General features: G+C 36.8%; 4 protein-coding genes across 6 annotated transcripts; 2 read left to right on the forward strand and 2 right to left on the reverse strand.

Annotated features, from left to right (window-relative positions):
• Positions 1-18,217: 18,217 nt before the first annotated feature.
• LOC138873854 (uncharacterized) lies at positions 18,218-19,800 on the reverse strand. Its single transcript, XM_070152338.1, has 3 exons — positions 19,548-19,800; positions 19,020-19,346; positions 18,218-18,525 (listed from the first exon to the last, which is right to left on the reverse strand). The coding sequence occupies exons 1-3, from the start codon at positions 19,798-19,800 to the stop codon at positions 18,218-18,220; spliced, it is 888 nt and encodes a 295-aa protein (XP_070008439.1).
• A 13,801-nt stretch (positions 19,801-33,601) lies between these two features.
• LOC104222936 (protein ENDOPLASMIC RETICULUM-ARRESTED PEN3) lies at positions 33,602-39,639 on the forward strand. The gene is made up of 2 exons (XM_009774265.2): positions 33,602-35,716; positions 39,019-39,639. The coding sequence occupies exon 1, from the start codon at positions 33,684-33,686 to the stop codon at positions 35,115-35,117; it is 1,434 nt and encodes a 477-aa protein (XP_009772567.1). The 5' UTR covers positions 33,602-33,683; the 3' UTR covers positions 35,118-35,716; positions 39,019-39,639.
• A 4,542-nt stretch (positions 39,640-44,181) lies between these two features.
• LOC104222937 (uncharacterized) lies at positions 44,182-51,843 on the forward strand. 3 transcript variants are annotated; one of them, XM_009774269.2, is made up of 12 exons: positions 44,182-44,277; positions 44,820-44,910; positions 44,989-45,082; positions 45,585-45,634; positions 46,471-46,520; positions 47,228-47,336; positions 48,659-48,719; positions 48,814-48,866; positions 49,397-49,489; positions 49,654-49,717; positions 51,112-51,219; positions 51,482-51,843. In XM_009774269.2, the coding sequence occupies exons 2-12, from the start codon at positions 44,884-44,886 to the stop codon at positions 51,721-51,723; spliced, it is 951 nt and encodes a 316-aa protein (XP_009772571.1). In that variant the 5' UTR covers positions 44,182-44,277; positions 44,820-44,883; the 3' UTR covers positions 51,724-51,843. The 3 variants fall into 3 exon arrangements, with proteins under 3 accessions (XP_009772571.1, XP_009772569.1, XP_009772570.1); XM_009774267.2 differs by having other exon boundaries at positions 44,186-44,277; positions 44,773-44,910; XM_009774268.2 differs by having other exon boundaries at positions 44,191-44,277; positions 44,798-44,910.
• A 7,981-nt stretch (positions 51,844-59,824) lies between these two features.
• On the reverse strand, positions 59,825-60,202 carry LOC104222938 (josephin-like protein). Its single transcript, XM_009774270.2, has one exon. The coding sequence runs from the start codon at positions 60,200-60,202 to the stop codon at positions 59,825-59,827; it is 378 nt and encodes a 125-aa protein (XP_009772572.1).
• Positions 60,203-63,488: the final 3,286 nt, after the last annotated feature.

Consider the following 63,488-nt stretch of genomic DNA (forward strand, 5'->3'; position numbering starts at 1 on the left):
TATTTCGGGCACACCTGTCCTAGACGGACCCAACCCCTGTGTTGAGTCCCCTAAGTCAAATGCACATGATGCAAGCAAACGTTCCTACTAAGGATCCGGCATGAGGTCTTGTTATACTAGGTTCTAAACCTAGGTTAATTGTTCTAGACCGGGCTTACCTGAGCGGACAGCTCGAGCCTGGGGGGCGACGTACCGGGAATACAGAAGCTTCGCCGGCTTTGCAACTTGTTCGAACCTCGTTCTAAATTTGGGATATGACTCTAACGGAAAAGAAGTCACACGAAGTGCACACTTCTTCATGATTTAGAAGACTCAGAGAGATGAGGGATTTCGCAACAGTTTATATACAGTTCACGGAATATCAAAGCAGTAAAAGCAATCAATTAGCACATTAGGCCCAAATCATGTAACAAATTCAGATAATGGATAAAGCCAACTATAACAATTATTCTAAGCTCGAATTCTTGAACCCTGAACCAGAGATTCTGGGTTCGATCCCCAGCAGAGTCGCTAGAGCTGTCACACCTCCTTTTTCCTTACACCTCGGAAAGGTATAAATAAAGGAGTTTTTCCAATTAAAGGACAATCGAAACGGGATTTATTGTTAAAAGATTCAGAGTCGCCACTTGGGAGATTTATGGTGTCCCAAGTCACCGGTTCAAATCCCGAATCGAGGAAAGAATGACTCTGTATTACAGTCCGCGAACCAGAAATTCGAGTAAGGAATTCAGTTAACCAGGGAGAAGGTGTCAGGCATTCCCGGATTTCGTGGTTCTAGCACGGTCGCTCAACTGTTATAATTAGCCTATTATGTGATTTTAAAACACTTTTAAACCTATGTGCAAATTAACTTTAAACCGCTTTTACTTATTTAAGGAATTAATTCAAGGTTATTTAAAACATATCGCAAGCCACCTCACATGAAATGTACCCATGGTTCACGACACGCTCTATTTAACCTTAGAAATTTGAACCGGGTCACATGAAATGCACCCCCAGATTTTAAGAAAAACTGTGATAATTATAATTAATGCACCTAAAGCAAACTACGATGCCAATTAATTACGTCTTTCCTTATGAATTTGAGAACTTATACACCAAAGCTTATAAAATTAATTAAAACTATAAGATCCTATGGCAGCCTACTCCTACGTACCTTAAACAAAAATTAACAAATCATGTAAGTATCATATAGCATCATATTTTAAGTAGTAAGTAACTCAAAATCCAGGAGGATGAAACAACATAAGATACGGCCATAAAACAAATATTTACAAATCTATATATTCAATGCAATTCATCTTGCATCCGTTGTCAATATTCTTTAATGACAAAAGAGAACTTGATCGCCATGAACAAATAGAGTGTTTCAATAAGTAACACGAGATTCTTTGCTTCATAAAATTATCATAAGCATATTAATATCCATTCTTTCCAAGACGTGTTGTAAACTCACATAGCAGACAGGACATGAACTAATATTCGTGATTAGAAAATTCAAAATAGAACTCAAAGAAGCCCATATCAAACTCAACATTATCGCATAATCAGAAACATATAAAAACGATGAAGAGAGTTAAGAGTAAAGGAGTGGACCTCGATAAGCTTTCTTTATATATGAGGATCTCCCAACGATTACAATTATGAGAATTCCGACTAACGGACTCGACGGAAAGACAAGGAAAGAACAGCAACAAATTCGAACAACGAGCTGAATCGGAACCTCGAACCAAACCTCAGAAACCCGTCGGAACTGCGACAAAACTCAACACGGCCCCGTCGCAAACTCAAACCAACCAAACGAACTCCATTTGGAAGAGCGAAAATTCGAAACTGAAGAACGAAACAGAATTTTTTCTTTATGTGTTCTGTTTTTATGTCTTGTGAGTCGGTTTTGTGACTGCGTCTTCTCACTTCGTGGACCGCCGGCCATGGTGGTTTCCGGACTTCCAGCCAGATCTTGGACAGAAACAGAGCATCATTGGTGAGGCAGTAGCGTTCTATGGTGTTAGGGGTCATTTTCCGGTGGTTTTGGGAATCAGATTTGTTGCGGCTCCTTCATCTCTCGTGTTTGTGTGTTATGGTGTTCAAGATGCTATGGAAAACTTGTTGCTTCTTCAACAAAGAAGAAGACAGTCGAGTAGTGGGGGGTGAAAGAAGATGACGCGCGGCAGGTTGGTCGTCTGGTTCGCTGGAGAAGTTTCAGAACGGGGGAGGTTGAAGAAGAAGGCGTGAAAGGGGTGGGATGTCGTGAAGAAGACGACGCAAGGGGTGGGGTTCCTTGGTGCGCAGCCTTTTCAGCTTCTGCTTTCAGCTTTTTTTTGTTTTTCCCAGCCTTTTCTTTTTCTTTTCATGCGCAGCTTTTACTGCTTTTCGTTCCAGCTTGTTCAACGAAGAAGCTTTCTTCGTTGGTGAAGAAAGAGATCCGATGGGGGGTTGTGCGCAACTTTGTTCTTTTTTTTTAGCCTTTTTTGTCCGTTCTCCTTATTTATAGTCTAGATTTTTTGTAGGGTTTTAGGTTAAGGGGTATGGACCTAAGAATTATGGGTTTGGCAATTGCTGGCTAGGTCCAAAATTAGGCCTAAAAATGGGTTGCTCGAGCCCAAGCTCTATTCTTTCGCTGCGAACGAGATTAAAAATACGGGCCCATTTGTTAATTATTCCTACTATTCAAATAATTATTAAAACAAAACTAACCATTAAAACAAATCTACTTTTGGTATTTTCAAATATCATATTAAAATAAAAATACGATACCATTGTTATATATATTTTTTAAGATTAAAAATGACTATATAATATTAATGAACCTATTTTTGTGATTTTTTTGTTTTCTTGTAATAAAATAAAGTAAAAGAGTTAAAATTACTTAAAATATCTATATTATGCCTAAATTAAATATTTTACGCTAATATATAAAAAATCTTGGGGAGGGTCAAAAATCACATGTCTACAGCTACCCCTCTTTGACTGGAAACGCGAAGAGTTTTCAGACAAAGACTGACTAGACAGGTTTTTTGACCCGACCCTTATTTGGAGAAACTAAAACTAAGAGAGAGGGGAATGTGACTGAGCCTTGGTAACTGGGCTACCTACGTATCCTTGGCTATAAAGGAATCAAGCCACGTATAGTTCAGAAATGAGTGAGATGACGGAATATCGAGGTGAAGAGCCGACCGAGGTGCCGTTCCGTCAAAGTTCTGATCTGTGATCCCTATTATTACATCAAAAATCAAATGAAAAAGACTAACTAAACATGTCAACTACGAGTAACAAGATTCGTATCTATAAGTCTTCTGAAGCTGGATCTTGAGTCTTGAATGGTTCTTCATGCCAAATTTAGATTTGAACCTTGGCGCCTGTTAGCTGCAGGTGCTAGCTCGTTCTTCTTCAGCTTTTCGGATCAAAACTAGGCATGCAGTGCTTGTGACCTCAACCATGTCTTGAGAAGCTCATATCTTTCATCAATTTCTGTATTTGGATTAACTTCTTGCCTTTCTCTTTTTTTATCTTTATTGTGACTAACTTCTGTTAATCATCTAGGACTGCTGACTCGAATTCTTGACATGAGCTTCTTTTGTTACTGACCTGAATTGCATTTTGAATTGAATTCCCTTTTTTCCAGGTGGACGCCTGATTGCTGAACTTGAACCGTCTTCTCTTGTTACTTGACACTGTTTTTCCTTGCACCTTGAACCATTTTCTCCTGAAACTTGAACTGTCTTCCTTCGAAACTGCTTTCCCTTGAAACTTGAGTTGTCTCCCCTTGTTCTCCAGGTGGGCGCCTGATTACAACAAAATAGACAAACTAAAAAAAATCTGCCTTAGTTTGCACTAGGAAGATTTGTGAGTTGTTAGCAAAATTGTAAATCACTTGTACTATTGACACAATGATGAAATTAAACTAAAGAATAGACTAGGAAAACTATAAACTAAGCTTGACTAAAGTAAAAACTGACCCTATTCTCCAGGCGGGGCTCCCTGACTGCTAACTTGAAATGTATTCCCTACTCTCCAGGTGGGGCTCCTGACTCCAAAATGTGAATATATTCCCATGCTATCCAGGCGGGCTCCTGACTTCAACAAAATAGACAAAACAAAGAAACTTTTCTGCCCCGGTTTGGTGGTCGGGCACAAATGTAAGTGTAAAATGGATCACATTACCAAATATCAATAAGAACTTGAAAGCTGAAACTTGAATTGTACTCCCTTGTTCTCCAGGCGGGCTCCTGATTGCTAACTTGAAAGTATTCCCTGCTTTCCAGGCGGGCTCCTGACTTCAACTTGAAAGTGCTCCCTGCTTTCCAAGCGGGCTCCTGACTTCAACTTGAAAGTGCTCCCTGCTCTCCAGGCGGGCTCCTGACTTCAAGATAGACAACTCAAAGAATTTGAAAGCTAAAATTTAAATTGTACTCCCTTGTTCTCCAGGCGGGCTCCTGACTGCTGCGCTTGAAAGTATTCCCTGCTCTCCAGGCGAGCTCCTGACTGCTGACTTGAAATGTATTCCCTGCTCTCCAGGAGGGCTCCTCACTTCAACATAGACAAACCAAAGAATTTGAAAGCTAAAACCTAAATTGTACTCCCTTGTTCTCCAGGCGGGCTCCTGACTGCTATGCTTGAAAGTATTCCCTGCTCTCCAGGCGGGCTCCTGACTGCTGACTTGAAAGTATTCACTGCTCTCCAAGCAGGCTCCTGACTTCAACATAGACAAAACAAAGAATTTGAAAGCTAAAATTTGAATTGTACTCCCTTGTTCTCCAGGCGGGCTCCTGACTACTAACTTGAAAGTATTCCCTGCTCTCCAGGCAGGTTCCTGACTGCTGACTTGAAATGTATTCCCTGCTCTCCAGGCGGGCTCCTGACTTCAAAACAAAGCAAAGAATTTGAAAACTAAAATTTAAATTGTACTCCCTTGTTCTCCAGGCGGGCTCCTGACTGTTGTGCTTGAAAGTATTCCCTACTCTTCAGGCGGGCTCCTAACTTCAACTTGAAATGTATTCCCTGCTCTCCAGGCAGGCTCCTGACTTCAAAATAAACAAAGCAAAGAATTTGAAAACTAAAACTTTAAATTGTACTCCCTTGTTCTCCAAGCGGGCTCCTGACTGCTACGCTTGAAAGTATTCCCTGCTCTCCAGGCGGGCTCCTGACTTCAACTTGAAATGTATTCCCTGCTCTCCAGGCGGGCTCCTGACTTCAACATAGACAAAACAAAGAATTTGAAAGCTAAAACTTAAATTGTACTCCCTTGTTCTCCAGGCGGGCTCCTGACTGCTGAACTTGGATGTCTACTCACTGTTCTCCAGGCGGGTACCTGATTACAACAAAATAGACAAAAACAAAGAAAATATTCCTACCCCAGTTTGGTAACTGGGCACATATGTGAGTGTTAAACTGAATCATATTACCAAATATTACTAAGAATTTGAAAGCTATGTCCCATTATGCAGAGGGGGTCCTAACAACTCTTAATTGAACGATAATTTTAAATCTAAGTTATATCTTCTACAGGTGTGACTTCTGCTAAATCTTGCTATCTAAGAGAATCTTTAAACTACTCCCCATTATCCAGGAGGGTCCTGAAAATCAAAGGTCAAATTTTATCTTAAGGGTGACAACTTTCATGTCTGAATTATACTACCCTACAGCAGAGTTTACGCTAAATGTTGTTATCTAATCGAAATCTTAAAGCTAAGTCCCATTATTTATGAGGGTCCTAGAAACTCCTAATTGAATCCTATCTCGAACATGCAAACTTCTAAGCCAACTTATATTCCCTTGGGATACATTTATGCTAGATTATGCTATTTCTGAACTTTAAACTAGGTCCCATTTTCCAGGAGGGTCCTGAAAATCAAGAATCAAACCTGTTTGGTGACTTCCTTTCTCCACGGAGGGTTTCTCCGAAACAACCGAAATTTCCTGCCCCTGTTTCAAATTAAAGAAAAATCCTGTCAGTTTAAAAATGTGGTGGTTGGTTTGTGGTCTTGACTTTGAGGGCGATTGCTCTTTCACTTCCCTTGATAACTGATTTCCACTCGAGGACCTTGCTTGCTTATGGACTAACCACTTTCTCTGTCATCCTTATCACAGAAAATACCCCTTCTCCGTTCAGACCCAGTTCCCTTTATCTATTGCATTGCTCATGAATTGACATTTACCAACCTTTGTGTTTCACCGAAAATACCTTTGATCCGTCCACCTGACACCTTCCATCTGTTGCATCGTGCTCTTGTGTTGACATGAATTCCAAAGCACATTAATTGTTATCCACTTAGTGCGCATGTTGTTCCTTCCTGACTTAAATCACTGGCCTTGGCCTTGAAGTCTATTGTTCCCTCACTTGTCACGATAACTTTGATTTTGGCTTGGAATACCTTGCTTGTTACTGGTTAAACACTTTCTTTGTTGATCTTATCACAGAGAATACCTTTGACCCGTTCACCCAACATCCTCTATCTGTTGCACTGTTCACAAATTGAAATATACCAAACCTTTGTATTTCTGATGGACCCCAAAGCATGTTGATTGTTACCAACTTAGTGTGCTTATTGTTCTTTCCTGACTTATGACACTGATGTACTGGCCAGATCCCGTTTTGTGCAATTGGAAAGTTGGTGGCAAATTTTGAAGTCATTTTTCACTTATTTTGACCAAACCGACTCAGGAAGAAGAAGTAAGCAAGACAAAAGGAACAGAGTAAAGGACAAAGGAAAGAGATGATTCCTAACAATAAAACTACAAAGTAGAAACCTATCAGATGTGGATACCAACTCTAATGACCATGACATGCACATGTTGATTAAGTGGCCTAATCTGCAAACAAGTCTGATGTTCGACTCTTGTTATACCCCTGAACCATGAAACTGGACTTCAATGCTCCGATTATTCAATCTCATTCACAATCCTTATTCGACTTGTAGTGCCCGAAGGGTTTTCACCATCAAGCCTCTCTCATTCTGTTCTTTCTCTCAACTTACCGTCGCCTTACGGTGCCCGCGAGGGTTTTCACCGATAAGACTCTCTTATTTTTGGATTTCTCTCAGCTCCTGTCGCCCTACGGTGCCCGTGAGGGTTTTCACCAATAAGACTCTCTCATTTTCATTATTTTTCTGCTTGGGCCAGAGTATTGCCCCTGATATGAATTACCTCCTCTTGCTTGACTTGGCATCTCTCGAAGACTGATCGGAAGGTCTTTCTTTGGACCGTAACGTGGGCTTTTGGATAGGGTTAAAAAGAAAGGATGTCAAAGGCTCAAAAACAATTCTCATGGGTTCAAAATTACAACTTTCGGAATCAGATTTCTTACAACAACCACAACTTCTGCCCTAGTTTCTTGCTTGGGAACTTTTGGATTTTTATTTTGATGAGACCGAACTGTGAGGTTGCCTACGTATCCTTAAAAGTAATCGGGTAGAACGTAGTTCATGACATAGGAATTACTTTGTTGTTGTGATTTTCTCTTTCTTTTCTTTCTCTTTTTTGCTTTCTTTTTCTCTTTTTGTTGTTTTTTTTTTCTTCTCTTTTTTCCTTTTCATTCTTTTCTTTCTCTTCTCTTTTTTCTTTTTTTTTCTTCCTTTTTTTTCTCTTTTTTTTTGTTTCAATTTTCATTTTTCTTCTCTATCCCTTTCGTTCTTTTCTTTTCTCCTTTTCCTTTACTTATCTTTCAAGCTTGTGTTTCTGATATTTGCTACTGATTCCGAAAGAGGGGTAAGAAAGAAAATAAATATGGCTCAAAAAGGGTGACGAAGGATAAAGTGTTTAGATAGCATAACAAAATGCCTTCGTCATTCCAATCTCCAAAACATGTCAAGTGCAAACTACACAATTTAAACAAACCAAGGAAAACATTCGTAACATCTTTTGATTGTGCCAGACTTGATGACCATATCCACACATTCGCCTTCTACATCTATTACATACAAAGCACCATTGGACAACACTCTCACTCTCATTACCACGAACAACCCCTGTCAATTTGGGCAAACTTGCCTTTAGCTTCAAACCGATGCGGCATGATGCATTTTAATAGGGTTTCTTCATATTCTATCTGCCCCAGTTTCACACAATTCGGGCTTGAAGTGATCTCAACAAGCCTTTACTTGTTTCCCTCAAATGTCCCTATCATCTTCAAAATTGTTTCATTCATTGCTTCATGACTAAACTGAATTTTTAAGACCAGGCCGAGAATTACGCATACATGTCATGTTACTAGAGTCAACAGGAAAAGAACTATAAAATAAAAGAGAACTAAACGAAAATGACTAGAAATCACAGAAAATAGAAAATTGCATTAGACAGATGGTGACAGCGTTTGGACAGCAAAACAAACAAACTAAACTGGGGCTACAAACCTAGAATAAACTTAGACAACACTAAGCAGGCTACTAGACTAAACAAACTAGGCAAAATAAGAGGATAGAAGGGTTTGAGTCACAAGACAATATCTGGATTACAACCCTGAAATAACCCGGACAACAGAAATGACAACAAAATAAACCACCAAAACTCCTCCCTTGCTAACCAAGACAGGAGCGTCTTTCCAATTTCCAAGCATGGCATCTTAGCCACTGAATTCTGCATCAACGTTACTAGGACATTCACAAACTCCTATCACGTTGTTCTTAACAAATTGCTTTTGGGTTCCCTTTGCTGGCTCGTTCTTAAGATCAACCTCTGATAGCACTGAAAAATTTGTAGCACGTGGACCTCCAAGGCTCCCAGAAGAATTATCACATTCCTTTTCAGAATAAACCATATCCACCATATGCGTCTCATTATGCACAGGCGATGGATTTTGGCTAGTGTTTGCTGCATCTGAATTTTGTACGGCAATGTCGCCTACATCAATAAGCTTCTGAATTGCTTTCTTCAGATTCCAACACTTCTCTATGTCATGCCCCAGGGCATCTGAGCAATATGCGCACCTTTGAGAAAAATCAAACTTCTTTGACAAAGGGTTTGGCATTTTTATATGAATCGGCTTCAACATGTCCAATTGCTTCAACTTTTGGAACAAACTGGCATATGATTCTCCAATAGGGGTGAAAGCCTTTTCTTTTTTCAGCAACCTCTCATTCTTAAATGCTTGATTGGGCCAGAAACCTGATCCATGGGATTTTTGGCAGGCTCGTGGGGGAGGGTAAGACATTTGGGGAAGTGGTGTGGGCCATCGCGGGCCTTGTGGGTGTGGAGCATATGGTGGTGCATTGTGGACAGGGTACTGAGAAAGTGATGTACGACTTTGGGAGTTCTATGGGGAGAAGTAGCATTGGGGAGGATTACAAGCATATCCACGAGGTCGACATTGAGGCTGAAAGCGTTTAGCAAGAACGACCATTGGACCCTGTCGTCGGCGGGGCTCACCAACATCTTTTCTATCAATGGGAGGACTATCCCGAGCAATTTGTTCGTTCCATCTGAGCCAAAAATCCCTAAAACTTTTCTTGGGTTTCTTTTCCATTTGAGATAAGGACGAGCGGTCTGGGACAACACCTGATCTGTATTGAAAGTATCGAACAAAATCTTGAGCCATGTCACCTAATATAGGCCACTTACCAACATCTTGACGATTATGCCATTCCAAAGCTGCCCCAGTCAAGCTCTCACTAAAGTACGCCATCAACAAATCATCTTTCTTGCCAACACTTCTCATTTTACTGCAATAATCCCTCAAAAGGGCTACCGGATCCCCACACCCATCATATAAGTTAAACTTTGGCACTTTAAACCCCGCAAGCAGACGAACGTCGGGGGACATAGACAATTCTATGTAAGACATGCTACCCTGGTCTCCCATTCCTTGCTTGTTCTTTAAGGACTGTTCTATGCCTTTCGGCCTCCTGGGTATCCCATCTCGCCCTTTTCTTCCTGTGAACTTTTCATTTTCAACATGAGATTCATCTCGCGGGCTCTGCTTGTATGAGTTAGGAACCTTGTAGGCAACCTTTGAGGGGTAATATTGGGCATCGTATGCTTTAAGTGGGTGTTCATTGTTGGGGATGGTGGATAAGACAGGAGGGCAATTTTTGGGAAAGGTAATTGGAAGATGAGTGACAGAGCTGCTAGGGTGGTTGTAAAGCCATGATAAGCGGGTGGATCTAGAGAGTATGGGGGATCATCTGGCACTGTGACCGGTGTTCGGGTAAGGGTAGCATTTGGGAAGCTAGGTAGTGGCGGGGGTGGTGCCTTCCCAGTAATCTAGGCCTGATACATATCCGCCATGTGTTGTCTTAACATCTTTACCTCTTCAACCAACCCATTGTCCTGTTCAACCGACTGCTTCCGGGCACTGGTATCAACCAACTCAGTTCTGTTATTGTCTGCCATTGCCTTTTGACTTTGTGTTGTAGAGAAGAGTTACCACTTTAAAAATCACAAACCAACCACCCTTCTGCTATGAATATAACAAAATAAAGTCATCACGTTAGCGTTAGGGCATTTAACATAAAATAATCTCATTTTATGTGCAATGCACCTAGCCACAGTTATCGGTTCTAAAATGATTTCGAGGGTACAAAGGTCAGTTGGCATCATCCTAATTTGTTCATTTCAACCTCTCTTTTCTTTGCTTTTCAAGCACTTGCTGGCTTGCCCATTTTCCTTCATTTCTCTCTCTTTTTTTTTAATCATCACCCTTTCTTTCTCTCATATCTCACATCCCATAATTTTTGCTCTTTTTTTCTTTTCTTTTTTTTCCTTTTTTCTCTTTTTTTTCTTTTAATAATAAAAAAATGATTCGATCGAACCCTATGTAGGTTGCCTATGTATCATGACGCCACATGAATCAGATCTTTGCGTAGTTCGGGAAGATCGAAAATAAAGGAAACAAACTGACGTTCTCTGTTCTACATTAATGACTCTGACGAGAAAAGGGAAATAAAAGAAACAAATCTCTTTTTTGTTTTTAAAAATTCTAGACTTAATGTTCTATAACCTATTATAAACTCAAGTCTAACGAGCATATATTTTGCTTCTTTTTTTTTTGCTTTTTTTTTTAAACAAACACTCCATGGGAAATTATTAAGGAAAATCCTTAGAAGAGAAAACAAATATTTTTTTGATTCATTTTTTTTCTTATTTTTTTAAGGAGGAAATCTAAACAATAAACCACAGAAACATATTTTAATTTTTTCATTTGATATCCTGACGCGATATTCCGAAACGAGCAATGAAAAAAAATAATAAAAAAAAAACAACTGACATATAGAAAACACATCTTTTCTCTTTTTTTCGAAAAATGATGAAACGTATAAAATCTTTTTGGATTTTCTTTTTTTCTGATTTTTGAAAAAAATGGTAAAAAGTGCAAAATCTTTTTGAAGTTTCCATGCTTTTTTCTTAATAAAATGTAACAAAAATATAATTGGGCCCTACTCGCTTCATCCTCACACTTCAGCCTCTCTTTTTTCTCTTTTTTCTTTTTCTTTTTCATTCGCCCTCAATTATCATTGGTTCGCCAAATGACCCTTTTACCCTTGAAGAAATGCAACACGTAGCACATAGGATGCCTCAAGATGGTCTATTATTTCGGGCACACCTGTCCTAGACGTACCCAACCCCTGTGTTGAGTCCCCTAAGTCAAATGCACATGATGCAAGCAAATGTTCCTACTAGGGATCCGGTATGAGGTCTTGTTATACTAGGTTCAAAACCTGGGTTTATTGTTCTAGACTGGGCTTACCCGATCGGACAGCTCGAGCCTGGGGGGGCAGTGTACCGGGAATACAGAAGCTTCGGCGGCTTTGCAACTTGTCCGAACCTCGTTCTAAATTTGGGATATGACTCTAAAGGAAAAGAAGTCACACGAAGTGCACACTTCTTCATGATTTAGAAGACTCAGAGAGAGGAGGGATTTTGCAACAGTTTATGTACAGTTCACGGAATATCAAAGCAGTAAAAGCAATCAATTAGCACATTAGGCCCAAATCATGTAACAAATTCAGATAATGGATAAAGCCAACTATAACAATTATTCTAAGCTCGAATTCTTGAACCCTAAACCAGAGATTCTAGGTTCGATCCCCAGCAGAGTCGCCAGAGCTGTCACACCTCCTTTTACCTTACACCTCGGAAAGGTATAAATAAAGGAGTTTTTCCAATTAAAGGACAATCGAAACGGGATTTATTGTTAAAAGATTCAGAGTCGCCACTTGGGAGATTTATGGTGTCCCAAGTCACCGGTTCAAATCCCGAATCGAGGAAAGAATGACTCTGTATTACAGTCCGCGAACCAGAAATCCGAATAAGGAATTCAGTTAACCCGGGAGAAGGTGTCAGGCATTTCCGGATTTCGTGGTTCTAGCACGGTCGCTCAACTGTTATAATTGGCCTATTATCTGATTTTAAAACACTTTTAAACCTATGTGCAAATTAACTTTAAACCGCTTTTATTTATTTAAGGAATTAATTCAAGGTTATTTAAAACATATCGCAAGCCACGCCACATGAAATGCACCCATGGTTCACGACACGCTCTATTTAACCTTAGAAATTAGAACCGGGTCACATGAAATGCACCCCCGAATTTTAATAAAAACTGTGATAATTATAATTAATGCGCCAAAAGCAAACTACGATGCCAATTAATTACGTCTTTTCTTATGAATTTGAGAACTTATACACCAAAGCTTATAAAATTAATTAAAACTATAAGATCCTATGGCAGCCTACTCCTAAGTACCTGAAACAAAAATTAACAAATCATGTAAGTGTCATATAGCATCATATTTTAAGTAGTAAGGAACTCAAAATCCAGGAGGATGAAACAACATAAGAAACGGCCATAAAACAAATATTTACAAATCTATATATTCAATGCAATTCATCTTGCATCCGTTGTCAATATTCTTTAATGACAAAAGAGAACTTGATCGCCATGAACAAATAGAGTATTTCAATAAGTAACACGAGATTCTTTGCTTCAGAAAACTACCATAAGCATATTAATATCCATTCTCTCCAAGACATGTTGTAAACTCACATAGCAAACAGGACATGAACTAATATTCGTGATTAGAAAATTCAAAACAGAACTCAAAGAAGCCCATATCAAACTCAACATTATCGCATAATAAGAAACATATAAAAACGATGAAGAGAGTTAAGAGTAAAGGAGTGGACCTCGATAAGCTTTCTTTATATATGAGGATCTCCCAACAATTACAATTATGAGAATTCCGACGAACGGGCTCGAGGGAAAGACAAGGAAAGAACACCAATAAATTCGAACAACGAGCTGAATCGAACCTCGAACCAAACCTCAGAAACCCGTCGGAACTGCGACAAAACTCAACACGGCCTCGTCGCAAACTCAAACCAACCAAACAAACTCCATTTGGAAGAGCAAAAATTCGAAACTGAAGAACGAAATAGAATTTTTTCTTTATGTGTTCTGTTTTTATGTCTTGTGAGTCGGTTTTGTGACTGCGTCTTCTCACTTCGTGGACCGTCGGCCATGGTGGTTGCCGGACTTCCGGCCAGATCTTGGACAGAAACAGGGCATCATTGGTAAGGCAGTAGCGTTCTATGGTGTTAGGGGTCATTTTCCAGTGGTTTTGGGAATCATATTTGTCGTGGCTCCTTCATCTCTCATGTTTGTGTGTTATGGTGTTCAAGCTGCTATGGAAAACTTGTTGCTTCTTCAACAAAGAAGAAGACGGTCGAGCAGTGGGAGGGGTGAAAGAAGATGGCGCGCGGGGGGTTGGTCGTCTGGTTCACTGGAGAAGTTTCAGAACGGGGGAGGTTGAAGAAGAAGGCGTGACAGGGGTGGGGTGTCATGAAGAAGACGACGCAGGGGGGTGGGGTTCGTTGGTGCGCAGCCTTTTCAGCTGCTACTTTTAGCTTCTTCTTTTTTTCCCAGACTTTTCTTTTTCTTTTCATGCGCAGATTTTGCTGCTTTTCGTTCCAGCTTGTTCAACGAAGAAGCCTTCTTCGTTGGTGAAGAAAGAGATCCGATGGGGGGCTGTGCGCAGCTTTTTTTCTTCTTTTTTTTTAGCCTTTTTTGTCCGTTCTCCTTATTTATAGTCTAGGTTTTTTGTAGGGTTTTAGGTTAAGGGGTATGGGCCTAAGAATTATGGGCTTGGTAATTGTGAGCTAGGTCCAAAATTAGGCCTAAAGATGGGTTGCTCGAGCCCAAGCTCTATTCTTTCGCTGCGAACGAGATTAAAAATACGGGCCCATTTGTTAATTATTCCTACTGTTCAAATAATTATTAAAATAAACTAACCATTAAAACAAATCTATTTTGGTATTTTCAAATATCATATTAAAATAAAAATACGATACTATTGTTGTATATATTTTTTAAGATTAAAAATGACTACAAAACATTAATGAACCTATTTTGTGATTTTTTTGTTTTCTTGTAATAAAATAAAGTAAAAGAGTCAAAATTACTTAAAATATCTATATTATGCCTAAATTAAATATTTTACGCTAATATATAAAAAATCTTGGGGAGGGTCAAAAATCACATGTCTACAGGCATATGTATGTATATATGCATAATACAGTAGGCGAGCCGGCAAGGCTGCTATAGACAACTATACATCCAAAACTGAAAGCCGACAAGGCCATATACAACCCAACTAGATATACTGTCTACAGACCTTTAACAGAAACATAACTGCACAAAGACGGGACTGAGCCACATCATACCCATATACATATATATATATACACAATCGTATCATACCAAAATTAAAAGAAGCTCCTGATCAAATGGAGCACGCCAACTCTCGCTGATCAGGGATCCTAAGAATGGGGACCGTCAACTTTCCTACCTGCACCTGCGAGCATGAAACGCAGGCCCCGTGAAATAGGGCGTCAGTACAAAAAATGTACTGAGTATGTAAGGCATGAAAATTAGTACGTAAAAGACATAGATGAAACATGGAATAAAGAAACACATCTTTAAATCTGAATAACTTTGTAAATTCTAAAACGTTTATAATGTCATGCACGTGCGTATAAATGGCGTGCCATGCATAGGTATGGGTGTACATAATATCATCAAGCCACTGAGGGCATCCCATCATATCGTCTCGGCCACTGTGGGCAACATCATCAACATATACCAGCTGATTAGGTGGTGGTGCGTATATAATGTCGTAGCCTTTTTTCATACCCTATATACATATATTTACATATATATGCGTATATAATGTCATCTAGTCATGGGTCATTGCACATGTATTAATGAGTCAAATGCATGAAAAATACGTAATAATCTCAATATTCCTTCCAGATAAATATTTTCCAACTGCATACTATTTTGAGACCCGTGAACAGAAGATAATAATAATTTTCATGGGGAATTAAAAATATAGACACCCCTACTATTTCTATGAATAGAGTAATTTATGAAAACTGTGTATTTGCTCGTTTCTTCAGTATAATTTGGACCATGTCAAAAGAAAGAAGGGAGGGCCTTAACATACCTGTTTCTTGAATTATTTGAAAGAATTTGCTTCTGCGAAATATGAACGAAATTTATACTTTGATTTCCTTGAAATTTAGAAACGAAATTGGGGTTGCTCTTTGAAATTTCAATCGAAATTTTGGCAAGAATTGGACGAAATGTTTTCTGTTTCAAGATTCTCGGTTTCAAGCCAAGCTAATTTAGCAAGAATTGGACGAAATGTTTTCTATTCCAAGGTTCTTGGTTTCAAGCCAAAGACATAAATTGAGGCTAATTTGGCAAGAATTGGATAAGATTTTACAAGTCTTTTTAAGACTTAACCCTTAATTCATGATTATGTTATTCATAGGTAGCCACCTAGAATTATGACTACTTAGTCATTTTCTAGGTTTGTGGCTTCTTGCCATGTATGTGGGGGATTTAATTTATTAATTTTTATCTATTTATTAGTTAACTGAGCAATGTCCTGTTACCCAATAATTAATCAATTACCACAAATTACTTAAAATTTAATTTATTTTTAAAATACTTCATAACACTTATTTATCGCTTGTTATAAATAGCGTAAGTACGTTATCGTCAAGATGATCTTATTGTCGAGTCTACATCGGCTAACTGAAAATGAAATTTTAACGTACGAAAACGCGAGATGTAACATCCTTCCCCCCTTAGAAACATTCTTCCTCGAATGTTTAACTCCCCGTGATCCATATAACTTTGGCAAGGCTGCCTTTGTAATAACACTAATACCAACTCTCCCTATAGAAGCTTAATAATCCAACGCCACACCGGACCACAATTATCAATAACGACAATGGCCTCACATGACCAACGACAATAACCAACACAAGATTTTATACACGTACCTTATGATTATGACGTCTCAGTTGGACCCTTCTATGGAGGAGGAAATAGGTAGGGATATCTAGTCTTCATGTTTTCCTCAGCCTCCCAAGTCATTCTTCTACATTGTTGTTCCTCCAAAGTACTTTAACGGAGGCTACCTCCTTATTCCGCAACTTGCGGATTTGTCGATCTAGGACGGCAACCAAAACTTCCTCGTATAATAAGTCTTCTATAATCTGTACATCATTCGTGGGAACCACTCGGATAGGATCGTCAATGCACTTTCGTAACATAGATACGTGAAAAACCGGATGGACAGACTTCAATTCCGAGGGCAATTCTAACTCATAAGCTACTCGGCTCACTCTCTGAATGATCCTATAAGGCCTAATATACCATGGGCTAAGTTTTCCTTTCTTGCCAAATCTCATCACACCCTTCATAGGTGACACCTTTAAGAATACCCAGTCAACCCCAAACTCTAAATCTCGACATCGTATGTCAGAATATGACTTCTGACGACTCTGAGCTGTTAATAGTCGATCCCAAATCAATTTTACTTTTTCTATGGCTCGCTGAACCAGGTCTGGCCCGTGTAATCCAGATTCTCCAACATCAAACCACCCTATAGGCGACCTACACTTCCATCCGTAAAGAGCTTCATATGGAGCCATCTGAATATTGGAATGGTAACTATTATTATATGCGAACTCAATAAGAGGCAGATGATCATCCCAGCTACCTTTGAAGTCTGTTACACAAGCTCGTAACATATCCACCAGTGTTTGAATAATACATTCATCCTGTCCGTCTGTCTGGGGATGAAATATTGTACTAAGACTTACTTGAGTCCCCAATCCTTTTTGGAAGGACCTTAAGAAGTTAGTTATAAACTGAGCTCCTCTATCCGAGATAATAGACACAGGGACACCATGCAGTCGTACTATCTCCTTGATATAAAGCCTCGCATAATCCTCTAAGAAATATGTAGTTCTAACGGGCAGAAAATGGGCTGACTTTGTAAGCCTATCAACAATCACCCATATCGAATCGAACTTACATTGGGTATGAGGTAAGCCTACGATGAAGTCCATATTGATTATTTCCCATTTCCAAGTTGGAATCTCCATAGCCTGCAATAATCCACTGGGTTTTTGATGCTCAATCTTAACCTGCTGAGAGTTAGGACACCGGACAACAAATTCTGCTATATCCTTTTTCATTCAGTCCCACCAATACATTTCCCTGATAGCATGATACATCTTTGTTGCTCCTAGATGGATAGAATAATGAGAATAGTGAGTTTCTCCCATAACCTGCTGATGTAGCCCTATAATATTAGGCACACATAATCGTCCTCGATATCTGAGGACCCCATCTTCTGTAATTTCAAACGGCATCTTCTCCTTCTGAAGGGTGGTATCCCTATAATGAACTAACACAGGATCCCCGTACTGGTGTTCCTTTACTTCAGTTACTAAAGAGGATGTTGTCGTATCCTGAAGAGTAATTCCAACGTTACCTGAGTCCAGTAACCGAACTCCAAGACTAGCTAGCTAATGAACGTCATGGGCTATTCCCCTCTTTTCTGGCTTCAAATATGACAGGCTACCCATAGATCTATGGCTGAGGGCATCGGCTACTACGTTCGCCTTCCCTGGATGGTATAAAATATCAACGTCAGTCTTTAAGTAGCTCCAACCATCTCCTTTGACGTAGATTCAATTCCTTTTGCTTGAAGATGTACTGGAGGCTCTTATGATCTGCATAGATATCAACATGAATGCCATACAAGTAGTGCCTCCACATCTTTAGTGCATGAATCACCGCAGCTAACTCTAAATCGTGGGTCGGGTAGTTCTTCTCGTGCTTTCTTAGTTGTCTAGAAGCATAAGCCACAACCTTACCATACTGCATCAGCACACAACCCAATCCAACGCCTGAAGCATCACACTAGATCACATAACCATCGGTCCCCTCTGGAAGCATTAGAACCGGTGCTGACGTTAATCTGTCCTTTAATGCCTGGAAACTTCGTTCACAAGCATCAGTCCATTGAAACTTTGATCCCTTCTGAGTCAACTTTGTCAAAGGTGCTGAAAGGGAAGAAAATACTTCCATGAATCTTCTGTAATAACCTTCCAAACCGAGAAAGCTATGAACCTCCGTCGGTGTTGTGGGTCTAGGCCAAGTCTTTACTGCCTCAATCTTTTGTGCATCCACCCGGATACCTTCACCCGAAATAACATGCCCAAGGAAAGCTACAGAGTTCAACCATAATTCACATTTAGAAAACTTTGCATACAACTTACCTTTTTATAGAACTTTGAACACAGTACGCAGATGATCTGCATGCTCAGCCTCTGAACGAGAATACACTAATATATCATCGATAAATACAATTATGAACAGATCTAAAAAGGCCTGAACACACGGTTCATCAAATCTATGAATATTGTTGGGGCATTGGTCAGACCGAATGACATAACCCAAAACTCAAAGTGCCCATATCTAGTCCTGAATGTTGTCTTCGGAATATATTCATCCTTAACCCTTACTTGATGGTACCCAGACCTCAAGTCTATCTTTGAAAAACACTTGGCACCTTGCAACTGATCGAATAAATCATCAATTCCCGGGAGCGGGTACTTATTCTTGATCATCACCTTATTCAGCTGCCTATAATCAATACACATTCGTAAGAAAGCATTTTTCTTTCTCACAAACAAAATATGTGCTCCCCACGGTGACATACTAGGTCCGATAAAGCCTTTTTCAAGTAAGTCCTTTAATTGTTCTTTCAACTCTTTCAGCTCTGTGGGGGCCATTCTATAGGGAGGAATAGATATTGGGTGAGTATCTGGTAGTAGGTCAATAGAAAACTCAATTTCTCGCTCTGGCAGGAGACCCAAAAGCTCATCGGGAAACTCATTCACCACAGGGATGGACTGAATGGTTGGTGACTCCACTTCCACATCCTGAACCTGAACTAAGTGATAAATATATCCCTTTCTGATCATCTTCCTTGCCTTGAGATAGGAAATGAATCTTCCTCTCGGCAATGCTGTATTACCTTTCCACTCTAAAATAGGATCCCCCGAAAATTGAAATCAGACTATCTTTGATCTACAATCAACGTTGGCATGACAAGAAGCCAACCAATCCATACCCATTATAACATCAAATTCTACCATATCTAATTCGATTAAGTCTGCTATGGTAGTTCGACCATGAACTACTAGTATACAACCCCTATATACTTGCTTAGCTATCACCGAGTTACCAACAGGTGTAGATACCTCAAAAGATTTAACCAATTCAGGTTTTATTCCAAACTTACAAGCAACTAATGGAGTAACGTATGATAAGGTGGAACCTGGGTCAATCAGTGCATATACATCATATGAGGAGACTGATAATATACTGGTAACAACATCAGGCGATGACTCCTGGTGTTGTCGTCCTGCCAAGGCATAAATGCGGTTCTGAGGGCTACTCGAGCTAGATGCTCTACCTCTGCCTCTACCACGACTCATTGGTGATTGGGGACCTTGCCCAGAGGGGCGTACTAATGATGACGAACCAGCTGCAAATCCTGATGGCTAAGCTATGCTTGCATCACCTCTCATCGGGCAATCCCTCATAACGTGGCCCGGATAACCACAAGTATAACAAACACTTAACCCCATACGACAATGCCCGGTATGCTGCTTACCACATTGAGCACATCATGGCAAGGGCAGCCTCATTTGATTTGACTCACCCCTATACTGAGAACCTGAGGCCTTGAAATTCTGACCAGACCCTGAATATATAGAATGATCAAATCTCTTACCACCAAACTGAGGGTGAGCTCTAGCCGAGGACTGGAATGGATACCTCAAGTACTGCTACCTTTGACCACCTCAAAACTCACCAGAATGACCCGAAGACCTCGCACTCTTATTCTGGGCCCTATCATGCTCACGATCAGCCATCTATTTTTGTTTACGCTCCTCTACACCCTGAGCGTATGCCTGAATAGGAGAAATATCCATGTTTGGATGAAGTGAGACCGACATACAATCGTTACGCAAGTGAGGCTCTAACCCCACCACAAACAGGTGCACCCGATCCTCCATCTTAGATACAATAGTGGGAGCATACCTAGCCAATGAATCAAACTGAAGATTGTACTTCCGAACACTCATGTTACCCTATAGAAGGGTCAAGAACCTATCAACTCTGGTCCATCTAAGCTCTGGTGGTAGATAATGACAGAGAAAAGCTTCTGTAAACTCCTGCCATACTGCTGGAGGGGCATCCTCACCTCTGGACAATTCCCACGACTCGTACCAATTAACTGCAACATCTCGGAGTCTACAGGAAGCTAGCTCAACTGACTCAGTCGTAGTGGCATTCATTACCCTTAACGTCCTCTGCATTCTATCAATAAAAATTTGAGGGTCCTCGTTTGGATCTGCTCCAGTGAATACCGGAGGGTCTAAATTAATGAAGTCACAAACCCTCGCACTAACGGACCTATCTGCACGACCAATACCTACTTCCTGACGCTGAGCCTGTGCGGCTACTAATCGAGTCAATAACTGAATAGCATCTCTCATCTCCTGACCCGGTGCATCCGGCTGAGGTGCTAAATGTATAGGGGTGGGCGCTCAAGTCGGTTCCCCTCGGAGCTCTTCTGGAAAAGGTGGGGTATGTGAAGTTTGAGATGGAACCTCACCATGAGACTCTCCCCAAGCCCCGGTAACTCTTGGCGCTCGACTAGTAGTCTCACCAGCCATGGACTTTCCCTTCTGGGCGGCCGTATTCTTTGGAGGCATCACTGAAAACTAACATATCGTTAGGAACATGAATTCTTGTATCGCACGATCTGAGATAAAAATAGAGGATAATATCCTATATGTCCTATAGCCTCCTGTTTATAAGTGTGGTGCACCACACACCCATAAAAAAGACTCTACTAGACACGGTTTGTAGACAACCCTAGGACAGAACTGCTCTGATACCACTTTTGTCATGACTCAAACTGATGGGCCGCGACGGGTGCCTGAGTCCTACCTATCAAACACCCCTAAGCATGCGTCTAAGATATGAACCTGAATAACATCTGCTACATTACGAAAATAACATACGTGAAGGAAACCTACCATCAAGGCATATGTACGTATACATGCAGAATACAGTAGGCGAGCCGGAAAGGCTGCTATAGACAACTATACATCCAAAACTGAAAGCCGACAAGGCCACATACAACCCAACTAGACATACTATCCATAGACCTCTAACAGAAATATAACTGTACAAAAACGGGACTAAGCCACGTCATACCCATATACATATACATATATATATATATATACATATGCATATATATATATATATATGCATATACATATATATATATATATATATATATATATATATATATATATATACATATATATATATATATATATATATATATATATATATATATATATATATATATATATATATATGCATATACATATACATATACATATACATATACATATACATATACATATACATATACATATACATATACATATATATGCATATACATATATATATATATATATATATACACATATACATATACATATACATATACATATAGATATATACATATACATATATATATATATATGCATATACATATACATATACATATATATGCATATACATATACATATACATATATATGCATATACATATACATATACATATATATGCATATACATATACATATACATATACATATACATATACATATACATATATATATATATATACACAAACGTATCATAACAAAATCAAAAGTAGCTCCGGATCAAATGGAGCACGCCAACTCTTGCTGATCAGGAATCCTAAGAAGGGGGACTGTCAGCTTGCCTACCTGCACCTGCGGGCATGAAACGCAGGCCCCGTGAAATAGGGCGTCAGTACGAAAAATGTACTGAGTATATAAGGCATGAAAATTAGTACGTAAAAGACATAGATGAAACATAGAATAAAGAAACACATCTTTAAATCTGAATAACTTTGTAAATTCTAAAACGTTTATAATGTCATGCACGTGCGTATAAATGGCGTGCCATGCATAGGTATAGGTGTACATAATATCATCAAGCCACTGAGGGCATCCCATCATATTGTCTCGGCCATTGTGGGCAACATCATCAACATATATCAGCTAATCAGGTGGTGGTGCGTATATAACGCCGTAGTCTTTTCCCATACCCCATATACATATATTTACATATATATGTGTATATAACACCTTCTGGTCATGGTTCAATGCACATGTATAAATGAGTGAAATGCATGAAAAATATGTAATAATCTCAATATTCCTTCCAGATAAACATTTTCCAACTGCGTACTATTCTGAGACCCGTGAACAGAAGATAATAATAATTTTCATGGGGAATCAAGAATATAGACACCCCTACTATTTCTATGAATAGAGTAATTTATGAAAACTGTGTATTTGCTCGTTTCTTCAATATAATTTGGACCATACCAAAAGAAAGAAGGGAGGGTCTTGACATACCTGTTTCTTGAATTATTTGAACGAAACTACTTCTACGAAATATGAACGAAATTTATACTTGGATTTCCTTGAAATTCAGAAATGAAATTGGGGTTGCTCTTTGAAATTTCAATCGAAATTTTGGCAAGAATTGGACGAAATGTTTTATGTTTCAAGGTTCTTGGTTTCAAGCCAAGCTAATTTGGCAAGAATTGGACAAAATATTTTCTGTTCCAAGGTTCTTGGTTTCAAGCCAAGGACATAAATTGAGGCTAATATGGCAAGAATTGGATAAGATTTTATAAGTCTTTCTAAGACTTAACCCTTAAGTCATGATTTTGTTATTCATAGGTAGCCACCTAGAATTATGACTACTTAGTCATTTTCTAGGTTTGTGGCTTCTTGCCACGTGTGGGGGGGATTTAATTTATTAATTTTTATCCACTTATTAGATAACTGGGTAATGTCCTGTTATCCAATAATTAATCAATTATCATAAATTACTTAAAATTCTATTTATTTTTAAAATACTTCATAACACTTATTTATCGCTTGTTATAAATAGCATAAGTACTTTAACGTCAAGATGATCTCATCCCCGAGTCTACGTCGGTTAACTGAAAACAAAATTTTAACGTACGAAAACGTGAGAAGTAACAAGGTTTATGGACAGGTTCCCTCAAGGTTTGAGAAACATTTCCTCTTTGTTCAGTTCCCCCTGTCAGGTTGCCCTAGGTAGAAGGACCTGTTCCATTACCTATTCCTTCCTCTGGTGCAGCTTCAGTCAAGGATATGGTTTCATTTGAGTTTCTTACCAGTCCAATTACTTTATCTTCATGTTTTTGCCTCTCAAAAAGAATGTTAGTTTCATCAAAAATCACATGTACACTTTCTTTTATGCACACAGTTCTTTTATTATAAATCGTATAAACTTTACTATGTGAAGAATATCCCAAGAATACTCCCTCATTACTTATGGGATCAAACTTACCTATGGTCTCGTTACCATTATTGTGCACAAAGCATTTGCATCCAAATGCCCTAAGATGGGATATGTTTGGCTTTCTCCCTTTAAGTAACACATAGGGAGTCTTCTCAACAAGAGGTCTAGTCATGCACGTATTTATAATGTAGCATGCAGTGTTCACAGTTTCTACCTAGAAACTATGGGGCAGTTTACTAAAAAGAACCATAGTCCTAGCCATTTCTTCAAATGTCATATTCTTTCTTTCAACTATTCCATTCTGTTGTGGAGTCCTAGGAGCAGAAAAATTATGATCTATGCCATGCTAATCACAAAATTCAGCAAATTTTGTATTTTCAAATTTAGTACTACGATCAGACCTAATTGATGCAAGTTGATTACCTAGTTATTTCTGAGTTTTTTTCTAACAAAAGAAGTGAACATGTCAAATGCTTCATCTTTAGATTTTAGAAATAGTGTCCAAGTAAACCTAGAGTTTATCAACAAGCACCATAACATATCTCTTACCACCTCTGCTCAATATTCTCATTGGTCCACAAAGATCCATATGGACCAGTTCCATCGTTCTGGTGGTGCTTACCATTTTCTTGCTTTTGAAAGAGGATCTTACTTGCTTCACCCTTGCAGAAGCCTCACAAACTTTATCTTCCTTGAACTTATGTTAGGCAGTCCTATAACCAAGTCCTTGTAGACTAGTTTGTTGAGTTGACTTAGACTAGCATGTCCAAGTCTTTTGTGCCGAAGGAGGGGATCATTATCCAACACACTTAAGCAAGTGAGTTTATTTTTTGAAAGTGCAGACAAATCCACAACATATATGTTGTTCACTCTTTTTTCCTGCAAAACTATCTTGTCAGTGGTAAGATTAATCACAAACCATTTTGTAGAGGTGAATGCAACCATATTACCTTTATCACACAATTTTGCTATACTTATTAGACTGTACTTCAGTCCATATATCAAGTAGACAATCTCAATAGAGTGAGACTCAGTCTTACCTACCTTAACAACCCTTATGATCTCACCTTTCTTCCCATTTTTGAAGGAGACATTACCTCCTTTAAGGTCCTCAAGTAAAAGGAATCGGTTCTTGCTTCTTGTCATGTGCTTTGAGCGGCCACTATCCGCCATATTTGGCTGCTCCCCTTCATTTGAACCTGCAAAAGAAAATCAGGGGTTAGTCTTAGGAACCCAAACTAGTTTGGGTCCCTTTCTAGAGGCAAACGGATGAATCATATTCCTTTTAGCCCCTATTCTTCCCTTGAACAAACTCTTTGTTTTTTGTCTTTTGTAGTGCATTCACTTTTATAGTGACATGTTTTACCATAGTGTGTACAAATTTTGTTCTCAGAAAGTGTGATGTACTTACTTTTGGGATCCCACTTAGGTGCCAGGTTCCCAAAGCCAAGTCCTCTTCTGTTGTTGCTATGGTGTTCTTGTAGCTATGAAAGTGCATTAGAGGACCTGTTCCATTTACAAGTTCTATCTAGCTCATGTTTGACCTCGCTTAGATCCTCCTTTAGGATTCTTACTTGCTCATCCCTTTTGTACAACTCGTCTTTCATTTTTCCTACATTTTCTTCTAAATTGAGCTGTGTGTGATCAGTTGTCTTTTTACCTGTTCCTTATTTCAGTTTTAGATTTTCAAATCTAAGTTCTAGGACAGTTGTGTCAAGTTCATGAACTTGGTTCAACACAACATTTTCACTTTCAGTTTCACTAGCCCTAAGTTCCAGGTTTTTACACTTAGCTTTTAAAACTACACACTCTTTTGACAATTGTTCCTTTTCATTATTACATCCTCAGATTCATCAATTAGCTCTAGGAGAAACTCATATAACATTCAGACAAAATTTAATCTTGTCTTTGAGATGAGAAACACTTACCTCAGCTTCTTCATCAGATTCTCCAATGAACATAAGTGATTGTTCATTATTATCATCATCATCATCATCATCATCATTATCATCTGGGCTCTCATCTAAGCTATCTCCCCGAGCAGTGACCATAGACTTTGTTGATCCTTTGTTGTTGCTTTTCTTGGGTTGAACTTGTTCCTTCTTCCGGTTCCTTCATTCAGCTATTTCCTTCTTCCATTCAATTTCCCATAAATGATAGTTCTTGATATGGTGATCAATCTTTCCACACATGTAGTAGCCATCATTGGTTTGCTTCTCAGGAGCTTTTGATTTGTTGTAGCTCCCACTTCTTGAAGAACCCTTTCCTCTCTCCTAAAATATGATCTCTCATCTTGTTTTTCCACCAAGAGTAGTACTATCCATTAAAGAGTGGTGGCCTAGAAGTGGATTTCCCTTCCCAATTTTCAAATGGTACACTCATGTTGATCTTCTCCTAAGGTGTAAGCCTCTTCAAGGATAACCCACTCTGATACCAATTGATGTTTTATACTTCAATGCCAATGTCATGCCCCAAACCTGGGGAGGCGTGGCTGGCACCCTGGTACCATGCTGGGCCGAGCGAACCACTCTGTAACTCATGATCGTTTGACCAAAACTAGAACATACATAGGTCGAGTTGGCTAAACTTTTTCCTTTTGTAACTATCATGGGCCAACATGTCCACAACTCATAATGTACAACCCTAAGTGGACAAACATTGTATCAGCAAACTATCGTACTTAAAACATGAATACACACGGGCCATCAAGGCCTCTAGCATACTGTACATAATTAAATATGTGTCTACAAAGCCTCTAAGAGTATTTGACATCAAACGGGATAGGGTATCGGCCTACCCATAAGTTTGTAGTATAACTCTGACACGATAACTTATAGACTCGGCTGCACTGCGAATGAGGTGGAGTTTTACCGATCCTTTGCATAATGCCAACCTCGTCTACTATGAGGGTTCGTCAAACTGATTATCTATACATGCAGGCATGAATGCAGCCTCCCCAACAAAAGGACATCAGTACGAATAATAATGAGTATATAAGGCAGAACTGAAACATAACAATAAGTAACCATTAGTTAAAGATATATAAGAATCAACCTAAATATCTGAAGTGCCACCGTATATTCATACTTATTATACTCATATATGTACAATGCTTCTCTTTGAGACTATTATCCATATCTTATGATGCATGACTGCCCAATTGATCAGTGGTAACTGCCTAATCGGCCGTAGCGCAGTGATAAATGAATGACTGCCTGACTGGCCATAGCTCGATGGTAAATATATAACTACCCAACCGATCGTAGCTCGATGGTAAATGCATGACTGCCCGACCAACCGTAGCTCGGTGGTAAATAATGATGCATATAATACCATTATAAATATTAACATCTTTATCAAATACCTCAATAGAGACTTAGGAACATACTTAGACATGCTTGAATATCACTTTGCAGGAATGAGTAACATAGATATCCTTAACTGCCAAGAGTAAACCACTTATGGAATAGCATTAACGTTTACGTATCGTTACTTGGATCATGCCCAAAAAAGAAAGATTAGCCTTAACATACCTTAAATTTGTCTTTGGATGACTTCGTGTTGCTGCTACAAATGGAAAGAGAATGCTACTGCTATGTTGGAAAGGAAACAATGTTGCTACTATATATCAAATCATAAAATATTGAGTTGAATAGAAGAAGATCAAATTAAAAGGTGATGCCTCCATAAACTCACGTTTCCACTACCTAATATTAAGTACTGCATATGCATTCCTTAAGCCCTCCATTTCCAAAAATGAAATAAGATATATGTGTGTATATATATCCCTTCCTCCTCCTTACACGTGGGATCCTCTTCCCGTCCACTCTTTCCTTAATTGATGATACATGGACATCTAAATGATAACCCCCTTTATATGCACCCACTTAAAGATAAGAGTTCATATTATGATAAGACCAAAAACACGCGGAATTAAGGCATACATAGTTGTAATTACTATACCACCAACTTATTCCAAGTGTCCACTCATAGATCATATAAAGGACATTAGTCTTGAGCTCCTCTTACCCTCATGATTCCAAGTGGATTCATATAACTGACACTTATCAACTTATAACTAGTTCCATATTTCATAACTTTATAACAACATGATAATTTGTACTAGTCACTTGATTCTCCTTGATATATGGCCACGTGGACATCATTGTAACCTTGTACTTGTCCATAAATTCGTATCCTAAAGTACTACTATTAAAATAATAAATTATGGAATCATACAAAATTAATACATATACTAATACTTTATTAAAATATCTATGTAAAAATACACATATGTTTTATCAACTTTTAATTTTTCTAATCTCATTAAAAGAGTACAAATTTTTCGTATGCTTAATTCTTAAAATGGTAAAAAGATAACCTTCTTTTCTTGTGAGAAAATAATTTCTATCTTTACAATAAAGAAAATTTCATAAACTTTCTCATATTATGTGTATAATTTAAAGTATATCCGGAAGTAGAAAAATATATTTTACAAAGGGGCCTTTAACCACTTACACATGTCATTAAATGAATACCCATTTGATTAGTCATTAAAACCCCATTTGCCACCACTTTGAAAATCATGACTTTTTCGACAAATGTCATCTTTTAATACAAATTAGTCACATCTTTCTTTAGTTGCCATGATCCCACATGAACAATACAATTTTTACATTTATCTGCTTATACTAATTCTACACAATTAATTTCTAGATCTTACACTACAATCTTCCATTTAACCAACTACACATATAATTAATTCTAGCACTCAATTTACTTAAATATTAATATACTTCATATACCTTACTATTATGGTCATGTAGTATAGCTTGGACCGTATTTATTCCCAAAATATCAAACTTTGGCGATACTCAATTTCTTCGATTCGTTTATCCTCTAACCTTCATAACACTTGCTTATAACTTGTCTGGAATATCACAAATACTTATAACCTCGAAAATAGTCTTGCCCTTGAACTTATATCAATTATCTATGACAAATACAATGTAGAAATATACGGGATGTAACATCCTTCCCCCTTTACAAATATTCGTCCTCGAATTTTAACTCTTAGAGATTTACAAAACTTTTTCTAGGGCTTCCTCCGTAAACTAAAATAAAACCCAACATCTATATGAAGTTTGGACTATTCACAACCTTCTGCACTTAAATATCTCGTATTTTCCTCACATTTACCTTACTTACCTTTCAATCTCACATTCTCTTCTGTTGCTTTCATAACCTCCCTTCCACACAGGTGGAAATTACATCCACGCCTTAAAGCTCTACTATGATACCTGCACCTCTCGTGCATACAAAATCCGGTGAAAGTTTCATACTGACTTCTTACGACTTAGCTTTATGCACAATGTGAAAACAAAAGAAGGGTAACATTTCCTAAATGCCATATAGCCTTTTAATTATAAGTGTGGTGTGCAACATACCCATAAGTGAGACTCTACTAGGCACAAAGTTTTAGACTCCCTAGTATACGACCTACTCTGATACCAATTTGTCTCGCCCCAAACCTGGGGAGGCGTGGCTGGCACTCGGTACCGTGCTGGGCCGAGCGAACCACTCTGTAACTCATGATCGTTTGACCAAACCTAGAACATACATAGGTTAAGTTGGCTGAACTTATTCCTTTTGTAACTATCATGGTCCAACATGGCCACAACTCATAATGTACAACCCTAAGTGGACAAACACTGTATCAGCAAACTATCGTACTTAAAACATATATATACACGGGCTATCAAGGCCTCTAGCATATTGTACATAATAAACATGTATCTTCAAAGTTTCTAAGAGTATTTGATATCAAATGGGACAGGGTACCAACCTACCCATAAGTCTGTAGCATAACTCTGACACGATAACTTATAGATGTGGCTGCACTACGAATGGGTGGAGTCTTACTGATCCTTCGCTTAATGCCAACCTTGTCTACTATGAGGACTCGTCAAACTGATTATCTATACCTGCAGGCATAAATGCAGCATCCCCAACAAAAGGACGTCAGTACGAATAATATACTGAGTATGTAAGGCATAACTGAAATATAAGAATAAGTCAACATTAATTAAAGACATATAAGAATCAACCTGAATCTCTGAAGTGCCACCGTATATGCATATTTATTATACTCATCATATATACAATGCTTCTCTTTGAGAATATTATCCATATCTTATGATGCATTACTGCCCAACTGATCAGTGGTAGCTGCCCGTCGACCGTAGCACGGTGATAAATGAATGACTGCCCGACCGACCATAGCTCGATGGTAAATATGTAACTGCCCAACCAGCCATAGCTCGATGGTAAATGCATGACTACCCGACCGGCCGTAGCTCGGTGGTAAATATATAACTGCCCAACCGGTCGTAGCTCGATGGTAAATGCATGACTGCCCGACCGACCATAGCTCGGTGGTAAATAATGATGCATATAATACCATTATGAACATTAACATCTTTATCAAATACCTCAATAGAGACTTAGGAACATACTTAGACATGCTTGAATATCACTTTACATGAATGAATAACATAGACATCCTTAACTGCTAAGAGTAGAACCACTTATGGAATAGCATTAACGTTTATGTATTGTTACTTGGATCATGCCAAAAGAAAGAAGGATTAGCCTTAACATACCTTAAATCCGTCTTTGGATGACTTCGCGTTGCTGTTACAAATGGAAAGAGAATGCTACTTCTATGTTGGAAAGGAAACAGTGTTGCTACTATATCTGAAATCATAAAATATTGAGTTGAATAGAAGAAGATCAAATTAAAAGGTGATGCCTCCATAAACTCATGTTTTCACTACCTAATATTAAGTACTGCATATGCATTCCTTAAGCTCGTCACTTCCTAAAATGAAATAAGATACATATGTGTATATATATATCACTTCCCCCTACTTACACGTGGGATCCTCTTCCCGTCCGCTCTTTCCTTAATTGATGACACATGATCATCTAAATGATAACCCCATTTATATGCACCCACTTAAAGATAAGAGTTCATATTATGATAAGACCAAAAACATGTGGAAGTAAGGCATACATAGTTGTAATTACTATACAACCAACTTATTCCAAGTGTCCACTAATAGATCCTATAAAGGTCATTAGTCATGAGTCCCCCTTACCCTCATGATTCCAAATGGATTCATATAAATGACACTTATCAACTTATAACTTGTTCAATATTTCATAACTTTATACCAACATGATAATTTGTACTAGTCACTTGATGCTCCTTGATATATGGCCATGTGGACATCCTTGTCACCTTGCACTTGTCCACAAATCCTTATCCTAAAGTACTACTATTAAAATAGTAAATCATGGTACCATACAAAATTAATACATACACTAATACTTCATTAAAATATCCATGTAAAAATACACATATATTTTATCAACTTCTAGTTTTCCTAATCTCATAAAAAGAGTACAAATTTTTCGTACGCTTAATTCTTAAAATGGTAAAAAGATAACCTTCTTTTCTTGTGAGAAAATAATTTCTACCTTTACAATAAAAATTTTTTTATAAACTTTCTCATATTATATGTATAATTTAAAGCATATCCGGAAGTAGAAAAATATATTTTACAAAGGGGCCTTTAACCACTTACACATGTCATTAAATGAATACTCATTTAATTAGTCATCAGACCCTCATTTGCCACCACTTTAAAAATCATGACTTTTTCGACAAATGTCACCCTTTAATACAAATTAGTCACATCTTTTTTTAGTTGCTATGGTCCCACGGGGACAATACAATTTTTACAATTATCCACTTATATTAATTCCACACAATTAATTTCTAGATCTTACACTACAATCCTCCATTTAACCAACTAGACATATAATTAATTCTAGCACTCAATTTACTTAAATACTAATATACTTCATATAACTTACTATCATGGTCATGCGGTATAGCACTGGTCCATTAATACATAGTATCATAGCTTGGACCGTATTTCTTCTCAAAATATCAAACTTCGGCGATACTCAATTTCTTTGATTCGTTTATCCTCTAACCTTCATAACACTTGCTTATCACTTGTTTGGAATATCACAAATACTTATAACCTCAAAAATAGTCTTGCCCTTGAACTTATATCAATTATCTATGACAAATCTAATGTAGAAATGTACGGGATGTAACATCCTTCCTCCATTTAGAAAAATTCGTCCTTGAATGTTAACTCTTAGAGATTTACAAAACTTTTGCTAGGGCCTCCTCCGTAAACTAAATTAAAACCCAACCTCTATCTGAAGTTTGGACTATTCACAACCTTATGTACTTAACTATCTCGTATCTTCTTCGCATTTATCTTTCTTACCTTTCAATCTTGCATTCTCTTCTGTCGCTTTCTTCACCTCCCTTCCACACAAGTGGGAATTACATCCACGTCTTAAAGCTTTACTATGATACCTGCACCTCTGGCGCATATAAAATCTAGTGGAAGTTTCATATTGATTTCTTACGACTTAGCTTTATGGCACGATCTGAAAACAAAAGATGGGTAACATTTCCTAAATGCCCTATAGCCTCTTAATTATAAGTGTGGTGTGCAACACACCCATAAGTGAGACTCTACTAGGAACAACTTCGTAGACTCCCTAGAACATGACCAACTATGATATCAATTTGTCACGCCCCAAACCTGGGGAGGCATGGCTGGCACCCGGTAACGTGCTAGGCCGAGCGAACCACTCTGCAACTCATGATCGTTTAACCAAAACTAGAACATAAATAGGTTGAGTTGGCTGAACTTTTTCCTCTTGTAACTATCATAGGCCAAGATGGCCCCAACTCATAATGTACAACCCTAAATGGACAAACACTGTATCAGCAAACTATCGTACTTAAAACATGAATACACACGGGCCATCAAGGCCTCTAGCATACTGTACAAATAAACATGTGTATATAAAGCCTCTAAGAGTATTTGATATCAAATGGGACAGGATACCGACCTACCCATAAGTCTGTAGCATAACTCTAGCATGATAACTTATAGAATTGGTAATATGGTATACTAAGTGTAATTAAGTCAAATTTTGTTAAGACACGAAGAGCAAATTTTGTTAAGAACCCGTTTGGGTTGGCTTGTTTTAAGTGTTTTTAAGCCAAAATAGCTTTTAAGTCATTTTGTAGTGTTTGGATAAAGCAAAAAAAAAATACTTTTAAGCACTTGTTTTTAAGCTAAAATGACAAAAACAAGCCAAAAGCAAAAAGTTAGAATTCCTAACTTATGGCTTAAAAGTTATTTTGGCTTAAAAGTAACTTAGAGCTCATTTGGCTTAGCTGATTTAAGTAGCTGATAAACATTAGGTGTTGAAAAGCACTTTTAAGTGCTGAAGCTGATTTAAAAAATAAGCAGTTACGTGTTTGGATAAAAGTGCTGAAATTAATAATAAGCAGCTGAAGAATTGGGTATACGAAGAGTTTTGTTTAAAAAGAATTATTTTAGGGATAAAATAGTAAATATTTTGGTCAAACATAAAGTGCTTATAAGCTGAAATTTGATAAGTTGGGGAGACCAACTTATGGCTTTTGGCTTATTTTTGGCTTATAAGCACTTAACTTATAAGCACTTTTAATTTTACTAAACGCGTAGATAAGCCAATAAGCCAGTTTGACCAGCTTATAAGCTTAGCCAAACACCGTCTTAAAACAAGTCCATCCAAACGGGCTCTTATTTATTTAAATTTCTCAATACTCCTTGAAGAACCTTCCAGGGTCCACGTAATAAAACAAAATTAAAAACAATCAATAACCTTCATTTATTTATTTTTTCATCCAAAATAATCAAAAGATAAAACAGCACAATTTACAAAGCCATCCGCCGTTGGTCAACTGAATCGTTCCGATATCGAATTTCCAATCGATGGAGGACGGTACAATCAGCATAGCACGACGTACAACAATTCAAAGCCAAGTCAGCGACCGTGTGAAACTCAACGTCGGAGGCAAGCTCTTTGAAACAACAGTATCCACACTTCGCTCTGGTGGACCCGATTCTCTCTTATCTGCCTTATCAAACCGGAATTCCGACGAACCGGTTTTCATCGACCGGGACCCAGAAATCTTCTCGGCTCTCTTAGCTCTTCTCCGGTCTAATCGTCTCCCTTCGACCGCAAAACGATTCTCCAATCAAGAGCTCATCGACGAAGCTGTTTACTATGGAATTGAATCACAGCTCAGATCTGCACTCGCTCCGAGTCAACTCAGCGGAATCGACGCGTCACTTTTTTCGACCATCCGCCCCTCGTCTGACGGCGTTGTAACGGACTTTAACGCCGTTGATTCTGACGCCTCCGTTTGGGTAGCTCATGGAGGGCAGGTTTCGGTTTACGATTGGAGTTTGACCCATACCGAAACTATTCGTACCCATCTTGATTACATCAGCTCGATTCGGAAGGTTGGACCCGATTTGGCGGTTGTCGGGTCTGAATTCGAGTCGGGGCTCCATTTTTATAACTTGGCTAATGGACGTAGAGTTGGGTCTGTCGAATGGACCGACCCGTCTGACCCGAGAATCTACAAGGCAAAAGTCAACGCGGTTGTTGACTCGCCGGACTCTGTCTTTGCGGCCTTGGAGTGTCAGCATAGAGAGAATTGTGTTTTGAGTATCGACAAGTGTACGATGAAAGCAGTTTTGGAGTTGGGAAGGCAATCTGGGAATTCGGCGAAGTCAACGGTCGTCGGAAAGTTGACTTTTCTGCCGGAGATTAATGCTCTAGTCGGCGTTTCAGTGACTGCCGGAGCTTTTGGTTACTCCGGTTACGTGCGGTTGTGGGACCCCAGAGCAGGGGACGTTGTGTGGGAGACGAATGAACCTGGGTCGGGTCGGAGCAGCCGGTTTGGTGACTCATTTGCTGACATTGACTTTGACCGGGACCAGTTGACCATGTTCAAGATATGTTCAAAGTCTGGTGATTTGGCAGTGGCAGATCTTCGTAAATTGAGTGAAGATCCATGGGTGTATTTGGAAGAGAAAAATCCATGTATGAGGCATGTTGCAAGTGGTGGAAGCAATATTTTACTTCACTGTTATAGAAAGCAGGTGTTTGTCGGAAGAGGGGGAGAGTTGGAGGTGTGGTCAAGAATGGTGGAGAAAGAAAGTGATGTTGAGAGGGAAATGGTGTTGCATGGAGGGTTGTATAGGAGGAATTATATGGATAAAGTGGAGGATGCTGAAAGAGGGATCATAAAGAAGATTGAGGGAGCTGGTGATAGGCTGTTTGTTACTAGAGAAGATGTTGAGGGTATTGAGGTGTGGCAAAGTTCTCAATTTTCTGGTGCTGTTTTAAATTTGTGATCATCTAGAGCTGTGAGCTTTGCATCCTGTGTGAGCTCACATTGCTGGTTTCATGTCCGAATAGAGGAGATGCTTGCAATAGGTTGACGATTATAGTAAAGTTAGAAGCCGGCATGAGCTATTTTGAGATCGAGCATGGTAGTTGTTATTGTTGTTGTATCGTTTTGAGTTGTCTGAACTGCAGTTGTCATCAATGGGTTGCAGTAGGTTGACGGTCAGAGTAAACTTAGATGGTCAGAGTAAACTTAGAAGCCAACCCGAATTAGTTTGAGATTTAGCATAGTTGTTGTTGTATCTTTTTTAGCTGTCCGACTGCAACTTGCAATGATCATCAACGAAATGAATTGCGTATTTGGTGATTGCTTTGAATGTCATGTTGATCAATAAAGAAACAATATGCAAAGGTTAATATGATTATGATAATGAACTGATAGTGGATTCCTGGTGATCCCTTCTGGACAAGATGTTGATCATCAAAAACAATGTGGAAAGGTGCTATGCTGTCATAAAACGAAATGAATATGGATTCTTGGTGACTTGTGTATCCTGTTTATCGAGAAAGAATGATATCCAAGGGTGTTAAAATAGTTGTATCAGAGGTATGCCTCTAACTTTCGCACTTGCTGTTTGTTTTCACGACTTAACTTGGTTGCTAAATTTCTGTATCATTTGGTTTGCCACATGTACACACAAGCTTGTAAATTTTTTCCTTAGTTTCATGCAAAATTCCACTTTGACAAGATTCATATTCTATTCATTGGAAAACAAGGTGCAAAGGAGATTTGTATGCATTGTATTCTTTGTTTCAGTTGCTAATGATGGTTCATCTCACCACAGAGTAACTCTTTCAGAATGTGTGCGAGTGTGTCGTGTCAAATTAGAAATGGTCCCTATTCCCATTATTTATACTTGTCAAACTCTCTAGTAGGTGTTTTTTTTCTTTTCTCTAAGCAAGTAATAAACTGATAAGTATGTTTAACAGTTTGCTCTTGCCATTTGCTGTAATTTAAGTGCTGGAGGCAACTTCCTGGGGTTTGTGGTGGAGGTGTTAGATTATAGGCAAGCAAAGGGATGCCTTAAGCGTGTCAGAACCCACTTTGCGTTAATCATAATTTCCTATTTAAAAAGGTTATAAGTGAACAGTGAAATTTTAATGTCGACACTGAATCCAGGGTCATTTGAATATAGAAATAAGTGCTACCTAATTAAGAAAATCAAATATTAAGCTTAATTAATCACAAAAGATTGAAATCCCAAAACTATGGGAGGGGTAAGCATAGAGAAAAAAGACAAAAGAAAGGAAAACCCCCTCCTATAAAGTCCAAGGTTTCTAAGGACAGATAGTTATACTAGTAAAGACAGAACTAGATGACTGAAGAGGAAATTGCTGGTGTTTTCAAACACCTTTCTATGTGTAGGAGCTAAGTTGCTCGGACACAGTTGCGAGTGTCTGACACGGGTGCGGACCTAGAGGTCGGATCATTCGAGATGTAAAGTCTAAAATTCGGAGATACGGATCCTAGTACGGATACAGGTGCGGGGATCCGGGCTAAGAATATTTCAAAAAAAAGAAAAAAATCTCTAAATTATGAGAAATTTACAGGAATACTTACGTATAGCTTGTAAAGTGTGGATTTCTTTTTTATTCTCAAGTTGTAGATAAGAAAGTAGTAATTTCCTAGATAAGGTATGTCATTTTCTTCAATCTATCCTAGTTTTATTCTAATTTTGGGAATCAAATTGTATCTCGTCTCGAAGTTTTCCGTCCGTTGTGGTCAAAGTACCCAAAATCGTTTGACCAAATTCAGTAAGGATCCCATACTCGCACCCATACTAGTGTCGTGTCGACACGGATGCGGAACCTAAACTGTCATGTCGGAGCAACTTAGTGTAGGAGAAGCTCCCAGTGCGACTGACGGCATTAATTGTGGAGAAGTTATGATTTCCTTCTCATAATTGTGGAAGGGAGAAGGTCAGAGAGATACAAATGAGCTCAGAGTTAGAGGTAAAGGATCCCATGATACCTGAAAAGAGTGAGTGGAAGCGTATGTTCTCTAAATCAATACTCAAGACTCAGGAGGGCAAAATGTTTTCTTTGTTTATTTGCAAATGATCTTCCTAATCTCTTTAGGCCCTTCCTTTATCTAAAGGTTACCGTACTTGACGATTATAAATTGTTTGATGCACAATACAAAGACTATGTGAAACTTCTTTTTCTTGAAGGTAGTGGCTGGCTCAATCATTTCTGCTCGAGTAAGGAAGGAGTAGAAACAAGGACTTGACTGAAATAAAATATAAACCTTTGGCTTTTTGTTTGGACAAACACAGTAAACGGGAAAGAATAGCTTGTGAAATAGTGAAAATTGAGGAAAAGAGTGAAGGAAATGAATAGGATAATGTCGTGAGTATACTCATTTATAGCAGTTTATTTCGAGAACCTCTCGGATAGAACAAAAAGGTGATATGATTCAGTTGCAGGTGCATTAATAAAATTTTTTTTGTTAAAATGAAATGGAATATCATTGAAGGGAGCATTGACGCAACTGGTAAAGTTGCTGCCATATGACCAGGAGGTCACGGGTTCGAGCCGTGGAAACAGTCTCTTACAGAAATGCAGTATAAGGCTGTCTTCCCCGGACCCCGCGCATAGCGGGAGCTTAGTGCACCAGACTGCTTCTTTTTTTTTTTTTTGAAGGGGAATATCAGTAACAGAAAACATCAAGAAGATGCATAGGTTACGAAACAAAAGAAAATATCAGTCCATGAATATAGAAAAATAAATCTAATATTAGACTACAACAACAACAAACCCAGCTTAATCCCATACGTGGGGTCTGGCTATTATAAGACGAGCTGATAAATTCCAAAAAGGAGGTAGGGTTATATACACGGGTAAGATTAAGCCCAGCTAAAAAGATTAACCAAACATTTGGCCTTGGCCCTTGAGTGTATAGTTGGCAGTTGAAATGCCATCAAAGCATCTTTGATTCCTTTCTGATCATATGCACCACAAAATACGAGCAGGAACCGTAGACCATATCCTTTTAATGGACTTCTTAACTTTCCAGGAACTCCAGCTCGCAAAGGCCTCCCTGCATGGCACAGACCATTCCAGTCATAAAAGTGTTAGAAACATGTTCCAAATGTCTGTTGCAACTGGGTCGTGAAAAAACAAATGATTGTTTGTTTCAGAATTGCAAAGGCATAAGTGACATCTGTTAGCTAGTTGAAAATTCTTCCCCTGCATCAATACATTAATAAATTGTTAACGTCCTATTAGATCATTATTTATAAGCTATACCAGAAGCTTTAAGTCTGCCCCCTCTGCATTAATTGCTCTTTTCATGTCTTATTTTTGACGTTTGTTTGCAAACAGTAATTCCAAAAACTGATGCCAAAACTGAAAGAGATTCTCAGGTCTCCTGCATTGATTAGATCCCTGGTCCAGCCAACCGCAACTCCTAACATATTTATACTCCATAGTTCCACATTTAATATTCCTTTTCAAAGTGTTCCCTTGAATTCCAATCATGTCGTCAACCCCATCACATTGGTAGGCACATAAGTGTGGACTAAACAGCGACTTCGAATATTGTTGGAGACCAAACTAGCTTTTTACTTAGTATTAGCTTGAATTGAGTGGTTTTGATAATTTTGTGCCACATTTAGCTGTTCAAGAGAATCAATTGTCTATACCGATTATTGGCATAATGTAGGGGCGACAAGCTTAACTGTGGTACTGCTTTAAGAAAAGCAGAATATCATCAACCTGTATTTTGCAACTTGCATACCTCATTCATGACGTTATACCCAACTTAAAACCAACATGGTTTCTGCCATGGATTTCTACTGTAGAATGTTGAACTTACCCTTTCAAACTGCTGATTTTGTTAATGTGCAGGTTCAAACACCAAGGCTCATTGTGTTGTCTTGTTAGACTCTATGGACTACGAGCAAGAAGGAGAAGAAGTTACCTGGTGATAGAAGTTGAGTGTTCCCAAACCAGTAATATTCTTGATGCTCAGGTTGCATGCCTGCAAACAGCTGAGCTACAATCTTGGAGATCTCTATGGTGTGGCAACCTCTTGATTCTTGTGTTTCTGGTTGAGCCATCGCCAGTGGTGTATTTTGAAGATGTAAATTTGTGAAATTAAAAGCCCCTATTCTTGCCTGAATCCTCGTATGTTTATGGTGTCGATATGTTGATATTAGGCTATGATACTGCTTCAGGAAGTAAATGTTGTATTTGGAGCAGGGGTTAGGAGTTTGCTGTGATTTGGTTGACAGACCTTATTTGACGGTGTCGGTTAATGCATTCTGAATCTACTGTGGTGTAATCTTACTGGAGCCAAAGGATTTGTACAAGGACGGACCACTTTAACATTAGTATCCTGATAAACTTCAGGAGCAGAATTCTGAATGCCTTAGCTTTAAATTGTGTAGCTAGTAGCGATCTTCTCTATTCTTTGACAATATCATACAATGTTCCAATGTAATTTTCTACCTTTCTCTTTCTTTCGTCCATCCGGCTTCGAAAAAGGTAAAAAGAAAAAGTAAGGCTTTATTCCAACAAAGTAAATACTAAAGTTGAAATCCTTTTTAATTGGGATATTGGAGTAAAAATTTGATGATAGCTTGGGAAGAAGATTCAAGCTTACAAGATGTAAATTTTCAAATGGTGTTATTTGTAGACGTACTAATATCATTACTAAGATATTTATATTTTGGGAAAATGACACTGTATGGTCGCTTTTAAAATAATAGCCGAAAATATATATATATATATATATATATATATATATATATATATATATATATATATACACACACACATTGTATGTTATATACAAAAATTATACAAATTTTATATACTTTTTCGTCTACCGAATGTAAATAGTTTTAGGCGCGGGCTAAAAATGATAATATCACTATTTGATTGTTGGATAGTTTGGTTAGCTATCTGGTAAACTACGATGTATTACTAATTTATATCTAACTAGTGAATTTACCCGCACTTCGTGCGGTTAATTATAAGAATTCAAAAAATATTTTTTGTAGATTTCTTTAAGATATAAGAAATAAAATATTTATTGCTTATACATAAAAAACGTAATCTTATAAAAATAATCGAGAGTCTAAAGGTAATTATCTAACATTAAAAAATAGTGCTATGATACAACCAAAATCGGAAAACCCATTCCTTAACTTAACTTGAAAGCTTTATCCATGTAGTGTCTTTTGACATCAATGATTTACATTACTCTAAAGTTAATTTGTATAAATCTACTCAGATCCTTTAAAAGTATTTTTGAGTGTGTGTCCAATTTTCCAAAAATAATTCATATTTTGATATCTGACAAAAATATACTGACATTTTTAAAGACCCAAGCTACATAAGAATAAATCACTTTAAAATCAGTAAGTATTGTTTCTGAATACATAAGACATTAGTCATACGTCTTTCAATATATAGGTTATAAGCATACCAATAATTGTTCAGATTTATTGAAGTATAAGTATTATTTTCTGAAGCACAAAGCGCATGCTCTTTCTATAAGCCATAAATCTGAACATCTATGGGGCAGCAGACATGGAATTAAACATCATGACGTTGTTAATTACTATCCAACCAAAAATTATTGGTAAAAACATTAAAAAAAATATTTACTTGGTGGAAAAGATCGAACAAATCTTCTATATATCTGGAGAGAACTGTATGCCAACATAAGAAAGTGCATAATTAGCCAACAGAGCACTCGATACCCGATAAAGAACATAAATTCATAAAAACTATAAATTCTAACAAAAACTTCGAGCACTAATAAAGGTCTATAATAAGATTCATGCAAATACCACAATTATCTGTAACAATATGTATATCAATAAATTTTACCAAATCACAGAAGGTCTAACCGGAAGACACTGCAAGTCGGCCTTCAACGAATCGACAAAAATGAACGAAAATATGAGTCAGAATAAAAGAGGAGGAGAATACGAGTTGTAGAAATAGAAAAGAAAAAGGAAACAATATAACCTTAATGGTGGTACTTACATTTAGATTTTGGTCAAGGAAAGGAAGTGTTGGCCTAGTTTTCTCAATTATTGGGAGACCAACCTCAAGCTAGTTTTCTCATTGATATTTGTGGCAAGCATTTGAAGCAAGTTAGTACAGATTTATAAAATACACAACTTTATAAGACGAGGAAGTATTATAGATACTCCATATACATAAGAATTTTGATCTTTTTAGATGTCGCGCTCTTCCAAACAGTCCCCGCAAAATAAGCTTCAATAATTTGCCATGAAAAGAAGAAATCATTTTTTTCTTGCTATGTCTAGATTTTGCACTAAAAAAAATACTATATTCAATATTAGAGGGCAAATATATGCCTAATTTAGATTTTCTAGGAAAGCAAATATCTGAACCTTATCGTCTATATAAAGAAAAAAGAAAAAAACCTGATGCGTTCTTTTTTGTCTACACTTCAAATGGAAGCTCAATAGTCATTATTCATTAATTGAACAATTCTTCTTACCCACCAAAAAAAGGATTCGTTTGAAGCAGAAATGAGTTGTCTAAACCAGTGCAATTTTAGTGATTTAGAAGTTATAGGGAGCCTTTATCTTCACGAGGAAAAGAATTCCATCATGACTCTTCATTATCCTGATTTACTGCAATTCTTATTGCATTCATGATTCTTTATTGTCCTTTTTGGTATTAATTTTACAGTTATAGGTTAATATTAAATTCTATGAAAGGTAGTCCATTACAGTTGATTTTCTGCACATTTTGTTGACATCAAATAAGGGATAAATGCCAAAAAAAAATAAGAAAAAATATAAAGGACTTCCTTGAGTTTTGATGGGTGCCACATCATCTTTCTGATTCCTAGCTTTATATATGTATATATATAGATATAGATGCTAAAGCAGGAAAGATAAATGATTCCTCTTAAACAACAAGCATACTACTGTATTAAGGGGTCGTTTGGTAGGATGTATAAGAATAGTGCGGAATAATGTGTATTAGTAATGCATGTATTAGTAATGTAAGCATTAGTTATGCAAATATTATTTCTTATCTATTGTTTGGTGTGGTGTATTAAAATTATAATGCATTGCATAATTTTTTTAAAAAATAGTTACAAAAATGCCCTCCATATTCTCTAGCTTTAAGGGACTTTAAGGACAATTTTGTCTTTAACCATGCTAATGCATGCATTAAAGCCTTGGTATTACTAATGCCATGGTTTTCTATGCATTACTTATGCATAGGATAATGCCAAGTATTAGTTATACACAAGTTGAAAAAAGTTATCAAACAAGGTATTAGTAATGCATAGAGCTAATACTTGTATTATTTTCTCTAATACCTCCTACCAAACGACCCCTAAGTGCATAACTCTTCTGAAAACATAAATTATAATCCATATATTATTAAATCAGTAACTTGAATTTTCATAAAGCACTATCTTTTAGTAGTAATTAGTCATCTATAGATACCATTTGATATATTACGGATTATAGATACATTTTCTGTGGTTATAAGATGTATTTGATGTATTTAAGCTATTGTATTCATGAATACAGTAGCAAAAATAGGAGTGAATCAGAGAAGTCCAGCTAATCAGTTGTTGTATTTGAGTGTATTCGTATTAATAGAGTGAAACGTGGGATTACAGCTGGACAGATTATTGTATTCGACCATATTCACGGCGTGAAATAGGGGATTACACTATTTTTAAAACGGAAAGTGAATCAATTAACATTATAGACTCCTAATATAACTCAACAAGCTCAATTATAACACACAAATTTTGTATTTTTAGTTATAAAAAAGATTCTCAACCGAAAAATACCCCAAAAACATAGCAATCTTCAGAGAAATTATATAATACATCTGAATACATAAATTATATTAATTAAAAAAATATATGAATACATTCATGGAATATAGCGAGACAATGAATACAATGAAATACATAGAATACAGCGGGATACATTGAAATACAATGGAAAAAAACAGTGAATACAATGAAATACATGGAATACAACGAGATACATTGAATTACAATGAAAAAAAGATAATGAATACAATGAAATACATGAAAATACATTGAAATATATTAACAGGAAATCAAGTTGCTCAGCCCCAAACTCCGTCGTCTTTGTTCAAGAACAAACCCTAATTTCCGGCGAATCCGCCGTAGCAACGTTTGAAGGTACAACACGTGACACCTTTGAAATTTGAAGGTACAACATGCGACACCTTTTTTCATTACCTGCTACCGCGTTGACTACCTTTCCCTTCGACACTTTTAACTGCTACCGCCATAGTGAATGTCGCCGTCGTCGATGGCAGAGAACCACCAATGTCTCCGTCAACGTTCACTTTCATTTCGGAACAAAGAAGGAATACGCTACTACGTGATCAACCAAAAGAGTGAGAAGAAAACTCCATTTCCCAAATCAGTTAGTTTTGGGAAAGTTCAAAGGTTGGTTAACTCCCTTTCCCAAATCTGTCAAAGTTCAAACGTTGGTTAACTCCCTTTCCCAAATCAGTTAGTTTTGGTTAGGGATTTGATTTGCTATCGCAAAACAATATTCAGTGCTAAGAATGATCGGAATGCAAAGAAAATAGTGTGTGCGAGAGAAATTTTGAGATTGAGCATCGTGTTTTCAGGGAATGGGGGAAGAGAATGGGATGTATCAAAGTAGAGAGAAAGAAAATAGTGTAACTGAATAACATATTTAGTGCCTTAGGGATAAGAGATAACCAAAATTAAATACTTTGCTATAAACCTTAAAAGGTATCTATAGAATATAATTTTTTTAAATAGTATTTATTTAAAATAAATAAGATGTTAACCTTTGCTATAGGAGGTAAAAATTCCTAATTTTATTGCCGTATTATCTTCATACAATACAAACCAATAATTTTCAAAAGCGGCACGAAATTTGGGCTCTCATTTTTGGGTTCATTTGTCGAAAATGGGCTTGGCCCAGAACCAATTGCCCGATGAAGAGAGAAGAGAAAAAGGTTTTCTGGTGGCTGAACTCGAATAGATATTTGATATCCGCCAATTTATAACCGGCGAAAAACTCAGCGAACCTCTATACTTATACGCCTTCATTTCTGCTTTAGTTGAAGTGTAATCAGGTGACTTCTCCAGCTCATACTCTATTAACTTATTGTTACATGTTTTTGGTCTAGTTAAACGAAATCCCAGTGTTTGCTCATAAGCTGTTCGACGTAAGTCCTAAAAGAAAAACCACACCCTTTAGGTCTTAACACAACTATATTTGGGATGCTAAAAATATAAATTCCATTTTTAAGATTACTGATATCACGTATATAGCTTCTGAAGGAATTGTTGGGCGATAATGACCGCAGTTGAAATGTGTAGTAAATTTTAAAAAGCAGACTATGTATAAATAACATGGAAGTAACTCATTAATTCTAAACCCTGAATTTGCCTATGATTAATTAATTGGTACAAGGCAGAAAATAATCTAACCTTCGGCCCCCAGGCCTTAGTTTTCAAAGATTGAGGGACTTGTGACTTATGTCACACCTATATTTATTTTGGTTGTGTGGTAACTAGTGAGTTGGTGAACTAAGATACTTGACATTCTCGCTTTAATTCTCTTAAAGATTAAAGTGACGAGTTTAATTCAAGGTTCGGTCGTTTGCTGGCATAGTTTACGGCCCAAGTCAAGTACTGCATCAATATTGAAGCAATTTGGAGGACTGCAGGTTTATCCAATGGGAAAAGCATCGAGGGACAAAAGAGTATGGATTTTATGCAAGGTGTTGTTCTCTTTTGCTTATAACCAGAAGCTTCATCCTTAACAGGTTTCAATTTTGTAGGATATTTACTATCGGAAAGCAAAGGAAGAAGGATGGCGTGCCCGTAGCGCCTTCAAGCTCCTTCAGATTGATGAGGAATTTAACATCTTTGAAGGTTCTCTTCTCAATAACTGACTTGGAATTTTCTTTTCTTTTTTCCTGATTGATTCCACATGTAAGGAAAGAGCTTTACCAAGAAAAGAACGGCTTCTCATTATCAAACTGACTTTAATGAGTAAAAACTTTTATTACTGGTGATTTCTCTTTGATGGATCTGGAAAAGTTGGCAGGTCTTCGTTAATTCAGTACAATGCAGCTCCTGATGTAGGGCTTAAGCCCTTTTATGAAAATTAAACAAGTTGTAGACAAACTAAATTTTTAGGTTCTGTAGCAATATTTTATATGGACTATGGAGAACAAGATATCAATTTCTATGTTTCCCATAATATGTTTGGTTAGAGCTTGAAATAATTGTATGTTGAATGAGTAGATGGATACTAGTACTCTCTTTCAGCAAAATGCTGCAGATTAGGAGTTGACCAATTTTATTTTACATTGCTTTGTTGGTCAGAATTGTTTGTTTGTAGAACTTTATTAATTGCCTTATCTATATGCAGGTGTGAAGCGAGTTGTGGATTTGTGTGCAGCACCAGGCAGCTGGAGTCAGGTATTTACAATTGGAACTTGGTTAGTTGGTTATTGTTGTTCCTGTGTCTGGGTATAGCTCTATAATCAATAATCACCTGCTATAAAGATTTGCCTGTTTAATTTTGTTTTATTTTATTCAGAATAACACAACTGATATCTTTACTTCTGTGCTTACTCATGCTTATTTGAAAGGATTATTATAATTTATAATCATTTTAAGAGTGATATAGATTTTGGAGGTGGATAGGATTCTCAAGTTCTCAACATATTTTTGCATATATACGTATTTACACTTGCGTGACTAATGCCATAGGACAAATGTTGTCATATGTAGAGGTTTCGTCCTCCCCCCCCTCCCCCCCCGGGTGTTTCTCTTTTTACCCAAGGTTATCACTATTATGGTGTCCTATTTTGGTCAAACTTTTATTTTTTGCCATATGATTTGGCTTCTAAATTGAAAGTCTTTCCCTCTGTGCTTTGTTTAAGCTCTAACGGAACAGACCTACATAGAACATAAAAACTGAAAATATCTTGAGAATTAAAAAGAGGGAGTTCAGTCTAAGCCCATAAAGTACTATGTTTTAGACTGTACTTTTTGAACTTTACTAGGGAAATAAATGGAAAGAATTTTCCTTTTCTGATTTTTAGAGGTTCTCATTGGACAAATATCTACGTGCTGTTGGATTTGGCATGATGTTTTATGGTGCACCATTATTTGGCTTGTTTCTGATAGTACCATTACTTTCCACAAAGAAAGATATGAAGAAGTAAAGAAATATAATTATGTGCTACATGTCTTTCTCCTTATTGTGTGCTCCAATTTCAAGTCCGTAAATGTTTTTATTCTCTTTATAGGTTTTAAGCCGGAAGTTATATCTCCCAGCAAAGTTGTCATCTGATACCAAGTATGTATACTTTCCTTTTTGTAGAATTGATTCTATGTCAATTGCTCTTTCATCTGTTCGTCTTTTTGATGTATAAATCATATTAGGAGCTCGAGATGGTTGTCCAGGTCAATGTTTCTTAATCCAGCAAATATCCTAGTCACTTAGCTAGTTAGTCTACTAAGAAAAAGTGAATAAATATGCCCATTGTAATGATATTATAAGTTGTCTTTTTTCAAATCTAATGATCGAGTGTTCCTGTGTAGTTGGTGCTTCTGTGACTTGTTTTGCCTTTTGCCTCATTTCTTCCTAATTCAATCTTTTGGAAAGAGAGTTAATCAGCATGCTATCATATTCATCATGTAATAATATGGAAGAACAATTAGTCATGAACCACAGCTTCAGCTTGCTGCATCCTCTTCTCCTAGATCCTAGTAACACATTGACCTTGCCCCACATCACTACGCGGAATGGGAAAAAGTTTGCTCTCCATTAATTTTTTCTAATGGTGATTGATTTAGGCTATTGACAAGTTTCCTACCTTAGAGGCTTGCCGCTGCAGCTATGATACGTCTGTAGGAGAGGAAATTTTAACATTCACTCTCCGGCCAACTTTAAAATTTGTAAAAGTCAAGTTGCTACCACTTATATTGTTTTTTGTTTTCCTGGCCATGTCACCAACATGTAACGTGAGGTGCTACTATCTTTCTTATTCATGTGATTTCCAGGGACGGCGATCTACCACTTATTGTGGCTATTGACTTACAGCCTATGGCTCCCATTGAAGGTGTTATTCAAGTACAGGGTGATATAACAAATGCTAAAACAGCTGAAGTGGTATGGATTCCTATGCTGTTTCATTTATTTAATTTGAAATTTTGATTTTTGAAGGCTGGTTTGTAACTTCCTAATTAGGTTTCGAGAATAACTAGCATTTTGGCACATTTGATGCATGTGCACTTTAATGAAACGAGATAATTATTATCTATGGCATGTAATACAAAAACTTATAAACTGTGAGGATTGATTGTGGATGAAAATTGATTGTTGATATTTCTCTGGGAAGATAAGCAATTTCAGTAGAAAAGAAGCATTTTGCAAATTCTAGTGTTTGTGTTTTTTCATAATGTCTTCCAGTTGAAGAACGAAATTCTAAAGTTGAAATGGATGAAGCGACATGTTGAAAAAATTGACTACCTAAAAGGAAGTTAACTTCCTGATCCATAGTAGAGCTATTTGATCAAAAATTAAAAATTAAAAAAAAAAAGAGAGCATTTAGAATGGATGGAGTATCCGGCGGCTGAGAAAATTTAGTACATGGAACAGTTATATCACTCTACTTTCTTACTTTTAGCCATTATTATTTATTTTGTTTAATTTCTCTTGAAATATCTTAAAGAAATTATCTCCCTTAAGATTCAATGCAATTTTCATCTAATATATAATATCATAATTTTCCTTTTCTCAGATATCTTTTAAACTGTTATACTGTAGCAACCAATACACTTGGAGATAATAAGTTTCCGTGTTATAATTACTCATACAAGAAATTAAACAGTGTCATTAAGTTTAAGTTGAATCACAAAAAGTGGGTTTATTGGAATCTAAATTTCACCACACGAGAGATTGAGTTAGTAACTCTGGTTGATGTTTGAGGGCATGTTCAATAGAAAGGAAGAAAAAAACAATCATTTTATATTAGCAGTTTGAGGACATTGTTTTTCCCCATTTTATGTCGATTAGACACAATGCTCAAAGAAAACGAAGGTTAAGTTTGGAATGAAGGTGGCTAGTTTGGTGTCCAGCTGCATCTTTGAGAGTTCACGTGTAAGTTAGGAATAACTTTTATAGCACAAGAGGCATGATCCATGACTTCAGGCTGTGAAAACATAGAGTTTGCATTTGAGGCAAAAAATTAGGGATGGTGCTGTAATTTGCTCAACAAAAATCTTGTACATCCATGCTACTCAAAATGTTGTAATACATTGGGCTTCTTATCTTAGTGTGTTCATCTGTTCTCCTATTATCTTTGTTTTTACATTTCTCTTCTTTGTTTTTCTCATTCTTCAAGGAGTATATTAGGAGATATTAGTACTATGTTTATTTCCCTCATGCTTTGTGGTTAACAGTTTATATGCATCATTGTCAATATCTAACAGGTTATTAGACATTTTGACGGATGCAAGGCTGACATTGTTGTCTGTGATGGTGCACCTGATGGTAAGAAACTGCTTTCAACTGCCGTGATACATTACTTTGGTCTTTGCTGTATCTGATGAAACTAATCTGTGCTAATGTTAATCTTATGTTGCAGTAACGGGACTTCATGACATGGATGAATTTGTTCAGTCCCAGCTGATATTGGCGGTTAGTTTCTAAGAGAAAATAGTGGAATTGGTTTAGTAAATAATATTCACCTCAATATAGCAACACTGTAATAACTCTAGAAGGCACACTCATATAGATGTGTAGTTTTCATGGCTTTGCTGCATGCCTGCATCTATAAAATTTTCGGTGCCATTGTTGTCTAGGAACACTTGAAAGCCTAATTAAAAGTTCCTTTTTTTCTATTTAGGATGTCTGAAAGAAATGCCTTTTTGTAAATCTCCACCATAAATTGTGTTTTCTTTTGAGGAAGATAACTAATTCTTCTTCTATCTGGTGATGTTTTCTCACTATTTCGCTTTGCTTCGTATATAGATTACCAAAAAAAGAAAATAATTGTTTCTGTATGTCATCTTACTTCATTTTTGGTATCCTGCTTATAATGTTCAATTATTCCTTGAAAGATCAGTTATATGTGCTTAGATAGATGTTTTTTCATGTAAGTCTGCCATGTTGTTCTCAGTCTCTTTTTGGAGATATCTCAGTTGTCACCTGGGTGGTTGAACTTGCAGGGCCTAACCATTGTCACTCACATACTAAAAGGAGGCGGAAAGTTCATAGCAAAAATTTTTCGAGGAAAAGACACAAGCCTTCTTTACTGTCAGGTTCATTGCACGTGTACTCGTTATTTTTGGATTTAGTTTCTTCACTCATTCAAGGTCTCGTTTAATCTTTAGGGGAGACCTCTGTTTCTTGTTTTCTGCTGTCGGATGTTCTACATTCTTGGGTTATCATGGTGGATTGCTTATGTTTTGCCTTCATAATGCAGCTAAAACTATTTTTCACAGAAGTGACTTTTGCTAAGCCAAAAAGCAGTCGGAATTCTAGCATAGGTGAGTAGCTAATGTTTTCTACCTTGTTTATGTGGCAAATTTTCCTGCTAGTGGAACCCATTCATTTGCGAGCTCTTGCTAATTAATAATGTTTTAATATTTCGTGAGAAGTTTTAAAATTTCAAGGATTTCAGTATTTGCTTTATGCACTTACAATCTAGAAAGGACCCCATGTTTGTTGTTTCACACAGAAATATTCATAATATTGATTGCTTCCTGTTTCTTAGGGTGATGGTACTATTTTTCTAGCAGTTGTTGTTGTTAATGTTCTATTGTTTCTTTTCATCTTCTTGAGCTGAGGATCTACTGGAAACAACCTCTCTACCCGGGGTGGGTATGGTCTGCATACACACTACCCTCACCAGACCCCACCCATGGGATTATACTGAGTTGTTGTTCCTATTGCCTTATGATATTTATGCAGAGTTAGTTTGTATATCGGGCTTCAACTTTGGTTATTTCTCTGAATTAGCGGTAGGTGTTTTAGGATTAGTGGAGTCTATCAGGTATATCAAATGCGAATTGGAAATTGTATGAAGGAAAATATTTTTCAATTTTTCCATGTTTAGTTGGCTTAAATATTTTGGACGATATTTTCCCTATAAACTCATTTTCCTCCAATAGGGGGAAAATGACTTGCCAAGAGGAGGGAAATTCATTTTCCAAAATTATTTTTCAACTTTCCTCACCCCAAGTCTCTCCCACATCCACACCTTTGCCAACCCGGCCCACAAACCCCTGACTTACCACCCTGCACCACGACCTTAGCCCAACCACCCCGAGACAAAATGGGTGAGGTCGAGGTCGAGGTTCGGGATTGGGCCTAAGGTCCGGGTCGGGGTTCAGGGTCGAGATGGAGGTTGGAGTTTGGGGTGGGGGGCCGGGGTCGTACCCTAAACCCTCAGCCCCAACCCCCGACCACTACCTGACCTCAAATTCCGAACCTCAAACCCGAACCCAATCTCGACCTCGTAAACTGATCCCGACCTCGATACTGATCCCAACCTTATCACCAATCAGATCGCGAACTCCCGAACCCTGAACCCATCCCAAACCCCGACACTACCCCATCCCCTACCCCGACTTGGATCCCCGACCTGTAACTCCATCGCCTCGCTCCTCCCCCCGCTCTCATCCGTGTCGTCTTCCATAGTGTTTGCCTAGATTATATATTTTTCATAACATATTTTCTACTAACTAACCAAATACAAGAAAAGAAAGATAAGTAAGAAAACTACTACTACTATTTTTCAAGAAAATATTTTCCGTGGAAAACATGTTCCTTCGTATCAAACACACCCTTGTACTTGTATATTTCTGGGTGTGGAAGATATCTTAAAGCAACACTAGAATTGCTATGCACATAAATCTAATACTAGCTTTACCTTGTACAGAGGCATTTGCAGTTTGCGAGAATTACTCTCCACCTGAAGGATTTAATGAGAAAGATCTTCATCGCCTTCTTGAAAAGATTGGAAGTCCATCTGGCACAGAGGACCTAGGTAATTTCCATGTGCAGATGATGCTTCTCTAAATAGTCTTTTACTTTACACTAACTTCAAAATTTTGCCACCTTATGATTTGAGGCAAGTGACATGAATCTTAAATCTGCCACTATATCTTTTTCTTCGTGGTGGAATATAGTTTCTAGTTGCTCTTTTTATGTTGGAAGTAATGTGGCTTCCATTTCTTAAATTCAGATTATATTTAATTCCGACTATATTTGTATTTTGCATCATCTTTCAAGCATTTGTTACCTGACAGATTGCAGTAGTGCATGGCTGGAAGGTCCTAATAAGGTGTATATTCCATTTCTGGCTTGTGGAGACCTTAGCGGGTACGATTCAGACCGTTCATATCCACTTCCTAAAGCTGCAGATGGAACCTATCAGTGTTTAGATCCTGTACAACCTCCAATTGCACCGCCATATAAACGAGCTCTTGAAATGAAGAAAGCGTCGAATCAAGGAATCCAAAACCTAGACAAGCTTTCTCTTAGCTCCTAATCTTACCATCCAGAATTATTCCATTCTGTGACATTGGAAAGTCGCTTATACGTCACCAAATGTAAGGACTTTTTATTGTTAACTGCACTTGCAATTAATGAATTTAATGTGTTTTGTTAAGACTTTAGACAGTTCAGAACCAAATGAGAGTCATCTACTTCTGCCCCCGGCCTTTGGTTCACTAGGCAAAGGTAGTACAGCATGGAATGTGCGGTAGGCATACGTCACGAGATTTTATCATCTTGTGAACTTATATTTAAGTGGAGAACGGTAGGGGAGCAAATCCATTATCCACCAAGTTTCAAGTTCAGAGCAACTGATTTATCAGTTATAAAAAAAGAATGACAGTAATATACTTGTGTAATAACGAATTTATTTGTACTTAGATGACTAAATCTTCAATTATCACCAGTTACAGCACATTGCTTGAGACTTCCTGTGATAGTAGTTCTTTAGATGTATGAAATGATTTTCTAGATTCCAGCTAATGATGCTAATGACGTAAGTCTTTTACCAGCCATTAATGGGAAAAATCGTTGTTCACAGGTGTTGTATTCCTAAAGTTTCTATTTTTGTCGTAACTTCGTTTGTTTTCTTTAAGACTGGGTTGTGTTCCATGTGAATTTGAGTGTGCAACAAGTATTTCTCTCTTTTCCAGTCTACCGACTTAGGCGTTACACTATACGATAGGAGTAGCAGACTTTATTTACTTTCAAAGTACTTGCAATTTTCAGTTAAATTCCAGTAAGCTAGTCAACAGTCAAATCGATATAGAGCTAACGGGTCAATTGAAATTGCCAAAATTCAGCTGAAACCGAGCAGAAAATGGCAGCAATTTCCTCCTCAATTGCATCTCTTCTTCAACCTTTGACACTCCTAAAAACCCATGAGCTACTTTCTGCTCCGGGATATCAGGGGCATTTGGATCTATACCCACTTTTTGGGTCACGTTTTAACTTGTGCCCGCTTTACAAAAAAAATTGCAAGTGTACCCACTTTTTCGCGTAACTTCAGCATACGAGGCTGAAGTAGCAAAGACAATCACGCAAAACTTCAGCATTCTAATAGACAGGACTGAAGTAGCAAGTGTGCTGAAGTTTTTGTTTGTAATTGCTGAACTTAAGCATAGTAGCTGAAGTTTTTGTTTGTAATTGCTGAAGTTTTTGTTTTTTAACTAGCGAACTTCAGCTCTAGAGCTGAAGTTTTTGTTTTGTAACTGGCGAACTTCAGCTCTAGAGCTGAAGTTTTTGTTTGTAACAGGCGAACTTCAGCTCTAGAGCTCTAGGGGGCATGTTGTACCCACACGAAGTAACTTAAAGCAACATTAACAGGAACCAAGAAACATCAATATATTACCAATCCAATCGACAACTGAAATCTCCAATTTTCGCCAGACCCAATTCACCAAACTCTTATCCCATTTTCACATCAAAATTGTGCATAAGATTCAAGTTGCAAAATCAAGATAGAACCTTTACAGCTGAGGGTGTCGGCGAAAAGGAAAAAATGATTGAAAGGAGAAATAAGAAGAAGTAGATAGGGGTGAACCTTACTTCTGGAAAAAGAAAAGATAAAACTTTGAGGAGGAGAAGGAGGAGGAGAAAGGGGGCTGAAGTTGTTTAAAAAGTGGGTACAAGTTAAAACTTTTAAAAAAAAATGGGTATAGGTTAAATGGGGGCGACCAAATAGGGCGACTCGTGCAATTTTTACGGGATACCACCATATCAACGTTTATTTGCAAAATATATTTACACAATAAGGCATATAAGATAATTTAAAAGAAAATATGTTGGGGGAAATTCAAAAATAGCCAAATTTACAAGTGGTAATTGAAAAATAGCCACAGTTTCAAAAGTAATCAAAATTTAGCCACTTTTCATGTAAAGATAAATCTGAACGAAAAAATTGTTCAAAATCTTAAAAATATTCCAGCATAATATACTAGAGTTCGAATTTTTAATATGTGAATTTCCAGCATAATATACTGGAGTTCAAGCATAATATAGTGGAAGTTCATACACAAGTGCTCCAATCTCCAGTACATTATGCTGGAACTTTCCGTGTGCTGGAGTTCCTGCATAATATGCCGGATGTTCATACACAGGTGCACCAATCTCCAGTATATTATGCTGGAACTTTTCGTGTTACAGCAAAATAGTAGCTATTTTTTCATGACTTTGCAAACACTGACTATTTTTTAATTACCAACCTGAAAATTGGCTAGCCCGTACTATTTTCACAAATATGTTTTGTCCATATACAATGTAAAGAATTTTTATATTATCGGTTAAGTTGACCTATAATAACATATAATTCCCGTAAAACCTAATATGATAACCAAAAAATAAAATAATAACATGTTGTTATATACACTGATAATATAATTACTTTTTGTACTATCATTATACACAAATTAAACTCTCATTTTAAATGAGAATTTAAATTTTGTGCTTTGTTAGTATATAAATTTTTTGTTGTTATCAAATTAAGCTGATCTACAATAAGATACTCCGGATGTAATTTTCATGGCAGCTTATACTTAAATTACATTGATGATAAGCTGTAATTTTTACATCATCAATCTCAGTTTATACACCTTAAATCTTTATAAATGAGTGTATAATAGGCAATAATTGGTAACATGTTAAAATTAGTATGTACTCCGTTCCAATATATGGGCACAGGGTTTAATAAAATTTTTTTTGAAAACTCGCGATCTAAAACAAACGGGAAATATTTATTGGCTATAAATTATCTTATTAGAGTTAAAATAAGAAATTAAAGTTAACTTGTTTTTAAATATAACGATATATCATTCTTTTTGTGGGACATAATATCACGTAAATTGATACAAAGGAAATAATCGATTTGCTCTCACAAATTAGATTACATAATATTATCAACAGAAGTTACACTATCTGTAATTCTGTATAAGTATATAAACTTAAATCCAATAAAAAAAACTGACCGCTACCCTCTTTCTAAGAACAAGTTAGGTATGAAAGAAAGAAATAGAGTTACATTCACAGGCCAGGACAATGTTGACATTCAAAAAGCCACTGCCCAAAACAACTTTTAGTATATATTTCAAAAATCTAATTACTTAATTAACTTTAACTTTAATCGATGTTCTCTATCGAATTAACTCTATTTCTTTTCATTATTATTTATACAATATATCATTCAAATAAACTTTTTAAAGGTGCCAATAACTTGGACGGATAAGGTAACATCTTGGTAAAAACTAGAAGAATATTCTTTTGGCATTACATGAGTTAGACAAATCAAAATTCATAAATCTTGTCTGCCGGCCACTAACTAATGAAAATTTATTGGTGATTGCCATCGATCTGCATTCAAGTTTAGGGGAAAATTACCATTTAATTTAGGTTATTAATTAATGTTTATTATATATAATTATATTTTATTATCGATTAGATGACAATAAAATGTAAATTTATTCCATCAATTCACTTTTATTTGTTCATTATACTAAAATTACATTTTCATTTTTACTTGTCCATTTTAACAAATCAAGAGAAAGATAATTTTTTTTGTTTCACTCTTATCATTAATTACACATTCCTTAAATTATTTCCCAAGACTTCTTAAAATGCTAGCATTATTATGAGTTGGAGGGAAAAAAAATTACATGGAACAACTGAAGAGTTTGTAGTTCCTGGAAGAGAAAAAAGTGTATGTGCAGACATGTTAAGTCTCTTTATGGTCTAAAATAAGCACCCAAATAATATTAGAATAGATGAAGTTAGAATAGATGAAGGTCCAACTTAGTCTTGTTTTTTCTTTGTTATGTACAGGCCCATTTATTTATTTGTTGTAACATCTGGGATAGGCCCACATACAAACAGTTAGTGGACTGTAATAAGAGATAGATTTTTTACACAGAAGAGAAATAAAAGAAAAGGTCTTTCTATGCATCGTTCATCTCCTTCGAACGTTCTAGATCTTAGCTTTCACTTCGTCTGATTCCTTCTGTTTTCTTCAATTTCCTTTGTTTCTAACATGGTATCAGAGCAAACCTGGTTGATTCCGGGAGGATCTGCGGTTTTGTTGTTCGATTTTCTGGTCTAGAACGATTTTTACTTGCACCATCGATTTCGGCATTTTTGATGATTTTTTTGCTTGTCGAAGCTGGGATTCTCGGTATTGGTGTCGATTCCGTCCTCAATTGTGCTGGTGATGCAAAGTTCCTTTGAAATTTCAAGTTCCGAGACAACAACTCAATTTTAGGGTTTTTTTTTTTGCACAACCGGTGACATTTCTTCTCTAATTTTGCACAATTTGATACATATTTTGTGTGATTGATGTTTTTCTTATGATATTTTCATAATCATGGCTATTGATTCTCAAACATCTGTTATACCTGACCTTCCGAATGCAAATTCTAATCCTAACCTCGATCTCTTTCATCCCTTATACCTTCACCCTTCTGATACTCCGGGTACAGTGTTAGTTTCTGTTCCATTTGCTGGGATAGGATATGGAGAGTGGGAAGAGAGTATGATTATCTCACTTTCAGCTAAAAACAAACTCCAAGTTATCAATGGTTCCATACTTAAACCTGCCCCGACCTCAATACTCTATCCCCATTGGGAGAGATGCAATAACATGGTTAAAGCCTGGATTATGAACGCATTATCTAAAGACATATCCAAGACTATACTGTATTATAAAAGTGTTAAGGAGGCTTGGGATAATCTAGAGGAGAGGTATGGTTGCAAATACATCTCAATACTATAGCCTTCAAAGAGCCATAACAGCCACTACACAGGGATCTTCTGATATAGCTATGTATTTTACAAAGTTGAAGGGGTATTGGGATGAAATTGGCAACTGCAATTTTGGTAGACCTTGCACTTGTAGTGCCTTGCCTGAGTTTATCGAGGGACAACAACTTGTTCAATTCTTATCTGGTTTGAATAAGACATACACTACTGTACGAAGTAACATTCTGATGATGAGTCATGTACCATCAGTTGCAAAGGCATACTCCATTCTAATTAGGGATGAAAAACAAAGAGAGATCAAACCTGATTCCCCTGTGTTCTCTTCTGATTCAGCCTCATTCCTAGCCAATTCTACTACTCCTCAGAATAGTCCCTCTCAAGTTAACAACTCCAGAAATTATTCTCAAAGGGTGAACTTTGATCCCAAGAAATCTATGATGTTCTGCAAGTACTGTAAGAAGTCCGGGCATACTGTGGACAAATGTTACAAGCTTCATGGATTCCCCTCAGATTTTAAGTTCACTAAGAATAAAAGCGTTGCAGCTTCTGTACATGTGGACTCCACTCCTCATATTTTTGATCCTCAACAAGCTGTTGATGCTCCACATGGCTTCTCAAAGGAATAATATGTTCATATTCTGTCACTTTTTCAGCAGGCCCAACTCTCATCTTCTGCTCCAACATCATCATCATCTACTACTTATGCCAATTTTGCAGGTTTGGTAAACAACACTGTTTTTAATTCTGATGGTTCATTTGCATCTAGTGCTTCTAAAGTAGATTCATTTTCTTGGATTTTGGATTCCGGGGCTACTAGTCACATGACCCCTCACAAACAACTACTTCATAATTTACAACCTTTAGTCACACCTTCTCTTATTACATTACCAAATGGATACAAAGTTAAAGTCACCTCTATAGGATGTCTGTCACTGTCTTCTACTATCACCCTGACTAATGTACTTTTGATACCTTCTTTTCAATTCAATTTAATCTCTATACATCAACTTCTTACTCAACTCAGTTGTTATGCTATTCTCACTACTATTTCCTTGTTCCTATAGGCCCTTCTCTGAAGAGGCCATTGGAAATTGGTAGAGTTGAGCATGACTTATACATTCTGCATATGGGTTCCAGCAAGTCTGATTTTGTTTCTATTTCTTATTCTGATGTAAACTCTAGTGATTGTTCTTTTCTTTCAGTCATCAGTCCTGTCCCATCTTCCCATGCTATTGATAGTTCAGTGTTTCCTGCTTCTTGTACTTCTACTGTTATTAATAAAAATGATGTTTTGTGGCATCAAAGAATGAGACATATTCCCTTTGTTAAAATGATATCTATCTCACATCTGTCTTGTAAATTTTCCCCTAAACAATCTTTTGTTTGCCCAATTTGCCCCATGGCTAGACAACAGAGGAATCCCTTTCCTGCTAGCACTACTCATTCTTTAAGACCTTTTAAACTTGTTCATATTGACCTTTGGGGCCCATATTATACTGCCACCTACAATGGTTTCAGATATTTTCTGACCATTGTAGATGACTATAGTAGGGTCAACTGGACAAATCTTCTTTCTTGCAAGGGCAATGCCTTTTCCATCATTAAGGCATTTGTATCCATGGTTTCCACCCATTATAGTAGTAGTGTTCAAACCATTAGATCAGACAATGCTTTTGAACTTGGATCTTGTTCCTCTTATGCTGAATTTCTTAGTTCATTGGGTATCTCTCATCAGACCACTTGCTCTCATACTCCACAACAGAATGGGGTTGTGGAGAGAAAACACAAACATCTATTAGAAACTGCTAGAGCCCTCTTGTTCCAGTCCAAATTGCCTACCAAGTATTGGAGTGAATGTATACTCACAGCTACATATCTAGTTAATAGATTCCCTTCCACTGTTATTTCCAACAAAACTCCTTATGAGGTCTTGAATGGTCAACCACCCTCTTATGATCATTTAAGATCTTTTGAATGTTTAGCCTATGCTTTTGTTCCTATACCTCATAGAGACAAACTCCAGTCCAGAGTCATCCCTTGTATTTTCAGAGTCATCCCTTGTATTTTCTTGGGTTATCCCTTTGGTAAGAAAGGATACAAACTCTTCCATTTACACAATAAGTCTATTCTATATTCTAGAGATGTTTCCTTTGTTGAACACATTTTTCCTTCTACATCTTTCCCTTCTACTTTCTTTCCTTCTCTTTCTGATACAGTCTTTCTTATTCTGATCTCCTCATTACTCCTTCTTCTCCTCCTCACTCTCCTCCTACCTCAACTCCATTACCTTCTAGCTCTTCTGTTTCACCCTTTCCTCCTCCACTTAGAAGGTCCTCTAGACCACACAACGAAGATCTCTTCACCAAATCCTTATCTGGTGTTCAACACAACAATTTGCTTTGCAAGTTGGGAGTTCTGTCACCCCTCAGCTTGAGGGGGGGGGGGTGTCAGAATAGATGAAGGCCCAACTTAGTCTTGTTTTTTCTTTGTTATGTACAGGTTCATTTATTTATTTGTTGTAACATCTGGGATAGGCCCAGCTATAAACAGTTAGTGGACTGTAATAAGAGATAAATTTTTTACATAGAAGAGAAATGAAAGAAAAGGTCTTTCTCTGCATCGTCCATCTCCTTCGAACGTTCTAGATCTTAGCTTTTACTTCGTCCGATTTCTTTTTTTTTTCTTCAATTTCCTTTGTTTCTAACAAATAATGTATGAAATTTGATATATTTCATTTATTATTTCTTAAAGAATATGTGATCTATTGGGCACAAGTAAAAGTAAAGGGAGTACTTTACAATATAAGTGCATAGAATTAAACTCAAATAAATAACAAGTACAACTGGAAGAAACAGTTTACATAGAAAAGGAACACTTGAAAAAAGAAAGGATATATAAAAGTAAATACACCCAAAATCTTCAAATTAAAGCCGGGCGTTACAATATGATCCGAAATTTTCTGCTTCTATGCTACTCTAGCTAATTTACCAATTCCAAAAGTACTGAAATCTTTTGTTGTGTGAAACTTAATTCCTACATAATAAACAACTAAAATGTCTAAATATTTTGTCTTCCTCAATTCATCTACATAATTACAGTAACATAAAAACTTTTCCTTTTGAAGAAGAAAAACAAAACTAATAAGAAAAAATAAAATATCCCTCCTTGTAAGCTTGCTCACATTGTCGGTTCCAAATTCGGATAAAGGAGGAGGGTTGCGATAGAATAACAGCCACAGGAAAACTTGCAAAATCAATGAAGAGTCCTCATGAGCTTAAACAGAGCCATTCATATAGCCGATCCCAACTTGTTTGAGACTATTATTGTCGTTTAGGAGAAAAATTAAAATAAAACTACTGGCAAGTAGTGCTGGAAACAGAACTGGACCTGTGTAAACAAGAAGAAGAAGAATTCAAGAACTCAATGCAATCTTCAATAGCTTCAGCTCTTTGAGAATCATGAATTGTTTCTGCATAAGAACGTGATCTTGCTAAGCTTGCTGATGATACTTTACGTGAAGACCTTTTTCTGTTGGAATTCGAAAGAAAATTTAGAGCACTAGCCACTTTAGTTCCAATATTCTTTAGAAAACTAGCCACAGAAAATTCAGAAGAAGAAGAGCTTTTTTGAAGCCTAGAATTCCAATTAGATGATGAAGATGGCTTCTTTTTAACGTAAAAATTATTTTGGTCATAGAAATGATCGGGGCTAAAACTGACTCTTCTACTCATTTTTTTTCTTTTAATTTGTGTGTTATTGGAAGAGAGGGAGAGTTTTGTGACATGAAGAAGAGAGGCAGTTGGGAAAATGATGAGAGGTATTTATTGAGAGTTGAAGAGAAAGAAAAAGATACTACTACTCAATATATGGCCCCATTTATTTTTCAGTTTTTATTGTGGTAATTAATAAAGAAAAGAAGAAGATTCAAACCTACTTGACCTATTTATTGTAATAAGACCAGAGAAAAACTTTAACTGATATTCTGCAACTTTTCATGGCCCATGTTCATATCAGTTTGACTATGGACCAAATTAGTCTTTATCTCATTTATTTACTCTCATTATTTCATGACCTAGACTAATTAAGCTATTGATCATGCATTCCCATATAAAATTTTGCAAAGTATTGTTGCAACTACTTCTTTGTGATAAAATGGGTGTGAATTTACAAATATATATATATATAGTTTCAGTCGAAAATAGTGATCTTGCTAACACATACTCTAAAGAGAGATGGTCCTTGGAGTCAAAAAGAAATAATTGATGGTCTACTTGGTATTTTGTAATACATAACACGTCTTAGTTGTTGAATCTATATCATTTTTAAGTTTAATATAAAAATGAAAGGTAACAAGTGAAAATTGAAAGGTGGAAAAGAAAACATGTACAAGAAACTAAACGATACATTAGACTTTGGATAAGGGACAAAATGACTTTGATTTGTTCAAGATTGATGAAACGTGCATGGAGGGCAATCATGAGGTCAGTATAGGAGATATATATATATATATATATCACAATTACTTTTACAAAAGTTGAAGAGAAATCATTTTCGAATAATTAATCATCTTCATGTACCATTTTTATTTTCTTGTAATGAAGAACTTCTACCGTGGGCGAATTGACCCTTTTCGCCAAACTAAATAGTTTATTTATGTATTTTTTGAAATTCGTCTAATATTATCAGTTGGCACACATATTTTATGAAGACTGAATAATAGACTTAATTGAATACTAAATTATTTATCCAAAAAATTAAAGATCAAATATGACTTACTTTTTTTTCTCTCCTTTTCTTTAGTGATACATCCATACTCTAGAAATCTTATCCACCTTACCTTTGCCACAACCTATGATCACAATTTGGCTCCTTAAATCTTAGTTTCTAATTTATCAATGTAATTAAATAAGGAATTTGCCGAACCGAGAAAAGATAAAATTTGGTCAAGAAAGGAGAAGAAAGTGTGGTGGGGATGGCGGGCCCCTACTAGGAATGGGATAAAGTGAAATAATGTACATTTTGGGTTTTAGCTTAGGTGGAAAAGAGAAAACATGAAAGGAATTCATAAATTTTACAAAATTCAAAGTATAGAAGATAAACTAGTAATTTTAAATTTTAGATTCGTCTACTAACTTGAACTAGTTGATCAATATTTTTTAATGGTGCATATAACATAGTCAGGTAATTTGAATATTGACATTGGTAAATGAATGTTTAGTTGAAAAGAGTATTATACCACTTTGTATTCTCATACTTGTAATTGTACACTTTTCAAGTTGGAAATTGGAAATTAATTTCCTTTTCTCTTTTGGGCATAAGGAAATAAATCAGATAAATAAACCTAACATAAAGGAGTGTTAGAAAACAAAAATCGGATACCCTTGTCGTCAGCTTTAACTTTAAGAGGTGTTCATCGATATCCCATGCTTGGACCTTTGCCCAATGGCCTACCTCTCCCTTCTCTCTTTTGCTTGCTATTTCACTCTTCATTTTAGTTTAACTTTTATTGACCCATAGTGCAACAAAATTTTTAATTGATATACTCCCTCCATCCATTTTAATTAATTTTTTAACGATTTTCACATAATTCATCTTTTAGTATTCATTAACAATAAAATGGATCGTATAACCCTAATTTATTCATTAAAAATATAACAAATACTCCTAGATTCTTTATTTCATGGACAACTATAATAAAAAAAAAATTTAAATTTCTTTTTGATATTTGAAAAATCAAATATTGCAGACCACAAAAAAGGTCAAAAAAATCAATTAAAGTGAACCGGAGCGAGTATTGTTTTTAGCTTGTTTTAAAAAATTATTTTTAAAAATAATAATATAATTTTAAATTTTTATTTTACCCTTAATATAACAATTTATCGTCACACAAATATATATATATATATATATATATATATATATATATATATATTAAAAAATAAAATAAATTACTTGTTACAGCAAGTGAATTTAAACTAAAGATAAAAAAATCATCTGCTTTTCAATTCTTACTGTTTGAGGTATTCTAATTTCTAAGAATGGCCCTCTATGTGTCATGTGAGTGTGAAATTGAGAAGAGACAAAGACTGAGAAGAAAAAGAGGAGAATCTGTTTTGAAATGTGGTGGGGGTACTGTGGGGGCATGGCGTGGATATTTGGGAATCACTCTTATTTATCTTTACCTTCTTTGACTAAAAAGAATACTCCTGTATTAAAGCACACCTTTGGCCCTCTCTTGTTTTACCTCCCAACAAAGGGCAGACAATTAAAGGGTGTTTTGGTAAGTTGATAAAATAAAATGGGGAAGATCATCATATTATATAAGAGTGTTCTCATTTAAGAAGCTTTTATAAAACTCATATATAGATTTAATCTTTGACTTTACAACGATCTCCTCGTCTTTCCCTAAGAATGGAATAACAATAATATCAACGGGATATATATATATATATATATATATATATATATATATATATATATATATATTACTACTATATTAGCAATAGTGGTACTACAAAGTACAACAACAACAAACCTAGTATATTCTCATAAATGAGGTATGAGGAGGGTAGTGTGTATGCAGATCTTACCCCGACTTATAGAGATAGAAAAGTTGTTTCCGATAAATCCTTGGCTCAGGGAACAATGGAGATAAAGCAACAAGTATGGCAGGATACTATTCACAAATGACCAAAAAAGAAAAAATCTACCGAAAAAACCAACCGAAGTCGGTCGGTATTTTTAATTATGTAATTAAAAAATATACCGTTTGGGAATCGAACCAGGGTCTATACTATGGCAGGATACTATTTTACCACTAGACCATTGGTACATATTAATTTAAGACTTTCTTGTATTTTATTTATACTCTTTAATTGCATTTTCGAGCGAAAATAACCGACCGAAATCGTTCGAGTTTATTAAGAATATAAAATTACCGACCGAAGTCGGTTGGTTTTTAAAATGACCGACTGAAATAACCGATCAACTTCGGTCGGTTTTTTGAATATTAATTTT

This window comes from Nicotiana sylvestris, chromosome 7 (assembly GCF_000393655.2).
Source record: "Nicotiana sylvestris chromosome 7, ASM39365v2, whole genome shotgun sequence".
Taxonomy (NCBI): Eukaryota; Viridiplantae; Streptophyta; class Magnoliopsida; order Solanales; family Solanaceae; genus Nicotiana; species Nicotiana sylvestris.

Bases quoted from the DNA above. Each gene is read 5' to 3' on its own strand.
- LOC104222938 (XM_009774270.2), bottom strand. From the start codon at position 60,202: ATGAGTAGAAGAGTCAGTTTTAGCCCCGATCATTTCTATGACCAAAAT.
- LOC138873854 (XM_070152338.1), bottom strand. From the start codon at position 19,800: ATGAGTCGTGGTAGAGGCAGAGGTAGAGCATCTAGCTCGAGTAGCCCT. The intron at 19,347-19,547 runs GTAACTCGGTGA...ATCCTATTTTAG, and splicing joins TGAGGTATCTACACCTGTTG to AGTGGAAAGGTAATACAGCA. The intron at 18,526-19,019 runs GTATGTCACCGT...TGAACTCTGTAG, and splicing joins AAAAGGCTTTATCGGACCTA to CTTTCCTTGGGCATGTTATT.
- LOC104222937 (XM_009774269.2), top strand. From the start codon at position 44,884: ATGGGAAAAGCATCGAGGGACAAAAGA. The intron at 45,635-46,470 runs GTATTTACAATT...TTCTCTTTATAG, and splicing joins CACCAGGCAGCTGGAGTCAG to GTTTTAAGCCGGAAGTTATA. The intron at 49,490-49,653 runs GTTCATTGCACG...TTCATAATGCAG, and splicing joins CAAGCCTTCTTTACTGTCAG to CTAAAACTATTTTTCACAGA.
- LOC104222936 (XM_009774265.2), top strand. From the start codon at position 33,684: ATGGAGGACGGTACAATCAGCATAGCACGACGTACAACAATTCAAAGC.